General features: G+C 36.4%; 3 protein-coding genes across 3 annotated transcripts in view; 1 reads left to right on the top strand and 2 right to left on the bottom strand.

The window, feature by feature from the left end:
* LOC129265773 (apoptosis-stimulating of p53 protein 1-like) overlaps window positions 1-6,383 on the bottom strand; it is a 9,108-nt gene extending 2,725 nt beyond the window's left edge. Inside the window, exon 1 of the mRNA XM_054903713.2 lies at window positions 6,274-6,383. Within this exon, the coding sequence (XP_054759688.2) occupies window positions 6,274-6,300 (27 nt within the window). The 5' untranslated portion in view covers window positions 6,301-6,383. The remainder of the gene's footprint in view (window positions 1-6,273) is intronic.
* A 5,765-nt stretch (window positions 6,384-12,148) lies between these two features.
* LOC129264479 (DNA polymerase eta-like) lies at window positions 12,149-29,935 on the top strand. Its single transcript, XM_054902364.2, has 10 exons — window positions 12,149-12,330; window positions 14,264-14,398; window positions 15,080-15,297; window positions 17,772-17,923; window positions 18,341-18,444; window positions 19,523-19,642; window positions 20,271-20,394; window positions 20,923-20,988; window positions 21,637-21,806; window positions 22,685-29,935. The coding sequence occupies exons 1-10, from the start codon at window positions 12,206-12,208 to the stop codon at window positions 23,925-23,927; spliced, it is 2,457 nt and encodes an 818-aa protein (XP_054758339.2). The 5' UTR covers window positions 12,149-12,205; the 3' UTR covers window positions 23,928-29,935.
* Window positions 29,936-33,505: 3,570 nt separating this feature from the next.
* LOC129265213 (RAS guanyl-releasing protein 1-like) lies at window positions 33,506-54,533 on the bottom strand. Its single transcript, XM_064102662.1, has 12 exons — window positions 54,408-54,533; window positions 52,815-52,965; window positions 51,318-51,491; window positions 50,806-50,922; window positions 49,959-50,056; window positions 46,482-46,659; window positions 44,928-45,008; window positions 43,708-43,812; window positions 40,964-41,082; window positions 39,750-40,141; window positions 38,921-39,252; window positions 33,506-38,195 (listed from the first exon to the last, which is right to left on the bottom strand). Exons 1-12 carry the CDS (start codon window positions 54,527-54,529, stop codon window positions 38,025-38,027), a joined length of 2,040 nt encoding a protein of 679 aa, XP_063958732.1. The 5' UTR covers window positions 54,530-54,533; the 3' UTR covers window positions 33,506-38,024.
* Window positions 54,534-72,089: the final 17,556 nt, after the last annotated feature.

The raw sequence follows: 72,089 nt of genomic DNA, 5'->3' as shown, positions 1-72,089 counted from the left end.
ACTCCAAACCGAATGACGGTTTGTCATTGGAAATAACGCTAAAGCTTTCGTCGGTCTGGAGTCGGTTTTGTCAATGTGGCTGTGCCAATGAAATACTGTAAACACAGGACTGCAAGAATGAATGAGTCACTGTGGCACAGAGAGAGTTCTCTCTGAGGTTAATAGCCTCTGGAGAGGCACCCTTTCATCTCAAAACCAATAAATTTAATCGTCTCCTTTTGAACTCCTCATACAAAACATGTACTCTATGTCTGTACACGTACATGTAGCTATGTTAATATAAAGTGGCACAGATACCTTGGAAGGTCACTTGTTAAAGAATGATACTAATCTTTGAATGTGTCAGGCCTACATGTTTATAAATCAAAATTACAAATGCCCATAAATACACCGATTGAAAACTACAAAAATTGTGTTTAAATAACTTCTGAAGGCTGGCAGAAAACATTTGATCAATATTGATTCATAAAGCCTAGGCCCTAGTTGATATATTTTCAGGAAACGTCCTTAAAGGGACTTTATAAGGTCCTTTTCAGTGCCAAATATGCCCAAGAAATAATGTGAAAATTACATGCAGATTTGTGTTTAGTAATATTTTTCAAATGCATCATACTGTACACACCAACAGTTCTAAAAGATATGTAATAAAAAAGACACAGACAAGTACAATTCACAATACACAGAGAGCACAAAGAAACAGTTTTCTTCATTCCACTTGCACAGTACTTTGCTTCAATACTCAACAGAGCAATTATTCTGACAACAATACATGTACATTTCAACAATACAGCACCTGAAGATTACACGCCTGCATGACTATTCTTAACTGTCGTTATCTCTCAAAGTATCTTGGAGAATTCTGTGTTTATCTAAAAGATTCTGATGTCTAGAATTTCCACAGAGGTTGTTGACATTTGACAAAATTCCTTGACATTTAAGAATGATATTGTCGCTTATACCCCTTTCATAAACCTATCCTCCAATTAGCCGCCTAATAGTAATGCGGATAATTCAATAAAAATTGCGTTCACAAACTCCGAAAATTATCCGCATTATTTTTACGAGCGCCCGTCCTGAAAAAGGTGGATAATCGTCATGACAACTGGACACGCCCCCTCCGATGCGGTGTGTTGGAAAAGGGTGACCTTGTGACCGCACCATGGCAATTATCCGCATTATTTGGAAATACGTTCATAAACTCAAAATCTTGTCCCGATGCTGCTATTATGCGGATAATTGCAGCATCAAAATAATGCCGATAACTCTGGTCCTCCTCCGATTTTACGACCAAATTATGCTATAGTATTAGCCGCATAATTGGGTTTATGAAAGGGGTATTAGATAAAGCATACTGTTGGGAATGGGGAGGAAATATTTGAATTTTTTTCAGTACACATCCCAAACATAGCGTACAGTTGATGTTTGGTATGCCTACATACATGTACATGTACATGTACATTGTAGTTCTCTGTGTTTGTAAAAGCAACTGTTTTTGTATTTATATCAGTTTTGGACGAGTACACATGTAAATGTACATGAACAAGTACACTGTTGTAATGAACTGTGTTAAATGTACATGTAAACACTTTGGGGGAAATTTATCAAAATTCAATAGAGAGAAATTGTTAATGTACGTACACTGTACATGTACAAATGTATATGAACATGTATGATTATGATATAGTGGTACATGTACTGTATATGTACATAAATTTAAACAGACTATTAAACCTGACGGAGAGTCAGCCTCTACATTGTACGTGTCATGCAGGATTGGGTCTATGAAGATTTGTGTTCAGTCAGTTTCCAATAGTTCAAGTACAAATGACTACATGGTCGAGTGAGATAAACTCATGATAAAAACATCCACAACATTTCAAGCTTTTACTTTTAGAACTATATTCTGAGCTTGAATCAAGTGGATACAATAGTGCAGGTTCATGCCTGATTTGCTACTCTGCCATGTTTCACACTGATTAGCTACTAAAGTCAACAAGTTCAAAGAATTGTCAAAGGGCCAGCCTACCTACATATATAAATGGGGCATCCTATAAACTGTACAGCCTACATGTACTGTACCTGAACTGAGAATAAGTGATTTGGGTGGTAACTGGTCAGAGCAGGGAATACATGCAGTTTGTACCACATTATGGGTCAGAGGTCGATATTTCAATATCAGTTTCACAATTTTTCATTCTTTATTTGATTCATTGTCCAATAATATACAAAAAGCGAATAGGCATGAGTGCAATGGTGCGAGATTTCACATGAGGTGAAAGAAAGATGCTCTATTCAAAGAGGCATTAGCCGAGTGTGTCTTATTTTCACCGAATGCGAAATGTCGTACATGTACCATTGCACGAATAAGAATATTCGCTATTTCAGTTGTACAACGCCTCAGAAGCTAGCGAAAATATGAACAATGTTCAGTATTTTTCCTACGTAAATCTATGAAAATAAGAAAATTTTGAAAGCGAAAGGAAAATCCTTTCAAACATGCATCTGATCTGCAGCAGCAATGCGCATTTCAGCCAGTAAGCCTGGCCCTTTGCGTATTGCACCTGCATTTACTATTAAGCGCAATCATATTTTTATAGTGACATCACCTTTTCCTGACCCGCGCAACGGTACACAATGGACGATACATGTGCAACGGTACAAATGTTTGACATTCAGCCTCTCATTCACTCGCGTTCAACAAGCTAAGTAGGCATTGTAAAAATGGAAATGTGATGCCTAAATTACATTCACAAATTAGGCAATAATTATGATGACAATCACTATAGTCTGTACAGTATACATGTACAGTCATACATGTACCTGTCGTTTAAAGGGGAATGAAACCTTTCTATATAGAAAGAAAACATGATCTACTGATAGATGTGATAAAAGAGGCAGTTTAAGTGAAATAAATACAAATGGCAAAATTGTGACATTGCACATCTTTGTCGCACTGCCAATTGGAGGATTATATTACAATAATGATCTTCATGTAAACTTCAAATGCTCATAACTTCTCATTATTCTTCTCGAACCTATGTTGACCCTTTTCTTTGATTTTTCTGTGTTTGCACAAGCTACATGTATCTTATTCCAAAGGTGTCATTTTCCTTTAAGTTTAATCAAGGTCATCCAAGAGAAACAGAAAAGGTGACCAATGGAGACGGGTAGTCTTTAAAACAGGTTTACATGGGATAAAATTTTGGTGACCACTACATACAGGTTTTCAATATAGACAGGTGGCAACAAGGAGAAGTTTGACTGCAGGACTTCCATACCGGCACTGGTGTTATTGATAACATGGGATGTACATTATATCAAGCTTGGTATGGATCAACAATACAGTTACAAGGAAAGTAAAAAAATAAATATCAAAACTGCCTATTATCACAAGGAGAGACCTGCAAGACATCGTGATCTTTTTGCCTCCCAGACACAGGTGACACCAAACAAATAATAATAATATACAGTATGAAACCGAATTAATTTTGGCTACAAATCTTCCTCTTTCCAAAGAATTCCTTTAAAAAATAGTAGCACATGTCCGACAATGAATAGGTTACAGACCTGGTTCAGTAAAATTCCCTTCCCAGTATTGTCAGGAAACATTTATAAATTAATTTTTTGTTTGTACAAAGTCATATGAAATACATGTATTAGTTTCAATTTTGAGTACAAGTATACATGTAGTCTAACTGTGTTCTACCCTGCATCAACCTAAATAGAGCAGCTAACTGCTTGTTCATACATGTACATAACAGGAACTTGCTTTGAATTATTGGTCTTTCTGAGCAATCAATAGAACCTGCTCTTATTCAAAGCCATAATAATGTTGACATTTGGCTGAGGACAATCCTCAGTGGACCATCGGACTAATCTGACCACACCATTTGCTTGAAAATATTACAATAACCGTACGGGCTCACACTGTGTGTGTGTGTGTGTGTGGTTTGGGGATTTTTTTAATAGGCTTCCTGTATCTACATTGTACTTGTTCATGGTCTTCATACTTTTTTTTTCTGCTCCTGTTCATGCCAATTTACCAGTCCTTCACATTTATAATTTTGTGGAGCTCAATAAATTGCTCTCCTTATTTTTTTCGAGGAGCTCAATTGAGCTCTCAGAATCGCTCTCCTTGAGGAGCTCAAATCAATTTAATACATTACATGTATGCTAAATTGTAGATTTTTCTTACAATTGTAAGTGCAATAGCTGTGTAGCTATTAATTAATCTGTGGTGAAACTAGGCCTGGGTCATTACGTTTACAAATTATCGCACTCCTGTTTAAAAAAAAACTTTACAAAAAATAGCAAAAAATTCACATTTTAAATGGCCATCTACATGTGTTTTCCATAATTCCTTGAAATTATTTTGATTTAATACTAAATAGGTTCATTATTGCGGACTGAAATAATCGCTAGAGGATATTCAATTTCCTAGAAATCTAGTGAACACTTTGCGAGAGTGATCACGAATTTCCTTGTTGACCATAGTAGATTGCGAGACAAATGAATACCCTCTGGCGATTATTTTGATTTAGTTGAAAAATATCAGGAAAATGAAGAATATTCAGGTCTTTCTTGACTCTGATTGATGATGTTACAATCAGTAAATATTGTAGTCCAACATGTAGACTTCCATGGTGTTGCAAGTTACGCTACCTTTGAATGAATTAGAGTGTTACACCTATAGGAGGATTCTTGGACGAACACTAGTTCAGAGTTTATTTAACTATTTTGGAAGTATCAAAAAGGGGTGATGAAAGAAAGGCCCTAGGACAAAGAATAAAGTCAGAAACCTTCAAGGGATAGTATTATGTATAAAGATTGTTGTTACGATCGCGAGCCGTCTGTGGCTGAGTATGAGGAGAAATTTTAAACAATAAATAGAATCTACATCTAGATCTAAATAAAAATGTTTAAAAACTCCTCAACGCTGCCAGCTTTCTAGCTTAAGCTAACCCTCGCCTGCCAATGTTTCAGGGTTGAAAATACACGGGAGCGACGAGCGATTCTGCCCTCGTGTGCTTTGGAATTGCTCTCGCAACTGCCTAAAAACTGCCAAGTACCAAGCGACTCCCAACATGAAAATCGCTCCCGTCCACGCCTGTCCAGTCTCCCATTTACAACTGCATATAGCAGTCACAAAGCCAGGCCAGCACAGCTGCAGTTTTTACTTTCATGCATCGGCATGTTCTGACGTGTCACTAAGTTGATTTTTCAGAATCACGGGCGCAGGGCTTCAGAAAAATTGCGTATTGAGTTTCAAACTCTCGATACCCTGGGTACTATGTTTCAAAACGCTGCGCGGCACAGGCACTAGGTCTCACCATAAATTTGATAGTAAAAAATTTCCTTTTCTATTGGATTAATTTTAAAGATACCATCCTAAATTTGCAAAAAAATGGAGCCTGCACGAACATCGCCTGAGGTAACATATTAGTGTAGCTTAGCTTGACTCCTTGAGAAATAGTTGACATGTTGTCGTTTAGCTGTCAGGCTGAGCTGTGATGCATTCAATATTTCGTAAAATAATTTTCAAGTGAGTTTTTATCAAAAAATTAATTATGAAAAGGATTCCTCTGAATACAAATTCTGTTCAAATTTGATAAACTTAATTGTAAAGTTAGAACGTCCAGTTAAATTAACATACGAAATACAAACAATAGACCTACATGTAAATGAACAACAATAAATTAAATAATTAAACAATTAATAACAATGAAGAACAAATAAATAGCAATTAAATAAACAATGTTTAAAATTAAATGAATTTGTAAACAAACAGGACAAACTGCGATGCGAAACCATGTCCATGCGCTGAATCATGAAAAAAAATGATCGATCTCGAACTTAGAAGTCGAAAACTGAAATTTAAAAATGGCTCTCATTTTTTTTCTCAAAATGGCTCCCTAAAAATAAAAAAGTAATTACAACAAAGCAACGTTTGAGCAAACTAGTTTAATAGACCTACAAATCAAGCAAAGCCAAAGCCAAAAAAGCCCTTTTCGAGTCAAGTCTACGTAAATGTTACCGCCAGGCGTAACACCCCTCACCGTACCGCCGCGCCGGGGCGGGCTCCTCTCCCAGCTCCCCAAGCCCAGTCACGAAACTCGCACTCCTGATTTGTGGCGTTAGCTCCATCTCTTTCAACACGACAACAGAAACCAATCTTTATCTACCAAAAACAGCTACAATACAAAACCTAAAACTCAAAGAAAATTAAGTGACATAAAGATTCAACAAATCAATAAATACATAATTGATAATTACCTGACCAGGAAGGCCATTATGGTCCATATTTCGAAACGATTCTCTGTCAAGTAAAACAAGCGGTTAATATAAATGTTCAGTCCCACATATGCAGCTAGCTGTATAGTTGAGCGTGTGTGTTGTTCAAAATTGACTCATCATGACGTCATCAGTCGAATGCGCTATGCGCTTTGCATGGCGAACACCGATCGCGAGCCAGTGACATAGAAAAATTGACCCGGGCAGTCGATTAGTACCGGCGGAACTAATCGGCGGCTCCTTTACCCGCCGTTTTGTTCCGGATTTTGTTGGGTGGTGCGATCGTTATAGCCAAGTTGTTCCGACCAGGCGATTTGTTCCGATCCGCTGTTAACACCCCTTTAGCAAAATGTGACAATCTAGTCCAAGTCGTCATTTTCAACCAATTATTGGCTCCTTCAAATCAATCACACCCTCAGAACAGACACAATTGCCGATTTGAGAATCTTGGACAAGTCCACCCCAACAAAAAGTTGATTTGAATAAGAAAACAAAAAAAAAACAGTTTCCGGTCGGTATTGAAATGAAAGAACTGATGACATCACTCACTCACTATTTCTTTTGTATTTCATTATAAGAAATATTCTAATTTTCTCAACAATGTTCAGTGCAACAAAGATTTATTTCTCCCTGAACCTGTGGAATTACTATTCTTTAAAGGACAAGTCCACCCCAACAAAAAGTTGATTGGAATAAAAAGAGAAAAATCCAACAAGTATAACACTGAAAATTTCATCAAAATCGGATGTAAAATAAGAAAGTTATGACATTTCAAAATTTTGCTTAATTTCACAAAATAGTTATATGCACATCCTGGTCGGTATGCAAATGAGGGAACTGATGACATCACTCACTCACTATTTCTTTTGTATTTTATTATATGAAATATGAAATATTTTGATTTTCTCATCATTGTCATGTGAAATGAAGTTTCATTCCTCCCTGAACATGTGGAATTCCATTATTTTAACATTTTGTGCTTCAGGCAAGGAGGTCCTAATCGTCAAATTCGCAAAAATTGAAATTTTGTATAATTCAAACAATAAAAAACAAAAGAATTAGTGAGTGAGTGACATCATCGACTCTCTCATTTGAATGTAACTGGCTCGTTCATATAACTATTTTGTTAAAAATAAGCGAAACTTTGAAATGTCATAACTTTCTTATTTTACATCCGATTTTGATGAAATTTTCAGCATTGTGCTTGTCTGATTTTTCTCTATTGATTCAAATCAACATTTTTCTGAGGTGGACTTGACCTTCAGTTTATGGTTCAGTCAAGTTGGTCCTTATTTTCAAATCTGTAAAAATTGAAATATTGTATAATTCAAACAATTAAAAAAACAAAAGAAATAGTGAGTGACGGACATCATCGATTTTCTCATTTGCATGTGATTAAATTGTGCACATAAATATTTTGTGAAAAATAAGCGAAACTTCAAAATGACATAACTTTCTTATTTTACATCCAATTTTGATGAAATTTTCAGCCTAATGCTTGTCTAATTTTTCTCTATTGATTCAAATCAACATTTTTCTGAGGTGGACTTGACCTTTAATGGGAATTAACGAATTATTAAAAAAAGTCTGTACGCTAGTGTTATTGGAGGAAGCGATATGGGGTTTAACTTTAATATCTAACATGGCTGGCTTGCATGTCTTCATTACTGATGCAAGAAATAGGATGTGGTTGGCGACTGGGGCGATGGGGGGCTGGGGTTATTAAAGCACTTTCCTCTGCTCTTCAAAGCCCCCCAAATAAATAAGAATAAATGTCTTACATAAATAAATGAATAAAAAGTGGGAAAATAAAGACCTGATAAGTCCAAAAGCAAAGGAAACTCTCATTCACACCTCATTGAGACCTCATTGATACACACACACTCTATTCAAGTACACAACCGCCCCCCCCCCAAAAAAAAAAAGGGGGGAGGGGTATTTTACCTCCTTGAGTGGATAATACTGATACCTTTCAGATATAGTAGAAAAAACTCCTCAAGAATAATGAAAAAGTGTATCTAATACAGCCCCCTAAAATTATGATGTAGACCTAACAGACGCTGATCCAGTGTTGGGGGAGGGGGGCTCTGAATGGGAGGGAAAAAGAGAGACGAATTTACCTTAAATATTGGTGAAAACCGTTTTTTCCCCTTTTTTTTTTTTTTTTTTGCTTATTGATTTTTTTGGCGGACGGATTATTGACCTTAAATTTAGGTGACAACTTTTTTTTTTTACTTGTCAAATTTCCAACGGGTAAAAGGTTTCACCTCTTTTTAAAAATCCTAGATCCTGTAGTACCACCCCATAAAATTTTAACTCTGGACTCCGCGCCTGGCTAATATAAAAGTAGCCTAGCTAAAAATAACAATATAAATATTTGTAATATTAAAAGTTGTATGATGACGGTAATAACGATAGTTAATGATATTAATAATATTGAATATAATTATGATAATAATAATATAAAAAATTTGATAATAATAATAAATTAACAATAAACTGGTGCATATCCAGTATTTTGCACCACGTGGGCTCACCAATCTGCATGCGCGAATCTGAACCAGTGGTGCGAACAACGTAGCTCACGTGCAAAAAAAATCCTTCTGGTACGAAGCTGAATTATAGGCCTACCTTTATTTCTAAATCATTTTTAAATAGAATTATAGAAATCATAATTTCTAAGATAATATTGAAATTACATTAAAAATTACACGAAGATATATTTTGAAACATTTATCAAAATAAATAATTACAATTACTACCTTAGAAAGATTTGATAAATGTGGAACCAAACGGCGGCTCTCCTATCGTTTCGGCCAAAATTTGAACCAGTCATTTGGATCTGGCGGGCCCGATCGACTATATCCGTTTTGTTTTGGCGGTACTAATGAACTAGCCGTTTTGGACCGCCGGTACCCGGTTCAATTCGCCTATGACACCGGCCATCGAAAAAGGATTTTATTTATTTGATGTTGGGCATAAACCATAAAGTAGGCTAGAGAATTAGATTTATTTGCCCCTCTGCATTTTCTTAGAACTTGTCCTCATCATTATCAATATACAGTAGTTCCTATGCATGCTTTGATTCAGACGTGTGATGGGGTTGATGGGGGGGGGGGGGGGTACTTATGATTATTTTTTAAATCTATTTTTGGTGTTAACAAAATAGGGGTCTTGATTCTACAGTTGGATGTTGCCACTTTGCTTGTATCAAATATGGTTGATAAAGATTCCTGATCATCTTCTCATGGGCGGCGAAAAGCTAAAGATTTGAATAAGGGTCACTGAGGTGATCGAGCGTTAGGTAGGGGCTAAAAGTAGGGGCTAAAGCCCCCCCCCCCCCCGGATCTGCTGCCCCAGTGAGTTCCATATACAGCTGCAAGTGGCAGTTCAAAAGGGCCGGGAGCAGGTGGGATGGCTGAAAATCTTGATTTTTTTTTTTTTTTTTTTTTTTGGGGGGGGGAGACCGATAGAGAGTGTGTCCCATGTCATGCCTGGAATGTTTATTATTATTATTATTATTATCATAATTTCTTTGTGATTAAAAAAGGAATTATACATTGAGGTCATGTCAGTTTTCATATCGAAAACTTGTATGCAGTGTAACGGACATGTAAAAACATAGCAGACGACGTTTGCAGACCTCGCGATCATCGTATGACTGGTGGTGCGGAATGTTCCATTGCGGCTTTATGGGGGAAATAGCATTACAGCGGGATAAAATGTATACACAGATAATGTTTCAGCGTTGATTCGCAATATTTTGAGTCAATTTTTATGAATTATCGTTGTTTGAACATTTAAACATCATTATAAGATGAAAGAAATAAGCAAAACTTAATTTTCAGACTTAGCTATGCAGTATTAAGCTGGGATGCACCCCTCGTATAGATAATGGACCCGTCACGAGTGTAGGTTTGCTCTTCGGACATCACTATCACAAAGAAAATCTCCTCTGATTTGATGATAAAAGTGCCCTATTTCCTTATTAACCAATCTCCATGGTTCTTTCATGAGTATTTGCCTTACAATGTGCCCTTTATTGTAATCTGGGCGGAAATTCATGATACCACCACCCACCGATGTGACGACGGATATAATCCACCCGGGTACTATAAAAATGTCCCCCAAACCCATTATCCCAATACATATTCCTGACTATGGATGGTTTTTAGTGATTTTAATGTAATAAAGTGCCATATTTCCCACCAATTGAATGTTAAAAAAATTATGGTCATCTGATAGAAGAAGTTGTTACCATTCATTTCAGGGGGGCGGAAATTCTATCTGAATCAACGCTTGTCCTTGATATACATTTGTTTGTGAAAAAAGGGTATAATGCAAGGGAATTCTGCGTGTTATAAGGGTGCGCGCGTGCAGCGAGGACCTTCTGTCCGCTAGTTTTCCATATGAATGTGCGAAATGCATCAGTCTGTTTTAATTGCTCTCAATTCCCCTTTTTGTTGGCTTTTTTCTATAAATTAATTTATCATCTGTTTAATATGATGATGACAGCTTGCCTTTTGTTTTCTCTTTTTTTTTTGGGGGGGGGGGGATATTACGCTTCAGGAGAGATAGACGGCTACAGAATGAAATTCTGTTGTCCTTATTACTTTCTTTATTTTACTTACTTTCGTTCTGTTGATATTTTTGTTTGCTTGTTTCTATACATATTTTTTTCAATTACTTTTAGTATTTCACTAAGTAAGTTAAGTTTGTTTCGTTTTTGTTTTACATTTCCTTTAGTTTTAAGACTACCCCTTCCATCTTTTGCACGGCACAAGCCATTATAAGCAGTTTGTTTTGTCTTTGTTTTACTCTTCCTCTTTGTATTGCCCTTCCACTCAGTGTGGCCAGTGCAAAAAATCCAATTATGCTAGAGGAGCAGCGAAATTATGCTAAATCGCGAAAAAAAAAAAAAAAAAAAAAGGTTATCAACCTAAAATTTTAGGAGTGGATGCATGCATGTGAACGATTTTCCTCTCTGGCGCCGTTCATTAGTTAGTAGAAATGTGAAAATTGAAAAAAACCACATGTTGGGGGAAAAAAAAATCAAAATTATGCTAAATATGCTATTATTATGCCAGATTCTTTGCTTTAAAAAGTCTAATTATGCCAAAATTATGCCAGCATAATGAATTATGCTGAAAGGGTCGAAACTTATGCCAGAAAGCATAATTATGCCAGTTCTGGCAACGTTGCTTCCACTACCACACATTTATTTATTTTTCTTTCACACATACTCAGGAACAGGCCCGGGAACAGGTTGTGTATAGTTTCCCTTTGAAGAGTTCAACATTCTCCTTATTTTCTTTCGTCACACCCAGGATCAGTTTCAGCTTTTTATCGATGGGGGGGGGGGGATATTTTCATCAACATTTTCCAGTTGTGGCCGCCGAAATATGATTTTTTAAAGGGGTCAAAGCTAACTAAATTTTCATTTTTAGAAGCAACATAGGGTATTTCATGATGGCCTGAATATAAATTACCACGCGAGCTCAAATTTTTTGATATTTTATATATTTGCCCTGAAAATTGAACATTGTGAGCAGCTTTTGTAATCATAATTGGGGTATCTATCTAACTAAACGATCCGTGTTTCCTTGATTTTGTACTCTAATCCCGACTCTAATCGTGTAATAATTCTTGTAAATATTGTGATTTTCTTGATTAAAAAAAAAAAAAATTAGATCTATATAGAAAAAGAAAGAGTCTTTGGATAATTGAACAAGCAGTTCAATCAATGTGAATAATAAACAACAGCCCGGCAATAGCCCCCTTGCTATATCTGCCTGTGGCACCCCCCCCCCCCCCCCAGCCTCAGCTCCATCAAATCGAGAATTGACATGTTGATTGAATAACAACAAAACATCGACATGGCGCGGGTAATTCATTCGGGTCGAAAGCCGAAACAATGGATAGAGTCGTTATTTTGGTTGATATGGACTGTTTCTATGTCCAAGTAGAACAAAGATGCGATCCGAACCTGAAAGGAAAACCTGCTGCTGTTGTCCAGTATAATTCATGGAAGGGCGGAGCGTAAGAACCATATTTATTAGGCCTAACTTTAGGCACATATTTTCCTAAGAATTATGTAATGTATGTAGCCCCATGTACTGAGATCGACGTATCCTGGACGTCTGAGACTGAGCTAACCCAGAGAGCTCCAGCCCGCGTAGCGGGCTGGAGCCCAGACGCTCAGTGTGCAAACGGGCATTAAGGTGAGAGTACCGTGAAGTTTGGTCAAAATAATTTTGATAATACATAATTAAAACAGAAATTAAGCACTTACCACGATTGTATGGATGATAGTCTAACGAGTGGCAGTTTCCTGACATCGAGGCACAGACTGGAACCTCAAAAAACGATCAGTTCTGTCGCGGTGGCTCTCCTTCTTTCAAAATTCATAGCAAAATGGCCGTTCGAGAGGGTGTAGGGCGCATGCGCGAATTTGACAAAGTCTATATGCGCTAGTGCTATACTAGCCTCGGTCTCGATCGGCCATTTTGTGTTGAATTCTGAAAGAGGAGAGCTACCGCGACAGAACTGATCGTTTTTTGAGGTTCCAGTCTGTGCCTCGATGTCAGGAAACTGCCACTCGTTAGACTATCATCCATACAATCGTGGTAAGTGCTTAATTTCTGTTTTAATTATGTATTATCAAAATTATTTTGACCAAACTTCACGGTACTCTCACCTTAATGCCCGTTTGCACACTGAGCGTCTGGGCTCCAGCCCGCTACGCGGGCTGGAGCTCTCTGGGTTAAGACTGAGCAAGCAATTCGCAGTGCTTGGTTACTTAGGGAGTTCTGTGGCTTTTTGAAATCTTGAAGGAATCCCAACAAATTTGGTACTATTTGAAATCTTTTGTAATAAGAAAAAGAATGGTGCTTAAATCAACTCATGATGTCAAATATTGACAGAGATATTTCTGTTTAAAAGGGAGAATGTGCAGATTTTTTTTACAGCAAAAGTAGATTTTCATTACACAAAATGCAATGACTGGGACTATATAATCCTTTTTAAAGTGCAATGCACTGCTACGCGGGGCAAGGTATGTCCTTGAATTATACATAATTTTATTCTTTAAACTTCAAAGTTTCTCATGGTATAGGACTAGGCCCTATAGGTTTCTATAGGGTTTTCCTCCTAATGGCTTCATACTTGTTTTATTAGGGTGTCTGGAGAAAAAAATTGTTTTTCTTATTTCAAGAAAATATCACATTTTCTTTGTGAATTTGAAGAGAAATGACCTTCAGACTGACAGAAATGTAACATTTTTGAAAAAAATGCAATGATTGGCTGCAAAAAAGAAGAATGAAATTAGGTAAATTTTCAGCATTTCTCTGCCATACATGTAGACTGTGTAGTTAAGAAATGGACACACACAAATCCAAATTTTTAGCTTCCGAGAGCTGTTATAAATTTATTATTAATGCCAAAAACTTGTCCATAAAGAGTCCAATAGGATTTTTTATGCTCTATCTGATGGTATGATTTTTATAAAGATTTGGAAACCAGATCACAATGAAAAATTGCGACAAAGTGAAAAAAATTGTGCAAAACAGAAATGTCATTTTCCCATAGAAAACGCATGGAGAAATGGCAATCTCAACACACACAAAAATAAAGGTTTGCAATTTATCTCTAAATCCTTATTTAAAATGATCATATAAACTTGTCCTTACTGTCAAAAGAAGCCCCTGAATTTTCTCTTTCCATACATGCCAAACACAAGTTAATAATCAATTCAGATCACATTTTTCTAGTAGCCTGAACTTCCCCGAAAAAATGTGCCATATTTTCCCCTAAATTAGCCTGTTTTATGCTGACACTTTTCAGTGTGGCTTCAGACACCCTAGTTTTATACATGGGTGCGCAGACAGATACAAATTCTGAAAGTGGCATTTTAACCCTTTTACATAGAATATAGATATTTAAATCTTATCCATATAAAATCGTTTTATTCTAGAATAATTGCAGTGAGCTATGAAGCAAGGAAGTTTGGTGTAACCCGTCAGATGCGAGGTCGGGAAGCTCGACAAAAATGTCCAGACATCCAGCTTGTTACGGTACCTGAGAAAAGGGGAAAGGCTGATCTTACAAGGTAAGCCTTCATGATCACTGCAAGTCCTATCACTTGCTGGACCCCAGTGCTTCAAAATTCCAAAATGGTAAATTTGCCATCCAACAATTAAGTCCTTGATTGTGACTGGCTCGAGAGCATTGTTACCATGGAAGTTACCATTGGTTAGCTAAGTTACCATATTAGCAACTATTTTGCAACAGGGCATTGGACCAGTCAGTCATCTAACTCTTATGACAAAGGTTGACAGGAAGTTTTAAGAATACATCTAGATTCAACTTGTTTTCTATTCCTTTACACCCTTCCAAATACTTGTCAGAATACACCACATAATATTTGTGAGGCAAGCTGTCAAAACTTGTAGCCTCCTAGGATTTTGACCAAAGAGGGATTATATATTTATATCATCTGAAAGTCAAGTTAATTATTTCAGATATATATTATTTTGATTTTTTCTATATGATAACTATAATAGATCATTATTTTTATTCAATTTGATAAATAACTATCAGAACACCTGTTAAAAATGAATTGAAAATGAGATACCTGCAGGATACATTGTCCAAGGACTACACCATCTACATTAGAAGAAACGATAGAGTGTAAATATAAGAAGACATGCCTTTTTATGAATTGATCAAATCTGTTCTTACTGATCCTCTCACAAAACCCTATAATATACCTCAATTTTTCACTCTATAGATACAGAGAAGCAGGAGCAGAAGTAATAACAGTCCTGTGCAAGTACAGCGATAGCGTTGAGAGGGCCAGCGTGGACGAGGCCTACGTTGATGTCACAGACCAGGTCCAGACAAGGCTGGCCCAGATGGAGAACCAAGGTCAGGTCCTTGATCCTGAACAACTGCCTCAGACGTTCATTGCTGGTCATGATGTCGCTGAAGAGGGTGTTGATATAGAAGGTGAGTACCTTTCAAATTTTAATTTATGGTATACTTGATCTTTAGTACCAAAGGAAAGAAAAATTATGGCAAATATTCATTTTGTTAATATTTTCTATTTTTCTAAGGCATGTTCGAAAATGCCCCTGAAACATTTGTGGTGGATATATTCATGAAATTTAAACTTCGAGATCTTTATATCATAATAGTACCATTATGATTATGATGGTATATTTGATAGAACACTGATTTTGGAATCTAGCAGCTTGTGTTTGAAAACCAGCCCTTGAAGGAGGCACATCTGTTGGTCCTGAATTGGAGCAATCATACTGTCTAAAGAGTTAACCTTTGCCACCCCCCCCTCCTCTTCCCCTGCCCCCACCCAGCTCCTGAATGACAATTTTATGGTACACACATCAAATGTTTGCCTGTAATTTGACCCTGCTTTGAAAATCCTAGTATCACTGCTGTGTCTAAACAGTCGGGTAAACCAAACTACAAACAAACATAATTTCCTTAGGTCATACTTTACAGCTATTCACTAGCCTAAGATACCAGAAACCAATCACTTCAGTGTAGTGCTGCAAGTCAGGCGCCATGTTCGGGTTCGGTTCGGTTCGGCAAGGTTCGGCAGAAATTTGCCGAACATTGGTTCGGTTCGGGGTTCGGTAATGATAGACTGATAAAGCTAGCTATAGTTCATTCAGGTATACGTAGCGTATCGGTAGACAATTTGTACTTGATTGACTGCATGTGCTCGCGTGTACCTCTGTCACATCAAACCATTTTATCTCTATCTTGTTGACATGAAACTATGAAAGTTATAGCGCTCAACGAATCAACTGTTATCTCGAATTTGATTATCTGATGACAGATTTATTGGGTAACTCACAGTTCTAAAATGGCGACTCTTCCTAGTCGTCCATACCTGGACCACACTTTGGATACTTGCCAAATTAACTACGCTCGCACTCGTACCAGCTAGGCCAGCGCATGCAGTCCCCTGGCCTTGTAGCGGGACTCTGAGCTCATGAATATTTATATATACAGTCCGGCCAAACGTGATTGGCAATTGCATCACATACGAGGCGGCCAGCGCCAGTGCACTGAACTGTAGGCATAGTAGGGCCAGGGGCGTGTCGAAGAAAGCGTGCTTATGTAATGCGCCTTTCGCTAATTGGCTCGATGGGTGAACTAAACCACCAATCGCATGTCGCTTATTGTCGCATCGGTACATACAGCCACGTGCTTTGTCTGCTCGCGAAACTCAGCTCACTGATTGAAGAGCAATTCCCGAGATTTCTATGATTTCATTGGTCAGATTTCATTCGACCATGAACATACAGACCAAGTGGGATGCAAGTTTTACGACTGTAATGGGACAGGGGGAGTAGAGTGATCGTCGAATTGTTTATGGTTAATTTGAGAAGTTGATAAGAAAGGAAAAAAAAGAGTAAAGATTGGGGGTCATTTTCCCCCAAGAGATGAATGTTTCCGCATGGCTTTATCTTTATTCAACTTGTCAACGAGGGGAAGGGGATCTTGCTATATGCTATACCGTAATCATTCATGAGTGTTTGATTTTTATTTTCATCTGATTGTTAATTATAAAAAAGAAAACTTCACCTCATCTCATTTCTATATTATTTGTTTTGCGTCTCTCCTTTCCATCTCTAACAGTCACTCACTTTATTTCCCACTTTCACTGGATCTCTCGTTTTCAAAACTCTTTACTTCTCTCTAAAATCATGAAAACTAGACAGTATAGCGAGCCGACACCTCAATAATAATGTCAATCACCTCAATCAGATCTTTATTCTCCGCCGCAACAATACACGAGTTACGATCTTAATCACATCGTATCGTAATTCATAATATTAATGGTACTTCATCTTTCACTTTCAGTTTATTGAGCTCGTCCATTCAAAATACTTTGAAGATTTTCAAACAAGAATCTTGTTCGCCACCTAAAAACAACAATATTTTAGATAATTAGATTTAACCAATGAACACTCATACAGTTTTGGTTTTCTTTACCATGCTTCGGCGATTCGGCCACAGAGCGAGAGATGATGAAAGCCAGTAAAATGATTATAGCGCAAGCTCGCGCAACATCGTTCATCGGATCTCCTTTCTTAATCAGGGCCGTAAAAACCACATGAAAATGAAAACAAAATCTAGTAACCGCAAAATAAGCGCATACTTCCAACATACAATTGCAAAGAAGATTAAATAGAGAATGCGCAAATATAATGATTAGAAAGGGTGTAAACTTATAAATTTATTAGCTGAAAGCCGGTTTTTTTTTTTTTGCCGAACTTCCGAACCAAGTCTTAGTGTTCGGTTCGGTTCTGTTCGGTTCGGAAGTGCCATGTTCGGCGAACTACCGTTCGGTTCGGCGGTTCGGCTACAGCACTACTTCAGTGATATTTCAGTATTCTATAACATGTTTCCTTTGTTTGTGCTGTCTATTTCATGAAACTTCCATTCTGCAGACGTGCGAAAGAGAGGACTAGAAACCTGGCTAACCTCATCAGACTTAGAAAGAAAGAGACTCGGCGTTGGAGCGTTGATTGCAGAGGAAATGAGAGCAGCAGTTTACAACGAATTAGGATTTCGGTGTTCTGCTGGCATATCACATAACAAGGTTGGATTTCCTTTGATAAAAAAGACATTACAAACAATAAAGCCATAAGGAATCTTCTAAAATAAGCTCTGAAGATCGGAAACAAATTATAACTGTTTAGGGACAATGCTGAACCAGTTTGTCTTATGAAACCAATCCTCATCAACAACAATTCTGGGCATTACTGAAAAGGAATACTTGGAGTTGAACAAATGCATGTTTACTGTTGAAACAAGGAGTCATTGAATTACCACAAAGATTCAGGAAGTATTTCATATTGCAGAATTGGTGAATTGCAATATATTATATAACCAGAGTTTCTTGCTGCCACAATATGGAAGATTGTGATGTCTTTAAGTTTCAGCATGAAAAATGTTAATTTTTGATAGAGCTTAGAGCATTTAACAGTGATTATCTTCTTTGTTTAACTATCTTCAGATGCTAGCCAAGATAGCATGTGGATTCCACAAACCAAATCGACAAACTGTACTGCCACCCGAAGGCTTGGATAAGGTCTTCAAGACTATTTCCATCCGAAAATTGTGAGTATCCATGTACAAAAATTTCATGTGATTGGCATCACTCACTGGCAGATCTAACTGAGTTGAATACAATACCATTTCATGATGAGCCATGCTGTTTGTGTACATGACTGAGCCTGTCAGAGTATCCTGTCCAATCCAGCTAGATCCCCCCTAACATTTTTATTTTCGGCGGGAAAAACATCATTACCCCAAAGCTCCTGTAACAAGAGATTCAAAAGTGTAAGATTAGCCCTTACTAGCTGAAAACGTCAATTTACATATATTTCCTTTTTTTGAGACTTGAAATTGTGTAAGAAGGATCCGGAAATGAATGGAAACAGACCTGCCAACCAGTACGTTTTTGGCGAATTTATAATAAAAGTATTTTTTTTAAATGTTTTTTTCTTTAAAAAAAAATCGTAATTTATTGATAAAAATCATCTCTATATGTCTCTATTTCATAAAACTTACACAAATCTGGGTATTAGATCAATGTAATTTCAGGTAACTTGTTTTTTTTTTCAATCATTTTGTTAAAGCCAGGGTAAGATATACACATGTTTAAATGTTTTTGTTTTTTTTTCATCTGCAAGAGCAGTTCACATTGTAGCTTGCATGCAGCTTGAGTGCCGCGATGAGCGAGTGCGCCACGCATTTTATTATGAAATACACTTTTTTGGGGAAAAATACACTTTTAAAATCACAGAATACACTTTTTCATTCCCAGAGTTTGGCAGGTCTGTGGAAAGTAGACAAAATAAGTGTAGACCAAATGGCGCAGAAGTCAGAGAAATATATGGGGCTTTAATTTCTATATGATCCAGGAAAATTATGCTTCTGGTAGGAATGAGTTTTGTTGAATTATCAATATCAGCAAAACGGGTAAGACTAGTAGCACTAGCACAATTTTTCTTCAAAAAATAATTTGCTTGCAGAAGCAGTATCTGCATTAATAGTTTGATCATTATAATAATGATAATGATAATAATAATACAATTTTTAAGTATCAAGACAATGATTTTCTATGAAAAACACATTTTCGGGGTTGATGGAAGTTTTGGTAATGATATTGACCTCTTGTTTTTCTTTCTTCTAGTCGTAATCTTGGTGGAAAGCTAGGTCATTCTCTATCTGAAGACCTAGGAGTGGAGTACATGGGTGATCTTGTACCCTACACAGAAAAACAGTTACAGAAGAGATATGGGGAAAAATCTGGGTAAGTTCATAGCATTTTTTTATCACAAAACAAAAAGATGTCACAATCATACCCATTCTTTGTCATGCCTTGCATAGCAGCAAGACAAAGGCACCACTGACAGCGTCATCAGCATTAGAATCTTAACCTACTTTATTATTTGATAATCTAGAAATTGCGAGTCCTTTATTCCATGAAATGACATAATGGTTATCAAGTATCAGTGATTATGACTGTAAATATAATTTCTGAACACTGGGTCAATTTAAAATTAAATTTGATAGAACTCAATATTTCGTTCATTATTTCCAAAGTATCAGAGCAATTGTAATGAAACTTCTATTCTTTTGCTGGAAATTTGCTTCCATTCATATTAGGTTAGTTCCTTGTACAAAATATATCAATTAATAAAATTGCCTTGTGACATTACAACATTGCTGAGTTTGAAGTGTATGATGATGGCTTCCTGTGTTTTCAATTTATGTTGTTTAATTGTAAAAAAAAATATTTTCAATTCTGTGAATTTTTTATAATTCTGTAATATTTTGTATTATGTTTTGAAAAAAGTCACAGCTATCCCTTTTCATATCTATGATGTTACAATTATCTTTGTAATATTTCATTAAATATTTTTCATTTGTCTGTATAGTACGTGGTTGTATGGTATATGTCGAGGAATAGACGATGAGCCTGTTAGACCTCGTCAGCTTGCCAAATCAACTGGCTGCAGTAAAAACTTCACTGGAAAGAATGCATTGGATACAAGAGAAAAGGTGAGAAGGAAAATTGGTAGCTTAGTGCCCAACAGGTCCTTTGGAGAGGACGTTAAGCCTTTGGTCCTCGGGTTTCTTGCTTACAAGCAAACATGCTTTTGTAGTAATCAGATAAAATTACCACCAATTCAAGAAACAGATTAGTTTATTAAGAGGAGGGGTGAAATGACCAAGCTAGATTAATGGGGATTCTCGTAATAAAAAAAGAAACAATTCATGAGAAATTCATCAACGTGAAACCCAACAAAGTGGCGTTACACTTTGCAGAAATATGAGGAATCATGAGAGACTTGGATAATGAAAGTCAAATTCTATATTGCATCACAAATGCAATGATAAGCATTGAATTGATACGAAAATTCATTTCATTCTTCTTTGATATCTTATGAAAGAAATAAAGGATGATCTTTTGCCCACGACTTTTTTGAGAGGTAGAATGAATCGTGGATGTTGTTTAAAGATAATTCATACTGTCTTTATAGATAATTAGGATATAATTTCTTTCTCCACCCCCCCCTCCCCCTGCAGGTCAAGTACTGGTTACGTTCTTTGGCAGAAGAAGTTGAACACAGGTTACATAGAGAAGAGGAAATGGTAAGATGGAAACAACCTTAAATTGAAATGGCATTGTTATGAAACACCCTCCAGATGGGTGTTTCATAGCTGTCCGTAAGTTGAGAGTGACTTTAAGAACGACTGGTGAACCTTTTATATGCGCTATTATGTTAATAATCACAAATAAACATTTATGGTGCATATCATTTACCACAAGAAAGGATCACTAGTATTTCTAAAAGTCACTCTTTTCTTATGAAGAGCTTTAAGAACGGCCCCAGTTGGGTGTTTCATAAAGCTGCTCGTTAGTTACAAGTGACTTTACAAACGACTGGTGATTCCTCCTTTGAAGCTAAATTCGCACCAGTGAAAATTTGGTGCGCATGATTTATCTCAAGAAAAGATCACCCGTTGTTCATAAAGTCGCTCCTGAATTACAAACAGCTTTATGAAACACCCACCAGGTACCTCTGAGCTGTCTTTAATCTATGGGTTCACTGATTGCTTACTAAACAATAGCATTCATACTTTCTTGCCCGTCAGTAAAACAATAATACGAGTAAAAATTAGCAACTAGAACATTGATGAAAAATGGACTCTGAGTATATTGGCATCAATCACCATGTCAAGACCTTTCACATACAGTCCTCCCTTCACAAATACTGTCTGTTTACATTTTTTTTTCAGAATAATCGTATATCCAAGCACTTGACAGTGTATGTCCGCCAGGCTGGTAACCCTCCAACCTCGGCCAGTAGGTCTTGTGGTGTCCATCAGGTCAACAGTGAGATGATCGCCAAGGACTGCTTAGCTGTCATACAGAACCTCAACCGCGCTGGCAACCATCAGGCAGCATGGTGAGTAGAAGACAGGGAGAAGGATGGAAAGGGGGTGGAAGAGTTATAAGGATTAAACGCAGTCGTCAAAGACTTGAACTTGAAATTTGTTTCTTTTGACCCCTTTTTACAGTATGAGAAAAGATACAAAAAAATGCTAAACTATGAATGCAGAACGGAACCTTGTGCAGCTTGGTGATTTAAAGATGAAGGGATGATGGAAAAAGGCAAAAATGGGGTAGTTGAGTTTAAAGGATTCAGTAAGGCATTTGCCAAAGACTGCTTAGCTGTCATACAGAATCGTGCTGGTAACCATCAAGCAGTATGGTGAGTGGAAGATAGAGGGATGAAGGGAGAAGGGTGAAAAAGAGTGCTGAGGAGTTTTAAGGGATTAAGTAAGGCCATTGCCAAAGACTGCTTAGAGGGATGAAGGGGGAAAGTTGAAAAGGGAATTATTGGAAGCAGTATGGCAGTTGTTGAAGAGTGCTTTAATAGCTGTCATACAGAACCTCAACCATGCTGGTAACCCTAAGCAGCTTGTAAGTCAAAGATAGAGGGGTGAAGGGAGAGGGTGAAAGGGGGTAGAGACTTCAAGGGATTCAGTACGGCAGTTGCCAAAGACTGCATAGCTGTCATACAGAACATCAACCATGCTGGTAAGTGATGGATTGAAGATAGAAGGATGAAGGAACAGGATTAAAAGGGGATAAAGTGAGTTTAAGTGTTATGTCGACTTTCCATTAATCTTAAGAAAAATAGGTAATACTATCCATAACAAGAATTGTAATGAATATAGTGGAGGGATGAGTTCCATTTGCCTTTATTGCACTGAAAGCTTTAGATACTACCAGCTTTTCCTTTCAAATATTAATTAAAGCCAATTTGTTTTATTTCAAAAGGTCCCCTCCCGTAATATGTCTTGGTATATCGGCTTCTAAGTTTGTGGACGGAGGAAGCACCAAGTCAGGTTCAATTCAAAGCTTCTTATCGCCTGCAACAAGCAAACCGGCTACAACACTACTGCTAAACGAAAGTCCAAAGACCACACAGGATCAGACGTCTAAGAGAACACTTGACAGATTCCTCACTCAGTCAAGCAAAGACCCTAAGCTGGAGAACACAGTAGAGCAATTTGGCTGTGAGATTGTGGGGGATCAACAAGAGAGGAGGAAGTCCAACCCCAAAGACCAGGGGATCAGGACGTTCTTCCAGAAGAAAAGGACCAGTGATGAAAATGATCCAAGGGGTTCTTCTGTAGCATTTATGGCATCGCATCAGAGAACCATGACTTCGGTAGAAAGAGACAAAAGCATGATTCATCAGGATTCAAAGGCAACATGTGTCTCTGGAATGACCAGAAATGAAGGTGCCAATGGTGAATCCCCAAAGGCAGGATCCAGTCATGGACAGTCATTCTTCGCCAGATTGCAGCAAAAGAAAGACAAAGAGATTCAGGAAAAAAGAAACAGATCTTTGAGACTAGGTCAGCCAATCACCGATTCTGCAGGAGAAGCTACAAGCTCGTCTCATTTAGAGACAGGCCCAACTGGAAACAGAGCTGGTTGTTCCCATCAGGTGGAGGATGAAGACATTGATGGAGATGCTAATCTGTTTCCTGATTTCTCAAGTGATGAGGATTTTGAGGTATCCCATGCCTCATCTTCAAAAGGAAGAGTATTGTCTTCCAGCGTTTCAGAACTAACTAATAGACATTGTTATGGTGCAAATCAAGGGCATTTTAGTGATGAAACAGGAAAGGGGAAACAAAATATAGCAGGGACATTAGGGTGTAGCGATGACTCTGTCCCGGTGAAGGCTGAACCAGCCAGGACACCAGGTGAGGATGAGATCCTCTGCGAGAAATGCCATCAAATCATCTTAGTCTGGGACTACCCTGAACACCTAGACTTCCACATGGCCCTAGAACTTCAGGAACAGGATCAAGCAGAGGCCAGGAACACTGTACCAAGGCCTGGGCAAACAAATGGGACTAAGCCCAAACCTTCATCTATCATCAAGATTGGGAAGAAGAGAGGAAGGCCGCCTGGGTCAACCACTAAGAATAAGAAGACAAAGCAGGGTGATGGTCATGGAAATGGACCGGGGAGCAGTAGTCTAAAAAGTTTTTTTAAACCAAAATAAAGCTCCAATTATAAGTGAATTTTTACACAATATTCAAGTTCATGTCTGCATGTCTGGTCCATAGCCTAAACGGCTTTTTCAAACAAAAATGAAATTCCAGTTGTATGTAATTTCTCCCAATATTCAAGTCGATATCTGCACACTGCCATGGACAACTTTCAATCTGGTTCGGTCCAGGGATATATATTTTTTTTAATGTGAAGTTCATATTGAATTTCAGATATTTATAGATGAGTCTGTATAAATCACAATGTTTTTGTAAGAAATTAAATCTGGTTGACTGGAACAATAATAAATTTGTATTATAGTATAGGACATGTAGTCATTTATCTATTTATTGGGATGAATCTAAGTAACTATATCATGTCTATCACAAGTAATGTGTATTTTTTATAGTTTGCCATCAAAGAACTTTTTTTGAACATGTAGATGACAATAAAAAGTCTGAAGTGCAATAGCAAGCTATTGTGGTCTGGAATCATGTGCATTATCTGCACAGAAAATAAAAGAAATATGAATCTATGTTTGGTAAGATACTTACCAATTTATTCAAATTCAGTGATTGGAAATTCAAGAGATTTTCATGTATCAATTATGTCAGTGCCATACAAAGTTAAATCATAACAGCAATTAAAATTGGATGGTTGAAATCAACTTCTTAAGATAAGACTGATTTATAATACTTCAGTTCAGATTTTTTTTCTCTTTCAAAAACAGTGATTTTATTCACTTCAGAGTTATGATGACTGAAGATGTACTGCCAAAGAAAATGAGTCATTTCTACATATTGATCGGGTATTATGTATTGCACAAAACTTTTTTAAGTTTGGAGACACATTGTCATTCAAGCCTGATGAACTTTTGAATGTGAACATTTCATCATGCTCACTTTGTTTGCAATACTCTGTCAAAATATCGGACAATTTTAGTAGATTATCACAAAAATATTTCATTTGAGCAATTGTCTTTTATCCCTCATAGACGCCCTTTTTTGTCACAGTAGTTTCTATAAAATCTTATAGATAACAAAGACTTAAAGAGGGTTTATTAAGTGACAATTTCTGAAGATTTTAGAAGTATACAATCTGGCAACTGGTGGAGGGATGAATTTTGACTGCAGGTAGTTGAGGATTATATAAGTTCCAATTTGGACAAGTATTGATCATATTGTGCAGCAATTGTGGCACACAAACAACTTAACAGTGACAGAGAACCATTGATACTACGCCAGAAATAATGTACCAATCATAACAAAAAAATAATCTTGGTTCATGAGATGTTTGTAAGTTCTGTTTTGTTCTATTTTGAAAGTGAAATACGATTATACAAAATATATTGAGATGTATGATAGTAAATTAAATGAAAATACAAATACAAATTCTTCTATGTATTGACTATTGACCTAATGCAAGTTATGTGTATCTCTTGGGAATCTATTATTAATTTGCGATAGATAAAGGAACAAAATATTAAATTTCCTAGAATTTTGTCTATTTAATCAAAGCTGGGCTTTGAAAAATATTTGGTCAGACCTGATATTAATATTTTTGGATTTGGACTGTCTTACTCGGTAGGGTTCTCGGGGGTTGGTCTACTTGGATCAACATCACCCTGGTTCTATACACATGTAGTTGGAACATGTCCAGAATATGCAAGTAGGAGCCAAAATCTTGTCAATCGTTCCTTATAAAGATGATTGACCAAGACCCCATCTGACAAAGAGTTGTCATTGATCCGATCAATCGTAACTATGGAAAGCCAGTAATAACAACATCTAGACTATTAATTCAGTGTTTTCCAAGTGTATTTCCAAATGTATGTGCTTTTTGTTTCCAAAGGGATATATATACATTTCCTGTGTAAAGAATTATGACATTGATGGATTTCCATAGTTTAGATTGATTTTTTTTTTTAAGTTGGAGTCCTCCTTAGACCGAGCAAGCCCCAAATGAGCTTGATTAAGTTGGCCGATTGACAATGGGATCACATACTGGAAACCCTGCCTTTTGAAAAATATATTAATATATAAATTATTGATGAATATTTAATCAATTAGAAAGGATAATGTTCAGAAGTGTATATTATATATCACTTAGTGATTATTCATTTAGTGATGAATTCATTGATTGATTTATAATTTCAATTTAATTTATTATTTAAAATATGAATATAAATACATATATATATATATATATATATACAGTACCTATATAATTTGCTCAATTTACTGGAGAGATGTGTGGTTACTTGCAGTGTTTTCTTTAGTGTATTTGAATTAATTTAATTAAGCTATAATTTTTGCCCATATTTGAATTTTGATTCATGAAATTAGAAGACTTATCTTCTTATAATAATAATAAGGGTTGGATATTTTTTCAAGTGAATAATAGTCAACAATGTAGTGGTTGCTCTGGCATATATTGACAAGATAATATAATTGGAGATGTCAGATAAAATTATCTTCAGTTTCAAAAGAGTTTGATTTATAGGTTGCATGTGTTTGTTGAATGTGTGCTTGTATTGTCAGATGAGAGACCGCAATTAGTAAAGGTTTATTTCAAATTGGTCTAATGCCAATTTGTCCAATTACCAACTCGTCTACTATCATTTGGTCTACCATCAGTTCGTCCACTATCCACATAGTCTAATTGCCATTTTTGTCCACTCACCATTTCGTCTAATAACCAGTTGGGTCCAAAAGCCATCTAGTCTATGTATACCATTTGGTCTAATTTCAATTAGTGTTAACTGGGCGAAATGGATGTAAAAGAAATGAGTATTGGACCAACTGGTTTTAGACGAAACGGTTATAGACGAACTGGTGATAAGACAAACTGACTATTGGACCAAATGGTTAGACGAAATGTTGATGGACAGAATGGCATTAGACTAAATGAAGGTAGACCATGTGATAAGTGGACGAGTTGGCAATTTACCTTAGTAAATTCTGAGAATGGTCCTAGGAAACTTGACTATTATCCTCGAAATTCTAACAATGAATTTATGAATTATTCTGTCGACTGTCCGAGGGTGGGGGATCAATAGAGGTAGAGATGGTGTGCTACTACACAATTCCACGATATCATTTATTAAAAAAAGTTCATTAAAAATGTGATTTAATCACACTATTTGGAGTAGTTACTCTGTTTAGAATAGTTCCTTTGGTGTATATATTGATATTGTTTGTGTGTGCCTGAGTCACACTTCCATCGATGTTCAGTATATTCATCTTAAATTCATGAAAGATACATTCTTCAATTACACTATTTCACAAACGATAAACAGACAGCTTAATTTCAATTTTCATGAACACAATGGTATTTATTGAAATATTTGTTTACATACATAAATTATTCAAGACACATATTTTTTTCTTTTTCTTATGAAACCAGGAATAGCACACAGCCAGCAACAAAAAATAGGAGTACAAAAATAATATCAATTGAAAAGATAACACCCTATCCAAAAACAAAAAATAAAACACGGCATGGCAAGTCAGAATATTGCAATAAAAGTCAATCAATGACTTTCGTAAGAATGGCATATCTGAAAGAATAAAAATTATACATTTGAAAATGACTTTACAAATCAAATAAACATTTTTCTGACTTGTTTGTTGGAATCTATTTCAATATTCAATGAGTTTTTCAATATTCTGAGTTAATTATAAATTAGTAAGCATTTCAAAAATAGGAAATGTAATATAATATTTAATCAGCCTTGTGTGTGTCGATTTTGTGACGTCAAAACATTGCAAAATCTGAAAGTCCTTTCAGGACCCGAGGATAATTATTTATTTTTTCCCCCATAGGCGGATTTGGCAATAAAAACGCATTCTCCACAGACTCCAGACCACATACATGCAGACTTGGAGTGCAACAGCTTAATCAAACTTACATTAGCTCCTGTAAATGTGACTTTTGAAAAAGTGACTGTTTTCATATAAATCGCATTAATAATGTCAATGATGCATAATCCCGTGATTATAGTCTGAATGTAATAATAGAAAACAACAGCCTTTCCTATAACCACGTGGTGTGAATTTTCTTTGGTGCACAAATTTGAGATTTTTTAAAGCAGCAAAAAAATACATGCATTTAATAGGGAAGGATATGAAAATAGTTAAACATAGTCTTAAAGAGGATGGATTATAACTGGGCGTTGTAATTATCTTTTTTATGTTCAATTGAAATTCAAGCCCAACACAATGGGCCATTGCAGCAAAGTTGAATTGCGATTGAACGAAAATCAAATGCAAATTTGCATTTATTTTAAGGGTCTGTGTGCTTGATATCTTGACTTGTGCTTGATTTGGAATTGAACGTAAATTTCTCGCAACATCCAAGATTATGCTCATAGATCATGTACCCTAAAACACAGAAACATGACAAAAGGATTGTTAGCCTCATGATACAATAACCATCGGGACAAGCGGACTGATAGAAATATAAGAACGAAGGGTTGGGGGAATATTTCTACAAGTATAAAACATATGTTACTTTTTATATTACTTCAAAAAACATACCCCAGTCCAGCTGAAGCAAAGATAATCAACAAATACACAGTATTTCATCTCTTTAGAGTCAGAAGTTCATAAATAAAATCATGTCTTGAAATACATTTAATGCCATTAAGCCATCAGATAGATCAAATTCTCCACCGCTAATATACAGATAGTCCGAAAGTCAGTTTTGTAGGCTCATGGTCATCGGACATGTGCTAGGCATATCCTTGGTTGCAAACTTGGAGCTCGAATCTGTCAATTTATGAATTTCAAGGATGCTTATTTACATGTTAAACTGATAACCGGAATTTTAATAGTTTATCGTGAAAGATATATAAATTGCTCCCTCAATTTCATTTTTTAAACACATATTTCCATCACTTCAAATGCCACCCCTGATCAAATATTTCTTTGTTGGACAAAGTGGGCAGCAGTTTAGTTTAGTTTTTTTTTTCCATAAAACTAATGAACTTCATCATGTCCAATTTGGCAGATTTGAAATACTAAGCTGGACAAAAGATTTATACACATTACTATGAAATACATTTTCCCCCTCAAAAAATAGTTTTACATAACTATATGCACCCTCTATTGGTATTCATATGCAATGCATGTTTTGTAGCACAATAAAACTTATAAATATTTCTTACAATATTGCATACATACATTCTTCTAGTATTCTTGGAGTTCCATATTTTTCCAAGTCATTTTGTTTTTAGATATGTACATCAGTATAAATATCATCTGACTTGGAAAATTGGTCCTATAATTACTATTTCTACATCTGGAAATCAAGATTTAAACAGGAATTTACAAAGGTGAGTTAAATTTAATCCATGGTTTATGCAAATACATGTGAAATAGCACTTTACAATTTAGCACGTGCAAGAAAGTGGAGGGGGTCAACTACCCTGCCCCACTCATTTTCAAACAATCAAAGTGTATATGAAATTGTTACATTTTAATTTTAAAAAAATGTTTTTGTTCTAAGGATAGTGACTCGACTCTCTCCCTTCCGTGTTTTCAAATATTCTACATATTCTTGCCGCCGCCCCCCCCCCCCACATCTCCAGAAAATGTCTGCAGACAGCCACAGACTAGATATATTATAAATGCATGCATTTAGCACAGGATGCATTCCTTCTTCCCATAAACAGATTGAAGCAAATTAATCAATTGGGTTGGATATAAGAATCCAAGTTCAAACCATGAATCAAATTTTGCTTCTCTTAACAAAATCCAACCATAGGATTTAAGCTGTATTTCTTTCTGGAATGAATTCACATTATTTGATTATTAACATGGTATCGTTCTGATACATAAATAGTCACATTGGCATGATTTACAAAAAAAATGATAAATAAATAAATCCCAACATTAGAAAAAAAAGGATTTTATTTCCTTTTCTTTAATCAGATCTCTGTGCTTTTCCCTGGCCATTCATCTCCATGAAGATACTAACTGTAACCCACCTACGTTATTCAATTTTTGTCCTTCAAATTTTTTTAATAGTTTTGGGACCTGGGGGGTGTTTCACAAAGATTTAAGTATGAATTAGAGCCGTACTTAAATACCTAGTTGCGTGCATTATAAAAGGCGTGACTGCATGGTCAGATCATGCCAAGAGGACGCGCACTACTGCGTATTGATCAATAAGTTGCGCGTTGCATATCATGTACGCGTCGGCATTTAAGTGTGACCTTAGTCATACTTGAATCTTTGTGAAACACCTCCCAGGAAACAATGTCTTTGGTTTGTCTTAATGTGTCTCATTGTCTGTATGAACATATGTCTGTCTATTATAATTGCCTCAATCTGTCAATGTCACGATGGTAATTCCCTTTTTATCATCTCAGTAATGTCTAAAGAATTCTCATTGTTTCATTACGTCTGTCTTTCCCAATATGTGTTGTTCAGTATGTCTCTCCAGTTCTTCACATCTCTGTAAATGTCTGTCCGAGTCTCATTGTATCAGCCAGTATGTCTCTCCAATTCTATACATCTCTGTCAATGTTTGTCCGAGTCGTGCTATGTCAATCAATATGTCTGTCCAATGTTATATGTCTCTTTCCATGACTGTTGAGTCCTGCTTTGTCCGTCAGTCAATATGTCTGTCAAATTCTAAACATCTCTGTCAATGTCTGTTAAGTCTCCATGTATCGGTCAATATGTCTGTTCGGTTCTCATGATATTGGTCAATACCTTTCTTCAATTCTATGTCTCTGTCAATGTCTGTAAAGCTCTTGTTATGTCAGCCAATATGTCTGAGCTGTCCAATTTATAGTGTGTCGGTGACTTTGTGTATCCAATTCTTTGAGTCTCTGTCAATGCGTCTGTCCAATTCTATATGTCTCTGTCAATATGTCTGTCTAATTCTCACCGAGTCATTTGATATGTCTGTTCAATTTTTTATGTCCCTTTCAAAATGTCTGTCCAATTCCATTCATCTCTGCCAATATGTCTCAGTGATATGTCTGTCAAATTCTCTCTGTGTAGATCAGTATGTTTGTCCACTATTTAATCTGTCAAATATTAATCTAATTCTATGTCTGCCAACTCTACATGTCTCTGTCAATATGTCTGTTCAATTATCTCTGTCTCTACCAATATGTCTGTCCAATTATATTTGTCTCTTCTATTATGTCTGTTCAATTCTATAGGCCCATCTTGTCAATATATCTGTCCATTTCAAAATATCTGTACTATTTTGTCAGTTCTGCGAATGAATAGATCAAAGTGCCTGTCAAAAAACTCACCATTCATGTCAGATAAAATGTCATCTGTGTAGTTGTCATTGTCCATCTTAATATATGAGAACTCCTCACAAATTCTTCTTATAATTATTTCAATATGTCTTTATCCGTCACACAGCACAAGGACTGTTAGTTTCAGTCAGACTGCAGGTCCCAAGAAAGTGGCTTCTTTCATCCAAGTGATATTCATGACTTGAGATGTTTTGCATATTTAATGAGCTTGATGCGGACCAAAACACCTCTTTTCATTCGGTCATTGCTGCTCTAATTGTGCATCGAATTTCATGAATTTGGTACCATTGTAAAGAAGAAGAATCATTCTTTCAGGTCATGTGTTTGGATTTATTCAAAGATTTTGTAATATAGGTTAAAATTTTAATCTAAAATATGCTACAAAATAAATATTTTTACCTGACAAAAGCTGCTATTTTCACACTTTACTTTTGTTTGAGCCCAAATGATTTTTATATCATGATAAAGCTGAATATGTATGCTTTAAAATGATATAGGTTTCAAAATAAGAATTGGTTTAATCGGGTCAAGATCACACTTTTCATTTGCCAGGTACATAAAGCAGCTTGAAAACAAGAATACTGCTCTCTGATTGGTCAAAGAGACCACACAATGGCAAATTCCAACGGTTCCAGTGCCTGGGTTCGTGGGAAGGTCACACTTCCCATGTGGTAATCTCCTCAAATACCCCGCGCCTGTTGTTCTGTGAACCTTATCCAGCCAATCAGAACTCTGGATTTCTTGCAAGTGCAAAATTTCAGAAATCTCGTCTTGTACCTTGGTGGGAAAAGTGTGATCTTGACCCGATTAAAAGGTGCCGCATATCAAAATTGGCATTGTGAGAAAGTACAGAAGTTCAGCTTTATGGTGATATAAATATCATTGAGGCTCAAAATAAAAAGTTTTGCACAATTTGCAAAAGAAAACAGAGGAAGAAAATTCAGTTTTAAGGCACATTTTCAGGCCAGAAATTTACTTATTTAACAAAATATTGTATACAAAATAAATGACCAATATGAAAGAGTAACTTTTACTCTATCTGATGGTGTAATAATATTTCATTTAACTTGAGGTTAAAACAGGTAAATTCTTAGAGAAAGAAAATCTCACGAATCACGAGATTTTGCAAGGAGGAGGATTCAGCCACGAGATGATTTGGATGAATCTGGCCTTTTTGCTCATTAGCATAGGGACCTGCGGTCTGACTGGTTTGTTTCTGTCCAATGTTTACAATGTCTGTTAATACATTTCTCTCTGTCAATATGTCATTTTCAACGGTAATATATGTCATTTCCTCTGTCAATATCTTTGTCTCTGACAATATGTCAGTCTCTGTTGATATGTTAAATCTCTGTCCATATGCCTGTCCAATTTTTACAGTGTCTCTCAATATGTCTATTTTAACTGGGCGTTGTGGCGTGCGCCTGTAATCCAAGCTATGTGCAGAAGTTACAAATTGATTTACCCTGGATTTACCTTGGAAGTAGGCATAAAGTTATACACAACTTATTTTCCCCTCTGTATGCAGAGGTTCGAGCCCTGGTCACGTCTTTCGGATGGTGACGTTAAAGGTCAGTCCCAGATGTAAATAATCATATCTGATTGATACACGTCTGACAAAACTCAAATGCACACACTATCTATTTCTCACTGTGTATGTCAATTTTCACTTTGTCTGTCAATATGCCTTTCGAATTATCACTGTCTGTCAATATCTCACTGCGTCTATCAATATGTCTACCAATTTCTGACTGTGTCTGTCAATATTTCTGTCCATTTCTCACTATGTCAATATGTCTTTCCATTTCTTACCGTGTTTGACAACGATATATTTGTTCGTTTCACACTGTGCCTGTCAATTTCTTACTGTGTCTGTCAATATGTCTGTCCATTTCTCACTATCTCTGACAATATGTCTGTCCAAATCTCACTGCAAATGTTAATATGTCTGTCCAATTCTCACTGTGTCTGTCAATATGCCTGTCCCATTCTCACTTTGTCTGTCCAATTTTCAATCCCTCTGTCAATTTATCTCCTCAATTGACATTGTCTGTTGATAGGTTTATCAAGTTGACTGTCTCTGTCAATTTGTCTGTTTGTCACTGTCTGTCAGCATGACAACATGCCAGTCTACATGTATATCAATATACATGAGTTACTCTCTCCATATGTCTGTCTCTATTAATATGTCAGTCTCTTGGTATGTAATTTTCTCTCAATATAACTTTCTAGTTCTCAATGCGTCTAACAATATGTCTGTATCTCCTGAAGAGTCAATGTGTCTGTCCAATTCTCACTGTGTCTGATAATATGTTCGTCCAATTCTCAGTCTCTGTCAGTGTATACGTCAATTGTTAACTGTGTCTGTCATTGTGTCTGTTCAATTCTCACTGTGTTTTTTTATGTCTGTCCATTTCTCACTGTTTCTTCTCAATATGTCTGTCCAATTTTCACTGTCTGTCAATGTCCATTTCTTAAGTGTGTCTGTCAATATGCCTATCCATTTCTCACTGTCTGTCAATATGTATGCCCAATTCTCGTTGCTTATGTAAATACATCTGTCCATTTCTCAAAGTGTCTGTCCAATTCTCATTGCTTCTGTCAATATGTCTCTTCAACTGACATTGTCTGTTGATAGGTTTATCAAGTTCACTGCCTTTGTCACTGTCTCTGTCAATATGCCAGTCTCTGTTAGTATGCAACCTTCTCTTAATATATCTGTCCAGTTCTAATTGTGTAATCAACATGTCTGTATCTCTTGATGTGTAATTTTATCTCTCATGATGTCTGTCCAATTCTCCCTTTGTCTGTCAATATGTCTGTTAAATTGTCCTGGTCAGTAAATAGGTTTAGGGTTAGCTATCTCTACTGATACACAGTTGAGGCCAAAAGTTTACATACATCTAAAGTAATTCAGTGAAATTTGTTTGCTTGCCAAACATCGTAAAATTGACTATATCTTGAGAACTATAAATACTACCATGACGAATTTGGAATCAAACGAAAGAGCGTAATCAGTTATTTCACATGATTGGGATGCTGTTGGGATTAAAGTATATTTCTGGTGGAATTTTCTTTGAAGAAAAAAAAAGGAATATTTGTGCCAAATGTATTCTATTGTTTGTTATATTTTCAAACATTGTTTCATAGAAATATATAAATGTCAAATCTATGATATGATTTTTATTACATTTTCTATCATGATATGTCACCACTGAACAAAAAAGTGTAATCTGAAATGTTTGTGTTAAGAAGTAACTAGCACAAATATGAAATGTTTTTGTCAAGTTTTTATTTTTAATTTGTCTAAAATATAAAGATTTTGAGGAAAAAAATGACACTTAAATATTTTTCAGCTCCTGATGACAAAGCAATGTGATGAAGGAGCATGACATACTCATTTGTTTGATATCAAATTCGTCATGATGGTACAAATATTTTATAAGATACAGTAAACTATATGATGTTTGGTAAGTGTCAACTTTTTTTTTTTTCCTGGGTGTATGTAAACTTCTGGCCTCAACTGTATATTTCAAAATCTGACACTCCTTGTCAACATATACGTCAGATTCTTACTGTCTGTAATAATATCTGTCCACTTGTCATTATTTCATTCAAAATGCTACTTCAGGCCCATTCGTTTTGCAAAGCAACCAAAGTTCTTCCTCAAATGTATTAAAATAGATGAAAATTTATTCATTCTTTGATTTGGTCATCAATTAAAATCCTACATTTTCCCACAAATCTAACTACACAATCTTTCAGCGAAACAAGTCTTTGAATAGGATGACCCTTCATTAAAAATAGAATAATTAAATCATATAGAATAATAACAAAGTAATAACGTAACCATCGAAGTGCAAAAGAAATTATATGATGAAGCACATGCAAGATGGAATGTTTAAATACAATCATTTCATGAACTTGAAATGAATATATAAAGAAATATGGAGAAAGCCCTTTTCTACCATCTATTTTATTGTAGATGTAGAAGAGATTATATTCCTTGGTCCAATTAAATGATATATTCATAAGGACATCAATGATTTATCTTTGAATAATATTGAAAAATACCTTGAATTTCACTGATGCAGCACTTTCTTTAAAAAAAAATTACTCACACATATATGTTTGCGCGTTAGAACTTGGCAGATAGTAAATGTATAGTTTATAAAGTACCAGTAATGAAGAGACTGCATTGCATGACAGTGGATGTGGACCATATGTTCAGACTTGAATAAAGCTGCGTATGTACATAATTGTAAAGGAACAATTCTTACACTTCCAAAAGACTCTGTATGTTGGATGCGTGCAGCACGTTAACCAAATAATGCAGTGGCAAGTAGTGACATTGTGAGAATTCTTATTCATGATCACCCGATTCAGCTGTGTACAACGAGTGTTGTGTGCATCTGTAGTGTGTTATAACCAAGAGACGCAGTTTGACTCTCCACTATCAAACTGAGGATGTTTCCGAAAATGGGGACAATCCCTGTTTTTGGGGCTACTCTAATGGCTGCTAACTGAATGTCAGATGGTGCTACAGAATGTTAGAAATGACGCAAAATGTATTCACATTGTATTCACATACACAAAGGTCCTCACATGCATGAAGAACACAGGAGTGTGTGTCCCCACCTCCATGTGGTTATACAGGAGTTTTTGTTATAACTGCCCCCATTTAGCCGCCATTACAAATACAAGTGTGTGTGTGTGTGTGTGTGTGAATGTGAAGCATGCTCCTACACAAAATAATTTGTTCCCTGTTTGTCTCAAGCAAAGAAAGAACATATTCCTTCAAAAACAGATATAGAATAAAGTGATCATCTAATAAGTTAATATAAAAAACATACTTTGAGATTTTCTGTTTTCTCTGTGTTTAGCAGTACTTATTCCTTGCTTACGAGGTAAGATATATTTACATGAATTCAATTCTTTAATTAAGCATAAAATGCCACCATTTCATACTGCAGCATCTAGAATGATAAAAATGAATCTTACAAAAAAATAGTCTTGTCAGGAATTATTTAATTTCAAAGAGAATCAAATAAATATGGAACATTTGACAGCCTCATTGTGCAACCAATTGCTATTGTCGTGGGAAGAATGTTTTATTCATGCATATTTTGAGACATCTCTTATTGTTAAGAGCCATTGTGGTGTTTTTCTAGCTTGTGTACTACCCCATATCCTTTTGGTTATCAGTGGAAAATACATCTGTTTCGCAGGCTACGTAGATCCAGTTACTGTTGTAAACATCCAAACATATACATTCCCTACTACTCGTCGATGTATGGGCAATTGACATTTGGACAATAGCTCATGTCTTTGTTGGTAATATGAGAGCAAAATGAAGTAAAAGTGTCTCTCCGGCCTGTGACTGTATCAACATCCGCGGTTTTTCTTCTAGTTTTTCAAAGCACTTGGTTTAGATATGCCACAAGTCAAGACATTCTTTAGGACACTGAATGCTTTTGCATCTTATGTACAAGGCATCGAAGAATATGCATAAGTTATGTTCTAGTAGAACATCAAAATGTGGTCAATCTTATTTGCTTTTGTAGTGTTGAACAGTAGGTCACATGGTAGGAGTGATGGTGGTCGACACTGGTACGGGTCTTTCAAAAAAGGTCAACAAGGGTGTTCCGAAACCTATAGAACCATAAGCGACAGACTTCAGCTTATCGACCTGTCTTAAAAGAAATTGCCTCCTGGAAATTTCTGTTTCAGTCTCTGATGTCTACATTGAAACCGCTATAAGCCTCACTAGAATAGTAGCAAAGTTTTGTGCAAGCTGACGGAAACTTACAAGATTGTGTTTTCCCACAGTTTTTAAGAAAATAAACTGGTTGGTTTCATACAATAATATCCATCAAAATATTCAGTAGCAGCATTGACAAGATGTGCATAATTTGAAGGGTGTCATCAGTGGGGTTGTTCTATGAACGTCTCCAGTTTCAGAGTCGATCTGGATACCAAACTCACTTCCACTCTACAATGTAGGAAGACCTTCTCGATGCAATAAGTGGATTCCAAAAGTTCCGGTCCGAGTAACAAAGTTTGTTTCCAATGTTATTCACAAGTTTTTAAAACTATTTTGATGTATTCATTCATTGAAGTTGGAGAATATTTTCATCAATCTACAGAGCATCTTCCTTTCACCAAGACCTTGTGAGTCTACCTCCCTTCTTTAAAACATCAAGGGCGCTCTTCTGATTTTTTCCTAATTTTCTTGCATTATTGGGGGCAAGTTTAACAAAATCATAAATCTGGTGCTGCTGGCATTTTATCACTATTGAGATGATTCTTTCAAATAAAGGGTTTCAATATCACCATGTCCGTATTACAATTGATAATTGGAATAATCATCACTATCATAAATGATAATTAATAAGCTTATTAATTGATTATCATTACTGGTTATGTACTGACGCTGATACCACCTCAAAACAGTAATATTCTTCTGTTGACAGTATTATGTTGTTGGGTTGTTTGCTCAGGTCACCACTTCTAGATGATGCTATCTTCCTGTCAATGGTAATGGTTGTTCGTCATGGTCGTCACAACCTTTATACAGTAGTATCTTTCTGCAGATGAGGTGGGTCCTGGGGAGCATTTCGTCAACATTGTTGTCCGACAAGTTGTCGGATCTGAAAAATTTCCTCTGATTGACCGAGAAGCACTGTTTCTATGGCAACTGTCGGATAAAACAGGGCTTGTCGCATAACATGTCCATCAAGTCCTTTCATGAAATGCTCCCCTGGAAACAACCTTTAGATAGTAGTGTCTTTCTGCATAAAAAAAGTGTGTCCTGGTTACACTGAACCTCTAGACTGTCGTGTCTTTCTGCACATGAATCGAGTCCATTTGGTCAATAATAAATGACACCGTATGTCTCTTGACCATTTCTAACTGGTGTTCTAACTGCTGGTTCTTCATATTGATTCCCTTCATCTCTTCTTTCAGTCTGTTGTTTTCGGCCCGCAGCGAGTCCCGATCCTGCCGATAATAGAATAAGCAATTGAGAGGTGTCAGGGGGAAGGTACTATGTAATGGGATGCCACATAGAATAGATTAAAAAGTGTGAAAATAATCTACAATGACCCCTTTCCTGCATGAAAAAGATGCTTTATACGTATGGCCAAAAAAAAAAAATTGTTCGAAAATGTCTGAATGAAAATGACATCCCTATATATTTCTATTCAACTTTTAGAAAGGGGAGTCTACTGTTTTTTTTGGAAATGAAATGCATTTACCTTTGAAAATGTAAGGTCAATACTGTACCTTTATAACACATTTCATTACATATCAGTACAGCCATCATTCAGGTTTTGAAAAATAAATCACCATGGATATGACAGACTTTAAAATTAATGTTACCAGGAAAATAAATGAGCAATATAAAATAATCAATTTTTTTGTACGTCAACCCCTATTTTTCTCCATTCTTACTTCACTTAATATGAGGGCATTACAATTTTTCATACGAACTAGAAAACAGATTAAAATCATTTTAGAAAGGTTCCGCAAATAGGAGGTAGGCTGTACATATTCCATGGAATCAAAGGATATAGTGTACATACCTAAAAGCACAATTAAGTCCAACAAAATTTGTTACATTTTTTTTTCTTAACTACATCACTCAAAATATATTCCTGATGTTAAATTATTTTAGAGTAATTTCTACCAAGACTTCAAGCAAACCAAGGTCTTATTAGTCTCACCCTTTCAGCCATCATCAATTTCTCTTTCAAATCGGGCTTCGGCGACCTCAAGAAGACGCTTGAATCACTTCCTGCCGTGCTTCCGTGGTCGCCAAAACTACTCGTACTCTCATCCTCACTGAGTTCACTTAACCGTCGTCCATCACAGATGATTCCACCATGGTCGTGCCCCTGGTCGACCTCCATCTCATGTTCTTCTGATTCTTTGTCTGATTCTGGAGGGGTGTTGGGTATAAGGTCTTCCGTCTGTGTGGCGGTCTCGATCAGACGTGTCTTCTGACGGAGTGAGATCCGTCTCTTGTCTTCCCAGGACATGTTCTTAGTTTTAGTTGCTAAGGGATGGTGGAAATGGGAAAAATTAACATTCAATTTTTTTTTAAATTGCACAACACTGCAATGATGCAATTCACATTCATAACACTCATTCAAATTTATTCCATTAAATTGATCATAAAAATGAAGGGTGTTTTCCTGAATCTGATTCATATAGAATGATCCTGACATTGGTAATTATCATTGATACACATTCCACCAAAAAAATCAAATATTTTTTTAAATACCAATATGTAAGTATTACTGTCGAGATTCTATAATAGTAATCTTAATCTTTCAATCGTATGCATCTTATATCATATCATCTTTCATCTATGTACTACTACCTTCTAAAACAATATTCTGGCAAGGTGAACATGTTCAACAAAGCGTGATTATGAAAAATAAAATCTACATAGATTTGCGTTCATGTGAATAGCAATAAATGAAAAGTACATTAGGCCTACATAATTGTATCTTTGCACCAATACCGGTATACTATGCTTATTTCACTTACTGCCATTTGTTTCCTTGTGCCCATTTAGCCCATTCATTCCATTCATGATGGGACCCCCACCGTCCATCGTGTGCCTCCGCTGCAGGGCGCCCCCTGTGGGCGACTGCGTGCCCGAGGACGACATGACCATGCTGCCGTTGAGGCCGAGGGACTTCTTGCTGCGGCACTCCATGACGACCCTCTCCTTGCAGTGCTTGTGGGCGTTGACTCCGCAGATCTTGCACTTGTACCCCTGCTTGATGAGCCCCCAGAGGAGGCCGGTGCAGTGGACGCAGAAGGTCGGGCTGAAGTAGGTGTGGACGCTGAAGGTGTGCTTGAAGCTCGTGCTGAGGGCCAGGCTGTGGGCGCGCACGAAGTAGGACTGCATCTCCTGCTTGCTGATCAGGCCATCCCTGGATGGGACGGGAGTGACAACAGAAGAGCCAGTGAAGACATTGTTTAGAAGCAGTGGTACATTGCAACTTGGTCTACACCAACTTTGTTCTACTTTCTGTAAGGACTCATTCCACATCGTCTAATTCTAGTTTGGCTACATTTCGTTTGGTCTATTCCCAGGTTGGCTTCAATCAGTTCATCTACTAACCATTTGGTGTCATTGCCATGTAGCCTATTTACCATTAATGACAATAAGACTTAGTTGGTAACAGACCAAGTGTTGTGTAGACCACATTGAAGTTGGACCAAAAGGGTTTAGCCCATGTGGTACTAGACTATCTGAGAAGTAGACCCACTGCTTGTAGACTAAGTGAATAAGGAATCTAGCATTATGAACATAGTCTTTGATAATAACTCATTATTGAAGATATTCACCATATCAATGATCATGAGAAAAGTCTGAGAAAGCTTGTAGCATCTCAAGTGAAAGATCAAAACAGGCAAATATACCAGTGATTGTGACACACTGATAACGTTCTTATTATTCATTCAATCTTTCTCAAACTTTCATTAATCTGTTTCTTTGATTTTCCTCTTTTATAAGAATTCAACTGGTTTCAAGGGTTTTATATTAGGAAACAAAGATGAGAAAGGCCTTCTGTGTTAAAAAAAATCTCTTATCGCACCATTCAAGCAATCAATTATATCCTTGCTGTCATGATAAAAAATTATCAGCTTTGAAAATTTACACCAAAAAATGAGAATTGCACATGTACTAAGAAGTGAAGTTGCACTGATGGCTAATAAATAACCAACAAGAATTCCTAAAAGGTACTTACCGATCCGCATCAAGCACACAGAAGGAGTCCATAAAAGGGAAATTGCTGGTCGCTATACTCTGGAACTCGGAGTATGTAATTAAGCCATCCTTATCCAAGTCATAATTCTTGAACACGGCCTATAAATGAGAAATCAAACAGGAGAAATAGAAAAGAAAACCTCAAAGTATTATTTCATTGTAAATGTGTTCTCTTGATGTTTGTACCTTGTAAACAGAATGTACTTCAGTCTACAGGCTGCCATGATCAGTTATTAGATAAAACCATGGCAATTAGAAAAAAGAAGTGGAGCGCCTCTGGCAGTCTCACCTGCATTACACGATTCAATATAGCAGCAGTGCTGACTTTGAAAATTACTATAAAATAATTATTCACAAAAAACACGATTCATATAATGAAACAATACTGCGTTCATTGACCCTAAATGATATTTGACCTTGATCATGTGATCTAAGACTTGTCAGTGATACTTGATTACCCCTATGTCCACATTTCATAAACTACATCCATAAACTTTGAAAGTTATGACAGCAATTTGATAATTACCTCTAACACGGCCAAAGTTCATTGACCTTAAATGACCTTTGACTAGCACCAGATGTTCAGTGATACTTGATTACTCTTATGTCCAAGTTTTATGAACTAGATCCATACACTGTCAGAGTTATGATGGTAATTCAACAAATATCCCCAACATGGTCAAAGTTCATTGACCCTAAATGACCTTTGACCTTGGTCATGTGACTTGAAACTCATACAAGATGTTCAGTAATACTTGATTACCCTTATGGCCAAGTTTCATGAACTAGGTCTACATACTTTCAAAGTTATGATGAAATTTCAAAAACTTAACCTTAGGTTAAGATTTTGATGTTGATTTCCCCCAACATGGTCTAAGTTCATTGACCCTTAATAACCTTTGACCTTGGTCATGTGACCTGAAACTCAGGCAGAATGTTCAGTAATACTTGATTAACCTTATGTCAAGGTTTCATGAACTAGGTCCATATATTTTTAAGTTATGCTGTCATTTCATAAACTTAACATTCGGTTAAGATTTGATGTTGACGCCGCCGTCAGAAAAGTGGCACCTATAGTCCCACTCTGCTTTGCAGGTGAGACAAAAATTATGTAACAACCCATAATTAAAAAATCAAAACTTTTTGATTTAAATTATTAAAGCATTCTAAAATTTCACAACTCCTTGATTATAGTTTGTTATTTCATAATCCATTTCAAAGCATTTTGACATAGGGATGAGAATTCAGATATAAGGATTCTTCATATAACTGTAAGTGACCTTATATGGATGCAACCCAATTCCGGCTACCAATTCCCAAAGTGCATTCTGCACGTAATTAGGGCACAGGTCGACTATTTTTACAAGCACATGGCGAAGATCTCCCTCTACTGGTGATGAATAGCGCTCCAGAGACTCCTTTCGACGAGACAAGATCAAGCAAAGCAGACGTTGTTATTTAACTCACGTCTGAAAATATGTAATAAGTGTGGTTTTACTGCTTGATTTTGTTCGGAAGTTGAAGACATAAAAATTGTTTTCTTCCCAGAAGTAGGTGATTACTGCATACTCCCTTTGCACTTAAGACATGTTTGCATAAAGGCAATGAACCACAATAGAAATCAGGGTACTATATTCTGAGGGGTGTACAATGACTCTATAATGATCAATAATAACATCTATTTTTTAAAGATTTTGTTGCTTGCTTTTCATAGTTAACTTGGATCAGCACCACAATACAGTCTTTCATTTATCATTTACTACAGACCGAGCAGGTCTTTGCGCTCATCCACTTCTGGCTTCGTTGTTATTCCAAAAGTTTCGAAACTTGGGGGGAAAGATCAGTTGATTTTTTACGCCCCACTTTGTGGAATAGCCTTCCTGAAGACATAAAAAAATGTACCTCTGTCAAGACTTTCAAAAATCTTCTAAAAACATTTTTATTTAACTCTTTATGCGCCTTGAGCACTCTACAGAGTGGATTTGGCGCTTTATAAGTCACATTATTATTATTAGTAGTAGTAGTATTATGTGATTCCATAATAAACAACTTTTTGGTGTGCCTGATCCACTTTTATCTCCATTCTTGCCTCTCTTCAATAGTTGTTCAAGCCATGATAATCTAAACGCATTATGACTTTTCTTAAGAAATTGAAAGTGGAGAAGGTCTCACTTGTAGGGAATCATATATAAACGTTAATGAAATTGGAGCTGGATTGGGATTCCATTGCATCATATATATATACATGTATATATATATATATATATATATATATATACAGGAACATACATTCAATGGCCTTATTATAAAAAAGGCTTGATATGCCTGCAGTTATTTTTACATCACGCCAGAATGGTTACACTGAGGATATGAAGTGAGGTAATATGTAATTAGAGTTAACAGCTTATAAATAACTTTTTTTATCAATTACTACAGACCAATTGGATCTATACGCTCATCAACATTTGGTTCCCATATAATTCCACAAAGTTGGTAGAAATAATCCCTTGCTCATGCATACCCAGCATTGTGGAACAGCTTTCTTGAGGACATCAGGAATTGTATCTCTGTTGAGTTTTCCAAAAATATTCTAAAAACCTTTTCCCTTTTAAATATCAATTTGTTAAAACATTATCATGAAGTTGTACATTTTTTTTTCTGGTAGCATATTATTTTTTCCACTGAAAGTTAATGTTTAACCATTTTCATTTCATCTGTACTCACCTCTACCATAGCAGTCACATGTTTGGCGATCGATTCTTGGTCAGCATGCCGCGACACACCGGCTGCCCACTCTGCGAACACTGCAGGCTTGGTGGGGGTTGGGGGCTATCATTCAAACCACAAATTGGCAATTAGTAATCTTGTTATGTAGAATGATAATGATGATAATGATGATAATTAACACGTATGATGATAATGATGACTGTTCTGATGATGATGATGATGACTGTGATGATGATGATAAAGATGATGATGATGATGATGATGAAGATGATGATGGCTGATGATTGTGATGATGATGATAATAATGATGATGATGATGATGACTGTGATGATGATTGTGATGATGATGATGATAATGATGGCTGATGATGATTGTGATGACGATGATGATGATGATGATGATGAACATGAATATGATGATGATGATGATGATGATGACTGTGATGATGATGATTGTGATGATGATGATGATGATGATGATGAAGATGATGATGAACATGAATATGATGATGATGATGATGACTGTGAAGATGATGATTGTGATGATGATGATGAAGATGATAATGATTATGATGGTGATAATGACGGTGATGATGATGATGATGATTTTGATAATGATGACTGTGATGATGATGACTGTGATGATGATGATGATAATGATGAAGATTATGATAATGATGATGATGGTGATGAAGAAGAAGATGATGATGATGATAATGATGATGGCTGCGATGATGATGATGATAATAATGATGATGATGAAGATGATTATGATGATGACGAAGATGATTATGATGATGATACAAAGGAAAATAATACATGTAGTAACAATAATAGAATGTATCAACATGATCTATCTAGAAACAATCGTCTCAGAAGCGCTCTAATATCATCACCCTGGCTTAAGTTCAAGCTGCCAATTCCAGCACTCAGTAAGTTCATGGAATTTATCCTGCATGGTATGCATTCACCTTACCTGGGTTGAATGCAGCACTATGTGGATCAATTTCTTGTATACTTCTGACAGATCTCCTGTGTAAATGTTGAATATAGTGATTGAATCCTACTAAACAAAACGATTTCACAAGTACTTAAGTTCATTTGATGTGAGTTGACATCAGATTTTAGCATAAGTAATGAATGAATACTGTTCCAATGGCTGCCAACTGGCAACAAAATTGCATGAATTGAACTTTTCATATCAATCATAAACTTACAGTACTGGTTGAATTTCTTGGTTCTCTGGCCAGGGACAATTCATAGATCTCATCCTCAGTGTACTGTAGATCCAATGAAGCCTAAAAGAGTTTTTTTTAATATATAAAGAGCATTAAAGATAATACCACTTCTTGAGAAACTACCGTATGGTAAGTACTGTGGTAACAACGGCTCACCAGCCAATCAAAATCAAGGATTCAATGGATTTTACAATGGGACGGCAAAGCTTATGTCTTCAAGGATTGGGTAACAAAGAACTTTTCCCAGGGGCCATCAATCAATTCACTATCCCTGAGGCTTGCCGAGGATACCATAAGTTTGATGGAAAGTTGCCTCAAGGGAAAGGTTACTATTTTAGGTCTCTGAATACCCCAAATTTGCTGGATCCAAGAAAGACATTGTGTATTTGTTTTCTATTATGTATGTTTTGTTTTTCAATTATCTGAAGTCATACAAATACAGAACTTGGTCCTTTTTGCTCTTTCTATGGTTTTCCAAAGCAGGTTAACAAAATGTAACAGTGACATTGCTCAGAAGTCTGATACGGTTAATAATGACTTTTAAAAGCAACAAAAGGCCCTTGGTGTGTTTCATGAAGCTTTGTCGGTGATTTTCATCGACAAATGTTACAAGCTTCTGAAATCCTTGTATCTGATTGGCCAAGAGCAAACTAGTCAGTGAAAATCACAGATTAACTCTTTCATGATGAAATGCTCCTCGGGGCCCCGTCTTACAAACAGTTATGATTGATCCAATCAACCGTACCTCTATGGAAATCCATCAGTGTCATAATTTCTTCTACAGGAAATTTGCAAAATGGCGTTTGTAAACAAAGGAGATCACACCAAATTGTCAAGAAATCAATCAATTCATGGATATACATTCATATCTAGAATTAAAAAAAAAATAAACATGCATTTTATATGTTGAATTTGCAAGCTTTCCATAGTTGCGATTGATTGGATCAATCGCAAATCTTTGTAAGACGGGGCCCTGATCTTATCTTGGTGTATATTGACTTTGTCTACAAGCAATTGGTCTACCTCTCAGACAGTCTAATACTACATGGGATAAACCCATAGGCCCGCATTCTGAACTCGGGTTTAAATTAAACCCTGGTTTAAAGTTGTGGTTTAAGTATGGAGAGCCGATTGGGCACAAATCCTTAACAGTACACATCCAATTTATTAACTCAAATGACACACAAAATTATTCGTAATTGTCTAGAAGGGATAAATGAAGAATTTTGAAGTATTTTTCTTCATTATGAAAGCAAAATAGTAAACATAAGAAATATACAATAGAAACAGAATTTTTCAATCCCCCATAATTTTAGCACAGACTTAGACCGTGGTCCAAGTTAACCTGACTTCAGAATATGGGCCATTGTACGGTATTCTGATAGCCATTGGGTCTTGTAACACAAAACTTAGCAATCAATCGTACGCATGATTTTCACAATTGATTGTAGCCAATTCAATCAATCGTTCAAAAATGTTTTATGATCATTGCTAAGCTTTGTCTTACGGGCCATGGTGGCAATTTTCCCTCACCCTGAGCATGTTAACTAGGTCCATGTTGGCGGCAAGAGGTTGCTTGCAGTTCTGGAGCTGCATGAGTTCAGCGAAGGTGACAGAGAGCTGGGCCATCTTCCTCATGTTGATGTGACCATCCTCTGTCTTGTCCTGGAGGGCTGTGTGCAGGAGGATCAGGTCCTTCAGGTGGACCCCTGGACAGGAAATAATGATCATTAAGAAAAAATACATCAGCATCAATGGTTACCCTCATTTGAAAGAGGAATCCGACCTTGGCCATAACATTTTTTATGAGAGAGGAGATAAAAATAAGTAAAACAGAATGGTTAATGACTTTAGAATATGTAAGCAAAAAGGAACAATGATGATAATGGCGATGATGATGAGGTGGAAGGTGATGATGATGATGATGGTGATGATGACAGCAATGATGATGATGATGATGATGATGGTGATGATGATGATGATGACAGCAATGATGATGATAATGATGATGATGGATGATGATGATGACGATGGTGAAGATAATGATGACAATAACAATGGTGATGATGAAAAAGATGATGATGATAATGACAACATTAATAATTGCTACTTGCATATAAGTAATTAGCAAAGTTATTCAATAGTTACATTCAGTTAGGAAGAAATAACAAATCTAGACCATACAGTTGATGACAATTCTCCAATTACAATATGTCCTCTTTTTAGCTTCAAACAGCTATAAATGGAAATGAGCTAAATGCACAATGACTTGTTAAATAAAACCTACAGAATCCCTGGTGGGTCACTGAGAATCATTATAGCTCATTTTAACAGGATTTCATCTCTTTGACTTCTAGAAATCTAAATCAGTCTAGATCAAATATATACATTTGTACATACAAATACCAGCATTTTTTTCTTCAAATTTCATCATAAGGTAAAAAGATGTTAACAGACTTACCTCTGATTATATAAAGAAGACATAGAAGAGGAGAAGCCACATGGAATTAAAGGAAAGAGAAGATAAGGAGGATTAATTCAAGCCATAGAACCAAAATTTTGCATAGGTATATATACATATATATATATATATATGAAATTGGAAGGAACAAGTGTATTTGTATTGCTACAGAAAAACCAAAACCACATCCCGAATAAACATTAATTTCTTGTTAGTGTGGTTTTTTTTTAATGTAATATTGTATGAAGGGAATTGAGTGTGAACAGGCAAAGTCTTCGAAAGCCTACATACTGTCTTGAATTATAAAAATACTTACCATGATTTTCTTATTTACGAGATAACTGGATATATTCATTTGCTTTGCTAGTTCATTGCGATTAACTTGCACACCGAATAGTGTGCACACAATTTTTCCTGTGCGCATGCTGCATCTCCCTACGTACGCACTATTCCTAGATCATTGCGCAAATTGGCGTCATTTCCTCTTATGAGCCTGAACCAAGAGATACATGTATGTTGCCACGCAAGACGAGGGGACGGTGGGAAGGTTCAAATGAATATATCCAGTTATCTCGTAAAAAAGAAAATCATGGTAACTATTTTCGTAATTTACTATTTATAACTGGGATATATTCATTTGACTTGCTAGACCAACACAGACTCAATGAGAAGGGAAGCATGTCTAAATATGAGAAAGTGCGCAAAAATTAGGGAGATGGAGACATGGGGTCCACTGCCTTCAAGGCAGAAGAGGCAAATAATGCCTCGCCCGACGGAATATCCTTTAGATAAAAAGACGTAAAGGAATTGGCAGAGCGCCAGAAAGCGGTCCTCAGAATGTCGTCTAAAGCGACTCCATTGAACAGAGCCCAAGACGTAGCGATACTCCTGGTATCGTGGGCCCTCAGCCGAGTGTCAGAAAAGAGAGCGTCATCACCAGCTGACTTTAATGCTTCCACAATCCAGCGTGAAATGGTATCATGAGATGCTGCTGCGAACGGCTCATGCGAAGTAAAAACAACTGATTAGAGTTGCGAATTTCCTTGATACCTCTTCAAGGCCCGGACTGGGCACCAAACTTGTCCTCTGTAACCGAGGAAAGATCCGAAGGGGGAGCTAGAAAAAACTCAACAGAACCAGAAGAAGCCGTCTGGGACGAACCCCAGTAGTCGGCAGCGCCTGTATGTTCACAGGAGATTCCCGTGTAGGCACTAGAGCCGGCGACTCGTATGAGTCGCTGGATGCTCCCCGAGGTGCAGGATGGCTGGTGTCTGCTTGGTCCGCTCGGTATTGGGTGACACCGTTGGCTGAAGCTGACGAGGAGCGAGGGGGTAAAAACCCGTAGTGCTCAAAGGCGCTCTGGAGCAACTTAAAAAGTTGCGATGCCTGGCCATCGGCACAAGAATCAGACAAGGATTCGCCCAGGCGAAGATTTCTTCTTTTTCGGAGAAGGAACAAATTAAATTCAAGCGTCGAACAGACACCCGAGACACGCAGGAGAGCACGGAGGCTGCGGGGAGGGGGGGAGCGAGGCAACCCGTCTGCGAGGAACGAATCAAAAGGTTCAGACACTCACAAGAAAATAGGGAATAAATCATGAAAAATCAACACGAAAGCTCCTCGCTGGGGATATAAAGAAGAACAATCTAAACGCAAAAAAGGTTAGATTGGAAAAGGGAGAACGAATGGCAAAATATGAGTCCCAAAATATACGTTATATCGCAATTTTTGAGAGTGCACTTATCTGATGTCTTAACCCGGTGGCAGGCGAAAGAGGGAATGGACGCCAATTTGCGCGATGATCTTGGGATAGTTTCATAAAGAATTACAAGTATTGGAGCTCTGCCATTATGGAAACTACCATGGAAATCTTGATTAAGATTGGCTGTTGAGCCATGTTACCATGGTATGCACAATGGCAAAGTTACCTTGATCAGAAGTCTTTATGAAACAGGCCCCTGAGTCAAATTGAATACAGTTGATATGAGGATACACACTTACATGTATCCATCCACATTGATAAATTGCTAACAATTTCCACCTATACGCTTATTTGAGAAAATATATGAACATTTTAAGAAAATATATCTAGAATATTTGAAAATGTATAAAAATACGATAGAACATTTCTTAATATAATAGCTAACCTTTATTCATATAATATACATGTATAGCAAAATATATATTAATAAAAACGAAGAAAAACAAAGACAGATAGCTTAAACCTGTTTATTAGTTATAAAAAGATTATATTAGAGTGGATTTTGATGTGGTATCATTATAATCCTACAAAATATATTAGAACCCATATCATCAATATCCAATCTACTCAAATACAGATACTCTCAGAGATTTCAAATTGAATGTTATGTTATATATTGCTGATGAGACTGAAAAGGATAAAGCATGTTAGGGTTTTCTATTGCAGTTAGTGGAGAAAGTGCATACAATGTACAGTGAACAAGCAAAGATCCAATAACTGTGATACTGTATATGTAAATCCCTAAGCGCCTATACAAAGTGGAATATCATTCTTTATTAGTACTTACAAGATAGGAATCTTGAATCCTCTTGCCTCCGCTAGAGCCTTTCGGTAATTGCTGAAGTTACTTGCCGATGACAACATCTCTGATAATTCTGAACTGATCTAAACATGAAAAATAACCACATATCATCGGATCATGATCATGATAACCTACTAAAATAAAAATCACAAACCATAAATCAATCACTTTCGATATTCAGTCAGTCATCCAGGTTTAGAATGAAATTTGAATTCCAGATTTTAAATCCGATTTAATCTAACATAAATACAATGAGACATACAGTCATGGTCCTATGCATAGAGGGATGCAGGGAGGTATGTGTCTCCATTATATTTTCACACAAATGTTTTCTTGTTCCTCCAATAACCCCAACTACATAATATACCGACTGAGGGGGAAAATATTTAAAAGCTATTTTTTACTTTCTATTTTTAAGTCATCTGCAAAGTTGCTCATACATTCAGCTTCACCATCATCATCACCATAATAATAATAACAATAATAATAAAATATTGGACTAATATCAAGCCAAATTCACTCTGTAGAGTGCTCAAGGAGCTTTTCAGGAGATGTTAAAGGAAATTATGAAAAATTAAACAGAAATATTGTTAGGTGTTTTTTTTTTAGTTTCAGGAGGTAAATTCTAATGTCTTCAGGAAGGCTGTTCCATAACTAAGAGGATGAGTGAACAAATGATCTTTACCCAAGGGTTTGGATTTTTTAATTTTTTTTGGGGGGGAATGAGAGAAATGGAAGTGGAGGATCGTGACGAATTTATCAAATTATATCAAACTTCGCTGATGACTTATGTATTAAGTGCCATATGGAATATGGAAAGCTAAAACATTACCTTCTGCGTTTCTGATGAGACATGAGCAGATGTTTGCCGTAACCTCGCCAGGGAACTATGGCTCAAACCACCGACCACAGCCATCAAAGTATTGAAATTATTCAGCTGCCGTAACCTCTGTTTCATTCAAAAACAAACAAGAACCATTGCCAAAATCAAACAGAGAATAATCAGGGTGTTGCAATATATATGTACTATTAAATGCCCTATATTCTTGATTAAAAATAATTATTAAGCAGAAGTAATGACCTTTCGTGACCCCTTGTTAATCAGACAATCAGGGACAGTTCTAAGAAACAGATCAACAAAATCATCTCTTGTAAACCACAATAAAATAATACCTAATATTTTTGAGAGATTTAAATGCATAAATATAAGAAACATACCATGTCAATGCAACTTTAACAGTTTTTATGGGAGTGAATTTAAATTTGAAATTTAAAATAACTCAAATATAATAATACAATAATAAATTTGTGAATTGCATTGTTTGCATGACCATTTCAACCTACCTTTGCCACATGTACAAACTTTGTAATGACCTCTGCTCTCTGTTTAGGCGTATGTCTACTTAAAACCATGCATTCTATCCACAGCGAGAGGCCGTTGAAGAGACCGATGGATCGCTCAAGCTTTAAGTTGTCTTTTAACTGACCAGAGAGGGCATAACTCTTCAGATCAGCAAACTGGCCAAGAGAAAAGAGAGGAGAGAAAAGACAATTTCAGTTTATTGATTTATTGATAGAGAACACTCCACTTAACAGTTAAAGATAGTAATACTGATATGTTGCATACAAAAATTAAATTAAGAAAAGGAAATACATGTATGAGATATCCAGAACAATTACAACTAAATAATAAATTAAGTATTATACTTATATTAAGTGTAAAGATTACAGCAGTTTGTCTACTTTTCAGATTGTTTAATACCACAAGGACTAAAACCAATTGGTCTAATTGCCGTTTGGTAATCCACTTGATCAAATACCCACATAACCTAATTCTCATTAAATCGTTTGTAGAAATGATCTAATTTCCCCCTTATCTTCTAATCATTTTGCAATTTGTCAATTAAACAGTTCATCAAACCATATAGACTTATTGGCCATTGCAAGAAACTTGCGATCAATTGCAAGTCTACTTTCATTCACTAAATCAATCATATGTCTTGATGTTAATTAAAAATTTGTGGTTGGGAGCTGATCTAATCCTGCAACAAGGAGTGTAATCTGGGGCCCGTCTCAAAAAGAGTTACGATTGATTCAATTAATCATAACTCTATGGAAAACCATCAGTGTCATAAATTTTTATACCGGAAATTTGCACAATGTAGTTGTAAACAAAGAGAAGCACAGTGAATTTTTAAGAAAACAATTAATGCATGAATATACATCATAGCTTAAAAATATTTTGAACAAACATGCATTTTGGATGTTGACATTGCTGGCCGTCCATAGTTGCAATTGATCGGATCAATAGCAACTCCTTGTAAGATGGGGCCCTAAAGGTGATCAATCAATTGTAAAATTGCAACATCAACACCCCCTGAATGGTGTAAGACCAAATGAAATAGGATTAAATGGTGTTAGACCAAGTGGATGCTAAATAGGGTAATTGGCACTTAGACCAGGGCCCCGTCTTACAAAGAGTTACGATTGACCCAATCAATCGTAACTCTATGGAAATCCATCAGTGTCATAATTTTTTCTACAGGAAATATGCAAAATGTCCTTTGTAAACAAAGGAGAACACACCGAGCTGTCAAGAAATCAATTAATTTATGGATATACATTCATTTCATATCTAGAAAAAATTTTGAGCAAAATGCATTTTATATGTTGACCTTGCTGGCTTTCTATAGCTGCGATTGATTGAATCAATCGCAAGTCTTTGTAAGACGGGCCCCTGATGGTTAGTGGACAAACTGGTTAGAGACGAACTAGGATTAGACCATGTGGGTCTAATCATTCTTTGCTTGAAAAAAAAAATCTTTTTTAAATGATACATACATTTAATCTTCTGAAGATCTTGTATTCCAGGAATGTGAGATGATCCGCTAGTTCCTTAGGTTCTAAATGATTGAAGACCAGCGAGACCTTCCTATTGGTTCGTACTGATGGATTCCTGACCGATACTACCCTCATCCAATCATAGGATGGCCTGAAATACAAATAATCATGGTAAGGTCAACATAGTGTATCTAATCTGACATCATACTGAGCTGAAGTTGTACCGGTACTTCTAAATTAGGGCTATGCAGTCAATCCCAAAAAACGAAATCAAGAATTTCCAATGCTTTATAATCATTTCCATCACAAGCATGATTGAAAAATGACATATCATTTTAAAGTTTAGACTCTCTTCTTTCATCTGGTAAATCATAATGACACATACTCCACACATGAAAGGAAGCTGACATTTCATTTGGCAGACAATATCTGAATTAAAAAAAAGAAAATCACAGGTCTCAAAAGTTCTGTATCTGGGGAAAATTTTCATAAAGACTTGTTATAATAACAAATGCACAATTTCAATGACAAGTTCACTATTTTAGTTTTATGAAATGGACCCCTAATCTTTCATATGAAACTGAATCAAAGGTAAATGTCAAGGAATGACACAGTTCTCTTTCTTTAAACTGATGCTTAAATTTCCTTAATTTATTAGACAAAGATGTTTGACAGGCTAGCTATCGGACTTACGCAACACTCCATTTTGCTGACGATCATTCTTGACTAAAATCTTTTCACTGGCATAAATCCAAGCAGTGAACCTATACTTCAGGGCAGTAGCGTACCGTGAGCCGGAGGAGACAAAGCATTGGGGGGGCACTGCATTGTCTGTGAACAATGCAGTGCCCCCCCAATGCTTTGTCTCCTCCGGCTCACGGTACGCTACTGCTTCAGGGGGAGGAGGGGATGAAGTATTTTTTCACCCCCCCCTAAATAGTATGACATGGATTTATGCGGTTTATTTTCATTTGGTCCAATGCCAATTCGTCCAATTGCCATCTCGTCTACTATCATTTGGTCTACCATCAGTTCGTCCAATATCACCATGGTCTAATTGCCATTTCGTCCACTCACCACTTTGTCTAATAACCAGTTAGTCCAATAGCTATTTAGTCCATATACCATTTGGTCTAATTAAACTAAGTGTTAATTGGGCAAAATGAATGAAAATAAAACAAACATTAGGCCAACTGGTTACGAGATGAAATGGTTATAGACGAACTGGTGGTTAGACGAATTGATGATTGGACCAAATGGTCATTAGACGAAATGTGGATGGACTGAATGGCATTAGACTAAACGAAGGTAGACCATGAGGTGAGTGGATGAGTTGGCAGTGGACAAATTGGCAATTTACAGATTCACGCTATTAAGTCTTATGATAACTCAATCATTGCTACGGAAGGCAATCCAGATTAAAACATTTGTTAAAAGAAATCTAAATCTGAAGCCATAGCCGTAGCATTTCTTGATGTACAATGATTATTTACTCTTCCATCTAGACAAATTTCAGAAAGCCCGAAACATCTTCATCGGTCATTGTGGTGCTTCAAAAATTCAGATGGGTACCTAAAAGAGAATGCTACTCACACATTGGAGATATCAACCACGTGTTTGAGTTGTGTGTTCCCTTCTGATTGGATGATCTTCTGGAGCTGGCTCATGACCCCCGCCAGCCCCTTGTCGAGGTCAAAGTGCATTGGGAAATTCATTATCCAGTACCTGGAAAAGTTTAAGAAAAAAATAATATAATGATGATATCTAGGATAATTAATCTGTGTAGATATCCTCATTGTTAGGGGGGGTCGCTCAATCCGTTCCTACAATACCCCCACTAATCTTGGCTACCGATTCCGGTGCTCACAGGTTTTTGAAGAATTACTTCCTGCCGGTACTCATGTCCCTCACCTGGGTTAAGTGCAGCACTCTGTGGACCAATTTCTTGCAGAAGGAAAATTCGCCATGGCTGGGATTTGAACCCACGACTGTCGGTTTCAACATGAGAGTTAGAACCATCAGTCCACACTGCTCCACACAATAAGTATCTAAATAAACTAACAGATCAAATTTGAAGCCGATGCATGGATTACAATTGTAAATTGATACACGTCCATTGTCGAGATTGATTTGGTGCATACACATAAAATGGCTTCTTCTAAAGGTATCTTTTTTTCATTCATTCATGTCCCCAAGCATGCCATCCATCAATCTACATAAAAGAGAAAAAAAACCTCAATCACTTAATCTTATTCTCTCAATGTCTGTTCAAATATCCCTTTTTCTGTCTTTTCTGCAATTTCTATCTTTTGTCTATGATACAGACACAATTCTGTCTTTCTTATCTCACCTTCTTTATCTATAGATCTTTCCCCTCGCAGTCTTCCCCTTCTCCTTATCCTCTCTTGAACTCTACATCTTTCTCCTCTCTAAGCCCCTTCCCTTCATTCCCCCCCCCCCCTCTGTTTCTTTCTTACTTTCTCTCTCGCTCCCCTTCCTCCACCTCTCCTCCACCAATCTCTTGCTCTCCTGGGGCCCGTTTCATAAAGGACTTGCAACTGTCGTAACTTTGCCATCATGGCAACTACCATGGAAACCTTGATTATGATTGGCTGCTGAGCCCTGTTACCATGGTAGTTGCCATAATGGCAAAGTTACAACAGTTGCAAGTCCTTTATGAAACAGGCCTTTCTCTCCCTCTCACCTCGCCACCCGCTACATCCATGTACTTCCTTGTTGGAAAGTACATACTCTTCAATGAAAACATTCAATGATACCCTGGAATCCCAGGGTCCGCATATCTAGCCTTGCATCCAGCATAAAAGCTTAATGATAATTATAGGTGGATGTGAGGGTTGTGATGCTTTAGTGCTTAATCCTGGAAAGTGTTTATACCACAAAATTGCACGAAGCTTTTGTCCGAACAATTGGAACTCAGAAAATACATGCATTATCTCTGAGTATATTCTAGAATCATAATAGATATATGTACATTGTTGCCGGGGTGTTAAAATCTTGCATCTTCAAGATGTATAAATTTATAGGGCAGTTCAGAAAAATTAGTATTTTGAAAATATGGCAATGATAGAAACCTCATATTGTCTGAAAATAGTCTCCTAATTTGTGTATAGTCTAGAACTCTTCCTAGGCAAAAGAAGGATTTTTTAGTTTAAAAAATATATAATCTATGTATTTACATTATCCCCCTCCCCCAATTTAAACCCTTCATAGTTCAAGCTCCAGATTTCAGTTACTATACAATTATCAACTGATTGTTCAGATTGTTCACTTATATATTTGGATACAGGAGCACTTACTTCAACTCTTCAAATTTCTCTCACTAATTGCATTATTGATTGTAAAAAGTATTTCTTAAAGTTTACAAGAATCTATGATGTATCTATTCACTTCCCCTTCCCAATCAAACCCTTTATAGTTCAAAATTCAGTTTCTATACAAATAGCTATTAATTAATTGATCATATGTACAACTGGATGCAAAAGGGTCCAATTCCAAAAACCATTCTAGCCTGAACAAGTTAGCACTTACTTCAACTAAATATTTCTCTCACTAATAGCAATATTGATTGTTAGACAACTTTTATGATCGTAAATGCTCCCCTTCCCCATCAAACTGTTCCTTAATCAAAATTCGGAATGATCATTCATACACTTGGAAGCAGAAGGGCGTAACTCCCAAACACCATAATAGCTTGAACGAATTGGCCCTTACATCAACTCTATGAATTTCTCTCACTAATAGCAATATTGATTGTAAAAGGAGTATTTCATAAAGTTTAAAAGAATCTATCATATATCTATTCCAACCAACCCCTCCCACGCACTCTCACTATTGACACTATATAGATTCTTCAAAGTATACTACATGACTTCCATTTAAAATCTTTCTATTCGCATCGACCCCATCCCTCCATTAAAGTAAGCCCTTCATAGTTTAAAATTCAATTAGCAACTAACTCAATTGATCATTTATACATTTGGAAGCAGAAGTGTGTAACTCTGTACAAAAAACAAATGATTATTATTGAAATTGCACATATTGACCACTTTTGATATTTACTTTGGAAGGAAAGACTGCTCGAAACATTCTGTTCTGGCCGCAACAAAACTAGTACGTCGTTTGTTTAACAGAAGGAAACAGGTGAATATTAATTTTCTCTTTTATGACACATTCCTATTAAGGACGTTCCACAGTTAAAGTGAAATCCATGTCATTTTCACCAAACTTTGCACATAGATACTTTAGAACCTTAATATTCGAAATGTGCAAAAATTAACATAGGTCCATGTGCTTGATTTTTTGCTATAGAGCTTCAAAGTTCACCCAAATTGATGTTCTTAAGAATTGCGCATTCAAAAGAATTTGGCATTTTTAGACCGCCCAAGATTACTACAATGAGTTTAAACCTCCATTACTCAGTCAAAATACATGAAAAAGTCATCAAATTTCGCAAGAGAGTTAATAATTGTATCGTTAGAATGGAGAATCTATTAATAGTGCTATTTGTTTGCAATTTTAAGTTTAACAGCACTGTCAGTTCTTAAAAATGGCGTAAAAGATAACAAAATCCCAATCTAAAAAATGTGAAATTTCAGTAACAAACTACAAACGTACAATAAATGCTGCACTTTATTCAAAATCCATGTCATTTTCACCAAAATTTGCAGAGTTGTAGAGGAAGGTATACCTAAGAGGTACAAACATTAAAAAATAGGGGTTCATGTGCTTGTTTTTAAACTATCAGCATTTTTATTAGAGCAAATGTGCTTTTAAAAACACCAAAAATGGGCCGAATGCTTAGTATCTATGTGAAGAAAAAATCAAAACCACTCTACCATTTATTCAAACTCGGGGTAATATTCGTGATTCTTGGCAGCACTGCAGAGTAAAGTATTTTGAAATTGTAGAGAATATTTTTTTGAATGGTCCATGGAATAATTCAATTTTTTAGCTTCATGAAATAACGCATCGGATCTGCAGTTTAAGTGCAGAAGATGAGAAAAATCAGCTCATACCCGCAGCTAATTAGTCACCTGTTCATCCATTGTGACGTCAGCGCGCAGAGTGTAAACTATGCGCAGATCATAATGCGCACAAATATAACTGTGGAACGTCCTTAATTGACAATTTTTGCTGTGACATTTAGTGATTTTAATGATTATTGGACTTTGAAAATGATACTTGATATGTTCTTGATTCTATATTTTATTTTTCTCTCTCTCTCTTGGAAAAGCAACCATGAAGTGGAAGTGGAGACTGACAGCTTTTGCAACGTAATTCTATTGTTAAAAATGTCACCAATTCTTTTATTAGTTTTCTTTCTGTTTAAGGTGTTTCTATTTATATAGTTTTTTTTATATTTTGGCTTTAAGTTACTTGATCTCACGTAGACTAGTATTTATTTGTCATGATGTAATATAAAGTTTCCTTAGCCGAGGTAAGGACTGAACAAATTGGCACCTTCTAACCTTTATATTATTTACTACTAATGGTACTAATGATTCTTAAAAGTATATTACATGAACTCCATATCATCTTTCTATTCACATTGGTCCCTTCCCATTAAAGGGAAATTCCAGTAGTTGCAGTAAACACTGATTTCATGAGAAAGTCTGTAAAACCAGGTTTAATTGTCAGTATATCATCGAGGATCTAGACCTGGTACAGTTACATAGACTGAACTTTGTGAAATCTTGAAATCTACGCTGAAAAATGTTCAGACTGAACTTCCCCAACACAGATAAGCACACGTGGGACAGTGTAGAATTATTGCTTTGAGCGTCGGGCCCGACGCTCTACCCGAATCCTGTGCTTATTTGCTGATTTCTCAGCAATTACACAATTTATTCCAGAATCCTTTGGCACATGCGTTTTATTTATACAAACAGACACGTTGGTGGTCATTTCATTGGATTCTGTACGAACTCATTTTGATATCGTTACCAAAACTAGCATTTACCTTTAAACACTTCATAATTTAAAAGTTGAGTTACTATACAATTAACAATCAACTGAATGATCCTTCATACATTTCAGATGCAGAAGGGTGTAACTCTCAACACCATTTCAATCCGAACAGACAAGTTTAGCAGCTTTTACCTCTTCAAACAATCCCTCTGCCTCGTAGGCATGGCAAAGACTGAAATTTAATCATAGGTACTTGATGACCGCTGCTCCAGGCATCTTGACATTTTTGATGGTTCATTCGATGACAATTAATCTCCAATTACATCATTCTATATTTCCCTCCAAGTTACATGCCTCCGACAAAGTGAATATTAATATCAGCAATCTCGTACATTCTACAATACAATACTAAACCTTGCATTGAAGTGAATTCTGCAATTCAGAGAGATGCACTTGGAAAGTTTGATGATTAAAATTTCAAAAGTTTTATTGATTTAGATTTTTTAAACAAATAAGAGATAGAGTCTTTCAACAGTTCAAAAGACCCATCACATGATTTCACATCATCGTTTTTTTTTTTCCTGTCAACCCAACCTCCTATTACACTGACTTTGATCGAAGTTGGGACACCCTAAAATTAGTGTTGCAAACCACTTCCACGATCGTTTATACCACCATACAAACCTTCAAACATCATAAGGCAAATTTCAGTCTGAGAAAAAAAAATGGATTTAAGATGCCCACTAGGGCCTCATATGCAACAAACTGTTCAGTAATCAGTATAGGATTTATCTATGGCTGAATAAATCTTAAGGACTAAAAATACTTCACTACACTACTATCTTACACAAATGTTTAACCAACTAATAGGTTGGTTCAAATGTGAACCGAGGAATTGTGGTTTGAAACAAACTTGCATGCAATATTAATGAGGATTTTGTAACCAACAGTTGGTCAGTTCAAATTTTATCCAGCTTTGGAGTTGGTCAAAACAAACGTGAGTGTCAGTGTGAAAATCACATTAATATTACAGTCTAGGGTGAAAGATAACACAAGGCTAAGAAAACTGAGTGCTGACTTCCTCTTCTTTGTTTGATTGTCAGGGCGACAGTGTTTATTTGCCTCTTTCAGTTTTCATCTTTTGTTCCTCCTTCCACCACCATCTTGTCGTGGGGTATGCAGGACTTTGTCTCAACAACAGGATATATCATATAATAATTACCATGAGAAATTAATTAAATGCGCCAAGCACCAAGGAGAACACCATAGTGAACCACCATGCTTGTCCAAACAATAATGTGCAATACAGGGGCCGCTGAACCGGGGGGGGGGGGGGGGGGCGCTTCAGCCCCCACTCACTTTTTTACAAAACCGTGTACAAAAACGTAAAAATGACCATATGATTGTGATTTTTAGCATGGTCAGCCCCCCCACTTTGAAAACCGTTCCGCGGCCCCTGCAATACAATGCACAATACAATGTTTCTAAGCACTGCACACTATTACCCTGGCCTTAGCACAGCTACACTTATCAGGCGCTCAAACACTCAAGGAATTCCTTTGCACCATGCAGGTACCCATTTACTACACCTGGATAGAGAGTGGCAAAAGTAGATAAATGCCCTGCAAGAGGACGCGAGTGCTGCAGTGGGATTTGAACCCCAGATCTTGTGGTTCAAATTCCAGAGACTTATCCACCGAGCCACAACACCTCTAAAAAGAGAATATTAAAGACAATTATTTCTAATTCTATTTTAATTTCAAGTACTAAATGTTTACAGGAAACTCGCCTTCATCAACCAATCATATGTTTAACCAAAACTCTTTTATTATCTTCAAATCTGTACAAGTATTAATTCAGCGCCGTGCATGTGACAAAGCGCACACTAATGATTAGGACACTTCACAATGAATTATTATTTTACAATAAATTGTAAGACAATGCATTATGGGCCCTGTGACACAAAGATGAGTGATTAATCACTAAATGAAATGGCCTATCAAGATCAGCTTTGTATGTGAAATTTCCTCAGTAGACTAACTAGGAACCAATCAGAATTGTTCTTACAAATTAGCGATTAACCGCTGACAGTCCCTGATATCAAATCATCATAAGCCATTTTTTTTTAGATAATGTTCTTTTGTTTATGGATAAGTGGTATACAAAATACAAAATATATCTTGCATTAATGGGAGTTGATTTAAAATGGATATTTCAAAAAGGTGCATGAAAAGAGACCAGAGAGAAAAACAATGGAATACATTTTGTTATTTTAAATCTCAAATATCTAAACTCCTGCAAAATCATCCCACAGTGTCCCTCACAAAGATATTCTACCTCCATGCCTCTCCGTTCATCATCAAAACTGCGACTTGCACCTGGCCCTCGCGCTCGCGTTACGGTGATCGTGCTTTCTCGGTGCATGCCCCTGCTTTCTGGAATAATCTCCCTGCCCACATTCAGAATTCTCCTACTGTCGATGTATTTAAAAATCGACTCAAAACCCATCTTTTTAATCAACAAAACAAGCAAGCTGTTGCATTGACCAGTTATCTGTCTATTGATTTGTTGTTATATGATTGATATTTCATTACCTCTTCATGTTTTACATTCAATGATTACCAGTTATCTGTTTTATCTGTTATTTTCTTGCTATTTCATTTATTGTCTTGTTGTTTATATGATTGACATTAAAATTGTACACTTATATTCATACTTTGTTCTATTTAAATTGATTACATTGTACTTGTTTGAATTACATTCTATTTAAATTGTAAAGCGCTACATAAAAGCTCCATATTATTATTATCAGGTAAGTGATACCAAAAGATGAATAAGGAAATGACATCCATATTTTCTATTGAGATCATAAAGATTTGAGCTCTGTGTAATTCACATTACCTTGTAATATATTTTCACTGGGAAAGAAAAGGTATTTTCCCTTTACTTGGAAAAGCATGAAGCATAATGATTAAATCAGAGAATTCATTCAGGCGACTGTGTATATATTGTTTGGAATAATTCATTACCAGCTGCTGCTTATGCGCATTTTATTGCAACGGCATTTACTTCCGCACGATTTCATTCTCTAGGCTCGCAAGAAAAATCAGGGAGCATAAACACTCCCTGAAATCCAGTCCACAGTGCCCTTCTCTTCAGTGGTATACTAAAATCTCAGTATTTTTTTTGGCGAAGATTTTACGAAAAAAAAAATAGGTGAAAAAGAAATCACAATTTTTCTTCAATAAATCTAATTATATATACAATAATTTCATGCTGAATACAAATTGTGGAGCTTGAAAAGTCATAAAAAATTATGTATGTGAAAAATATTTACTTGTACCAATCACATGCCATGAAAGCTTGTTGAAAGCTTAAAGGTTTAAATGTATTAATCACATTGGACTGATATTCAAAAGTCTTTTGAAATTGTAGAAACTATTATATGCATTTTTATTGACCGATCCTACATGAAAATTTTAGTTCCTGTTAATCATATCTACGTCTTCTTCTGACTGCTGGGAAGCTGCCACCTTAATATTTTATAAAATCTTCAACAAAAGATCAAAAGGTCAAGAATTCACAAGTCTTTTCTTTCACATCCAGCACATATTTTTGTACATGTTTTGAACTTTTTAATGTATTTTTATGGAATAATACATTATAGTATTGTGGGTTAAGGGTTTTTGTAGAAAGTATGGGTGATTGAACAATAGGTTATGTGCATACCAAGTTTAATTGAAATTCAACGATCACTGGCAGAATTCCTTTGGTGGCGGGGGGGGGGGGGGGGGGTAGAGAGTCACCTCTTAGGAGGATCAATCAAGATTCAGCCCAAGTCTTAAAGGCATCACACCAAAAAATAGTGTTTTCAGCATCTAGGCATTAATCCTCATTACCAGGTCCTTTGGAAAGGACCTGGATCCATCAATCTTCTACCTAAACAAGCATGTGCACTTTACGAAACAAGCGAATTTACAAAATCAGTAACCTAAAGAATCAAATATGGATGATCGCATCAAGAAACTCGTAGAATTCTTGTCTCTCCATCTTACTGGTGAAACCAATACGATTGCAATCACTAAACATTATTAGTCTGATAATCACACACTAAAACTCTCCCAACAACATTATCCATCAAAAACGCGGCAGAAAAAAAGTCCCAGGGGCTAGTTGTGGGATTGATAAGATAGGAACATCAAATTAATTTGTGAAGCATGTAGCCCAGAGCTTTTAGACGAAGAGAAAAGGCATTTCATGTCATGGCCTATTTCTTCTCAGCACGTTCGCTCAAACGCTCGCAAGAAGTAGGAAAGAAATGGATGTGCAAAAGCCAGGGGGCAGGAGAAACCACAGTCCATTAATTTGCGAGCTAAAAAGCGTTTAGTTCCTGGGCATTTGGTAATATGTGAATGCGGTATGTTAAAAGGGGAAACTGAGAAGCCTAATTTTCCGGAACATCTTCCCTTCACCAAGAAATGGGTGAAAGTTTTGTAAAAGGTAAACTGTCGCAGGAATGAAAAGATTCAAATTCATTTTTTTTAATTTAAAAGTAGATCTTTATACCATATTAAGGAGTTCATATCTGATAAAGATATATATTTGATATAACTTAGTGCTGAGACAACATTGGTACGTCCCTTATAAAATGACAAGTACAAAGAGGCATAATATGAAGACTACATGCATGGGCATACACAGCATGGGCTAGGGAACAGGGAAGGCCCCAAAATTATGAAGAAAAATTCACAAAATTCACCCAAAGTATGCACAAAATCCTTTAATTTAACTTTAGAAAATGCAAAAATACACCAAGGACAAGCTCAGTCGCTTCGCTCTCCCCCCATTTGAGTTTCTTTAAAACAAGTTACATGTCTTATTGTCTTCCTTAACCCCCCCCCGAAAAACAATTTCTGTGTACAGCTATGAAGACATACACAGAAGTGAAGAGGAGGATACTGGAAGTAACTTTATGGGAATTTGTCAAGTGACTTAAGTTGATATATGATTGGGGGTGTCGTGGTCTAGTGGTTACGAGTCTCATCTTTCAATCAGAGGAACATGGGTTCGAATCCCAGCCATGGCAAGAAAGAAATTTACCAACATTGTGCTGCACTCAACCTAGGTGAGGTGAATGGGTACCCGGCAAGATTAATTCCTTGAATGCATTGAGCACTAAAAGGCAGCTTGAGCATAAGCCGGTGTAATAATAACAAAAACAATGCGCCTCGGAATAGATTATTTCTAGATAGATGGTGCTATACAAATGCCTATTTTTATTATGATTATGTGAGGTGGTTATTCTTCAGCTATTCCATAAAAATATATCTGATTTGTGGGCACGCACATTATGGATAAGTGACATCTTATGCTGCAAGCTGATGAAGAAAGAACTTTATTGTTCCTCTTATGAAGTTCTCCCTGAGCTCTGAGCATAGACTCATATACCGTGATTGAATGCTAAAAGTGCACCCGCCAGAGACAAATCAATAAAAAATACTATGCAAGACCACAAAAGGTCAATTTGTTTCTGCATTAAAGAATAACACTTTCATGTAATATGGCTTGCGATAACAGCTGAGTCACACGCGAATCTGGTCTGTGATTTGGTGTCAAGTGAGACCTTGGATGGGTGGGATAGAGCGAGAGAAAGAGAGAGAGAGGAAGAGTGGGCGGAGAGACATAGGAGGAGAGAAAGACAGATATTTAAAAATATCGTATCAAGTAGGACCCTGGAAGGATGGGATGGAGCATGAAAGAGAGAGAGAGAGCAGAAGAGTGTGAGAGGTAGTTGTAAGAGGGGAGAGACAGACAGAAAATCAAAATTTTGTGTCAAGTAAGACCTTGGAAAGATGGGATGGAGCGTAAGAGAAAGGCGTAGGAGGATAGAAACACAGAAAGTAAAAATTTGGTGTCAAGTAAGACCCTGGAAGGATGGGATGGTGCATGAGAATAAGAGAGAGGAAGAAAGGGAGAGAGCGGTGTAGGATAGAAAGACAGAAAGTAACAATCTTGTGTTGATCAAGACCTTAGGAGGATAAGATGGTGCATGAGAGAGGAAGAATGAGAGGGAGAGAGAGAGGGGGGGGGGGGGTGGGGAGAGAGAGGGGGGTGTAGGAGAGGAGAAAAACAGAAAGTGAAAATTTAGTGTCAATCAAGACCTTAGAAGAATAAGATGGAAAGAGAGAGATGAAGAAGAGCAGGGGAAGAGGATACATGAAAGAGGAGAGATAGAAAGTAAAGATGGAATGCATATGAATTGGGGGGACAGAATGCAGAGGAATGGTGCCAGAGATGTGGCTAAGTAACGTACGTAGAATGTGTGTGTTTGTACAGTATATGGGGGGTGGGAGTGTGGGGTAAGCCCGCTAGTCATAAGGACCACAAGTCATAATACTAACTAGTCATAAGGACCGCTAGTCAAAATGTGTAAAATCCTATACCCGAAAGTTCGCTAGTCAAAATAGGGAAAAGGGGTCACTAGTCATAAGGACCATGAGTCATAAGGTCCGATATTCATAATGCAAGATGAGGGTCGTTATTCATAATGGACCATAAGGGTCATTGATCATAATCAACAATGAGGGTCGGTATTCATAATACTAGATGAGGGTGGCTAGTCATAATAGTAGAAGGGGTTTGCCAGTCATAGTAGTAGAAGAGGGTCGCCATTCATAATAGAAGATGAGGGTCACTAGTCATAATATTAGAAGAGGGTCGCCAGTCATAATAGTAGAATGGGTTTGCCAGTCATAATAATAGATGAGCGTCGCTAGTCATAATAGTAGAAGGGGTTCGCTAGTCATAATAGTACAAGAGGGTCACTAGTCATAATAGTAGCAGGGGTTCGCCAGTCATAGTAGTAAAAGAGGGTCACCATTCATAATAGAGGATGAGGGTCACTAGTCATAATATTAGAAGAGGGTCGCCAGTCATAATAGTAGAAGGGGTTCGCTAGTCATAATAGTACAAGAGGGTCGCTAGTCATAATAGTAGCAGGGGTTCGCCAGTCATAGTAGTCAATGAGGGTCACTAGTCATAATTGAAGAAGGGGTTCACCAGACATAATAGGAGAAGGGGTTTGCCAGTCATAATAGTAGAAGAGGGTCGCCAGTCATAATAGTAGAAGGGGTTGGCTAGTCATAATAGTAGAAGAGGGTCGCTAGTCATAATAGTAGCAGGGGTTTGCCAGTCATAGTAGTAAAAGAGGGTCACCATTCATAATAGAAGATGAGGGTCACTAGTCATAATATTAGAAGAGGGTCGCCAGTCATAATAGTAGAAGGGGTTCGCCAGTCATAATAGTAGAAGAGGGTCGCCAGTCATAATAGTAGAAGGGGTTCTCTAGTCATAATAGTAGAAGAGGGTCGCTAGTCATAATAGTAGCAGGGGTTCGCCAGTCACAGTAGTAGAAGAGGGTCGCCATTCATAATAGTAGATGAGGGTCGCTAGTCAAAATAGTAGAAGGGGTTTGCCAGTCATAATGGTAGATGAGGGTCGCTAGTCATTATAATAATTGCATCAACAACTATGAATTAATGTGCTTTAGATAAAATTGACCTACTACTTGTAAATTTGCATCTACAAAAATTCTTGCAATAACCCCCTTAGACCATAGGTTAAACTAAACCAGAGTTGAGAATACAAGCCATTAGGTTCTATGACAATTGCTCCGATGGAAAGTCTGCACATTAGGCAAAACATAAAACCTAATCTTCAAAACTAAATAAACCCTACTCCTAATCTTTACATTATTCTGAACTAAAAACTCTATTTCAGTCCTAACTCTAATCTTATGCCTTCTGAGATATTAAGACCGGAGCAATTGTCGCAGGAGCAAATGTGATGTCACAAGCCATAGAGCTGTGGCAAGTTAAGAGTTAACTATGGCCCCAGCTACCCTGGGAGTAACGTTCCTTCTACCCTAGACAGGCGCTTGAAGATCAAGTGCACCCCATTTCGGAGGAATTCACACATCGCCCGGGGCAATAAGCACACCTCTATCCACACCGGACCCATCGGTTAGTTTACATGCATGAAACCCTGTTTCATTCAGGATTACATGAGGAGGCAGAGGCTCAAAGATATGTAATTTCTGTATCTTGTGGGGCATTGAAGTAAGCTAATGATCAATCGCAAATTGATAGCAATTAACTCCTGGGTCCAACTGCATAAAAGTTACCATTATGATAACTTTGCCATCCAATGGTAACTACCATGGAATCCTTGATTTTGATTGGCTGATGAGCATTGTTACCATGATAGTTACCATTGGATGGCAAAGTTACCATGATAGTAACTTTTATGCAAGGGGGCCCTGATCTAGTCAATGCAGCAAGGAGAGTAAAAAATATTTGCTACAGCTAAAAATTGATCTATCATTGTCATATTGCAACAGAAATTTACAACTGATTGCTTATATTTTCGAGGAATGCTCCCTTAGATCCTTACAAAGAGGAATACTATTGATATTATTGCCAAATTTAGGCATCAAATGTCTAAACCTTTGCGGCATCGTTTGTCGTGTGCGGCTATATGTATGCGAATGAATTCGTAGTATACTAGTACTCCAACTGCTTTTATCGAAAAAGGGGTTGATAATAATAATTTCTGATGAATGCCATGTAATTTGTTGACAATATAGTAGCTTCCAGAAATGAGAGTATGTACGAAACTCAGTTAACTACAATATTTTTTCTGCAAGTTTTGATTGTGTGAATGAACCTCCTGCTCTTATTACGATTCATTGGAAGGCATTTCATCATCAAATTTTGGGATAAGCATTTTGGCCCGAATTCACAATGTGTTTTGAATCTGTGGTTTGAAAACCAAGGTTTATGCAGACTTCATGCATGAATCACACTTAACCAATATACAGTATACGTGCTGAGTACGCGTAATTAATGCATGAAATCTGCATTTACCGTAGTTACAAACCACAGATTCAAAACTGCCTTTGCGAATATGGGCCCTTATATCCAAACAAACAGAAAGAAAGGGTACGGATGGCGCAGACTACCATCGATTCAACCAACCCTCGATGGCACCTGGATAATTTTAAGGGGGGTTGGAGGAGCTGTGACGAGGATGATAAAATGACTTGGGGCTGATAGAGATAAGGAGGCTGGCTGAGCTAGTGATAGATTACAGATGAAAGGGATCCCTCTGCCTTTCCCTCTCTATTTTCTCCTTGACACCACCATACACAGACGAGGAAAGACGACCCTGCTCTTGACGTACTCAAGGATCTGATAAGGAAGATGCTTTCTGTGATTTTCGTTCGCTCCGAAAGCTATTACAAATGAAAAGGATCCATCTAACCCTAGGTTTTTTTCATTCAAGCAAGAAACAAAGATCTTAGAATGATCTTAAGATGATGATGTCAAGGACTTTCAATAAAGCATAATGAGTGAACTCAAGGTTATCAATGCTATTTTTGTTCTGCTTCTTCTAACTTGCTTCAGTAAAAAGTAAAGGCTATAACTTGGATTACACAAACATAATAATAATAATAATATAGAGTATTTATAAAGTGCCAAATCCACATTGATTATGTGCTCAAGGCGCTGAAATACACTTGGTATATTATTATTACCCCGGCTGTAGCTGAGCGGCCATATAGGCGCTAAAGCATTCAAGGAATAAATCCTACCGGGTACCCATTCACCTCACCTGGGTCAAGTGCAGCACAATGTGGATAAATTTCTTGCCGAAGGAAATTACGCCATGGCTGGGATTCGAACCCACGACCCTCTGTTTTAAAGTCCGAAGACTAATCCACTGGGCCACAACGCTCCACGCACATACATTATAAGCTCATTTTGTAGTAGGGGTAGAATGATTTACAAGTGGTTATTACATGAAGAAAGATACCATCGTTTTTTTCTCCTTGAAGAGAATAAACATTAAAAAAAAATTCTTAATGAGTTCATATCTTCCCTAGATATTAGTATAAATTCAACATTCTTTTCCTAATAATGGGTTGCATTTTTAGTACACACAAAGAAAGGAAAAAAGGGAAGAAAAAAATTAGGAACAAGACGGGGAAAAATGAGGGAAATGAAGATAAAAGAAAGGCAGAGTGGGGGGTCAGAGAAGAAAACAGATTCATAAACAGTATGATTAAGTGAGAGACAGAGAAAATGTTACATTATGGTATGAAACTTCATAAATAGTAAAATAATCAAACCAAGTGTATGTGAGTGTGTGTGAGAGAGAGAGAGAGAGAGAGTGACAGAGAGAGAGAAAGAAAGAAAAATAATGAGAATGAGAGATAGAAAAGCATGCAAGGGGGATGCAAACAGTGCAATGATAGATACCAAGAAATAGAACACAGCATTGTGGAATTAGGCCAACAATTCAACCTCATATTCTTTACATATAAAGATGACCCCGTTCTACTTTACGCAATATTCCACAACCATTAAACAACATCCAAGCACACAAAATGTCTGGCTTCTTGGCGGCGCGAGAAGAGACATGCCACAAGACTATATCTTCCTCGACAGCCAATCAAACATTTAATTTGTGCGTCACTTGGGAAATTTTGCTCCAGTTGCTGAAAAGTTTTTTTTTGCCTCCTTGTTTTCAAATATAAGAAACTAACAAATGTCCCATCTGAGAGACGGAGAGAAAGAGTTAGAGATAGAGAGCGAGAGAAAGAGTGGGGGTGGGTGGACGACTCAACACATTTACCCTTTAGTTTAACTATACATGCATCCACAGGGATGGCAATCCCAAAAAAGAAATTATGTCATCTTGGTTTGTCGCTTTAAAAAAAAGTCATAAGTTGTAATTAATGAAATTTGATTTTAAAGCAAGATAGTGAGATGTCTGTAAAAGCTTGGCTATCACAAACACAGTTGAGATGTCACAGTTGAGATTTACTTAATCAAGAATTAAGATTTAATAACTACTTCATTCTGAATTTGTCACGACTATAACAGCATTCTTCATCAATATCATTTAATCTTATCTATCACACAGGCAAAATGTCTGTTTTCAATGTTCATATTTTCTCTTTTTTTTTAAATCATAATTGGGAAAATTAAAGAACTTGGTGTAAACATTAGGATTAGGAGAAGAATTCTAATGACACTCTTTAGAACAAAAGCTTACCCGAATCATGATTGAAGGCATCTAATAATAAATAGTCTCCATGTTTGGAAACTTATACAATGTTTATTACATGAACTTTAAGTAGTTGTTTAATAGTTTGAACAACCTTGCTTAATTTATCTAATTTTAAATATTAAAAAGTAAATACTGTTGTTTACAATTTTAAAACATTTGTTTTAACTGCTAAACAACTATCGTAATTTTCATATATAATAAACAGCATTGTATAAAAATTTGTGTGTATATACGGTAGGATATAGATTCATCTGGTAATCAGAGAGTCAAAGAAAGCACCAAGTAGACAAATTTCGTAACAATTCAAGAAGTGTACAAGGTATAATTTATTTCAAAAAAATATCTAATAATAAACAGTCTGCATTTATATAAAGAAAGAATCAAACAGAAACTGAAGGAATTAATCAAACACTTCAATTGTTCTACGAGCATTTACTAAAAACATGTTACAGATCATCATGGGATGAAAGAGAAAAAAACAACTTTATTCCACAACCACAGGCACTAGCTCCCCAGCGAAATGATGTTTGTAGTCACGTGTGGAGTGCGGTGAAATGACGCAAAACCCCCTCAGTGTCAGACACATTTTACTTAATTGCTGCATCAGTTCTGTTTATGCTGTAAAAGATTGACTTGATATATTTGCACTGCTAACATGCTGATGCCAATGGCATTTAGTTTTAATTAGCAATGCCTGGGAGTAGAGATCCTTTAAACACACTTCGTGTGTCGGGTATTTATCTTTCCATTAGAGCTTTTATATCTCTATCTTTTTGGTGTCTATCATAGTGCCTCTTTCTCTCTCTGATTCGCTTTCTAATTCCATTTCAATGATAGAATTCTTTCTTTTCTTATAACCGAAGAGAAGGGATGAGGTGAAAAGCCTTTTCTATTCTTCGATTGTATAAGAATTAGTAAAAGTAATCTATGATTTGCTTCACACATGTTGGATTAAAGAGTGACCAAATTGTCTATTTTGAAAATTATGGTTTGATTAAATGATTTTTATTAAGAAAGAATAAAATCATTGGGAAAGAGCACTAAATAAGTAAAATATTAGTCATATCAATGAATCTCCATGGAAACTTTGGACATGCCTTAAGTATACCTTCCTATAAAAAAATAATGGTCCATGTTCTCATTTTAGGTGATGAGGTGACCCCCCCCCCCTATGAGTGAATCAAATGAATCCTTATTCTTACTTTTCCACTCCACCCCTCTCTTTATGTTTCTTAATATCTACAAATTTTCTTTCTATGAAGTGATTTCTTTTTAGTAAACCTCATATCCTCGTTTCAAATTCCTTTTCATTATACTTTTTATCAATTTTTTCCTTTTTTTTCCTTCAAATTTTACATTAAAACATTCACCTGACAAATCACTCCAAAAAGCAATAACCAGGTACTTTTGAACCTTTTCTTAATATCTATTAATGTTCTCTCTACTGAGTGATTTCTTTTGAATAATCCACATATCTTACACATCATTTCAAACTCCTTTACACTTTACCTCACTTCAATTTCATTATTTCAAGTTTATACAATCGTTCTCTTGACAAATCTCTCCCAAAAAGCAATTAACTGTGAACTTTTCATACTGAAGTGCCCCAAGGAATTAAAAACACTTGTGTAACCTTGGACTCGAAGACCTCAATTTCTCGGTCTCCAGACAGCCGCTCAACTTCTTGAACCACCATTACTTTCAAGCGAACAAACCTCTCTTATAATTAATCACAATTAGGGGCTTTGATTGGCCTCGTGTCATCGCACAATGAATGACTCTCATCGAATCAACAAACAGTATACCCATTTAGTTGTAGAAAGCAATACGACAAACCAATAATCGTAAATCACTAAAGCAAGTTAATTTCCTTCTCATGTGTCATATTCATTCATAATAAGATACTTCCCATCCTTGATGCAATTCAATCATTGTACCCTATTTTTCTATAATTACACTCTATTTACATGTAATTTTACTTTCTGATCAGATTGCATATCTGGACACTTTCAGCCTGTGCTGCTGATCAATATATCCTTAGATAAACCAATAAAGATATAAAATGAAGTAAAAATTTAATTAAATAGATCAAATTTAATTTTTTTTTTTTTTAAATGTCTTCACATGCGACTCTTCTATAAGTACAAAGTAAGTATGGACAATTAATTCCTCGATAATAGACTTAGGAAACAAACTGTCAACTTTTAAATGATA

Source organism: Lytechinus pictus, chromosome 7, assembly GCF_037042905.1.
Source record: "Lytechinus pictus isolate F3 Inbred chromosome 7, Lp3.0, whole genome shotgun sequence".
NCBI lineage: Eukaryota > Metazoa > Echinodermata > Echinoidea > Temnopleuroida > Toxopneustidae > Lytechinus > Lytechinus pictus.
The sequence above is the reverse complement of the archived record's forward strand: the minus strand, read 5'-3'. Positions and strand labels throughout refer to the sequence as shown.

What these genes read in the sequence shown, in the direction of transcription:
- LOC129264479 (XM_054902364.2), top strand. Translation starts at nt 12,206, where the DNA reads ATGGATAGAGTCGTTATTTTGGTTGATATGGACTGTTTCTATGTCCAA. An exon ending in GGAAAGGCTGATCTTACAAG is followed by an intron (nt 14,399 to 15,079) that starts GTAAGCCTTCAT and finishes TTCACTCTATAG; the next exon opens with ATACAGAGAAGCAGGAGCAG. An exon ending in AGATATGGGGAAAAATCTGG is followed by an intron (nt 19,643 to 20,270) that starts GTAAGTTCATAG and finishes TTGTCTGTATAG; the next exon opens with TACGTGGTTGTATGGTATAT.
- LOC129265213 (XM_064102662.1), bottom strand. Translation starts at nt 54,529, where the DNA reads ATGAATTTCCCAATGCACTTTGACCTCGACAAGGGGCTGGCGGGGGTC. An exon ending in AGTTTGTACATGTGGCAAAG is followed by an intron (nt 50,923 to 51,317) that starts GTAGGTTGAAAT and finishes TGAATGAAACAG; the next exon opens with AGGTTACGGCAGCTGAATAA. An exon ending in TGTGTGCTTGATGCGGATCG is followed by an intron (nt 40,142 to 40,963) that starts GTAAGTACCTTT and finishes CGTCCCATCCAG; the next exon opens with GGATGGCCTGATCAGCAAGC.